Source organism: Vidua chalybeata, chromosome 2 (genome assembly GCF_026979565.1).
Source record: "Vidua chalybeata isolate OUT-0048 chromosome 2, bVidCha1 merged haplotype, whole genome shotgun sequence".
NCBI lineage: Eukaryota > Metazoa > Chordata > Aves > Passeriformes > Viduidae > Vidua > Vidua chalybeata.
Genome location: NC_071531.1, coordinates 8,768,615 through 8,840,334, shown reverse-complemented (window position 1 = coordinate 8,840,334; position 71,720 = coordinate 8,768,615). Strand labels below are relative to the sequence as shown.

Sequence of the window (71,720 nt, the reverse complement as noted above, 5' to 3'; positions counted from 1 at the left end):
GGGCCAAATTAACTTCCAGTCTGGCTTTGGCCATTCTGATTTTCCCTCTGCACAACCGCATGAAGGCTGTGCAGTGCTCCAGAGTGGCTGCCCCTTCTCCAAAGGTCATAAACTCCCTGGTTCCATCTGAGTTCCACCTGAGCTCCATCCAAGGCCCCGCTGGCTGGGCAGGGTGTGGCCATGGAGCCCTGGTGTCTGTGACATCAGGGGGGACGTGTCCCCAGACACCGCACGTTGCAGGCCCGGCGCCATGCGGCGGCTCGAGGCAGCGGTGAGGGCGGCAGGCAGGGGCAAGGCTGGGCTGAGCGAGGGCCAGGCCAGGAGCACCAGCACCCAGGGCTGAGGAGAGGCTGCAGGGGCTCTGCAGAGCCCCTCGGGCAGGGACGGTGCCGCCTCTGGGGCGAGTGCCCTGTCCCTGGGCCCTGCGCTTCCTGGCCCCGCTGCCCCAGCCACCCTCTCCTGCTACCCCAACCCACTGAGCCCCTTCTCTCCCTCCTGCTCCTCCAGGCCATGGCTGGAAAGATCACCAAAATCCTGCTGGTGCTGGCCATCCTCCAGTACGGGCTGAGGGCAAATGCCCAGGCAGTGAAGGTCGTGGAAAAGGTTCTGACACAACATGAGGAACAGTGCAACCAGGAGATGACTTGGCTGGTGAGAAAGATTGTAAATCAAGTGACTGGGCAGCTGGGAATAACTCTATTAGTTAGTCTGTGAACAGCAGGGCAGTGATCCTCTAGCATGGGCTGAGTTTAACTGTGCCTGCATCCTGCTTGGGTGCCTCTGCCCAGGTGCTGTTTCCTACCTGCTCCTCATCTCGGTTTTCCAGTTCAGGGGCCTGGGTACATGTAGAACAACTGGCCTTACTCTAAAGATTGAGGCAAAGAAGGCATTAAATATCTCAGTCTCTTCCTCATTTGTTGTATTGTGTTTTTATATCTCTGTAACAGTTCTGTAATGGTTTTCCCTTCACCCCCCATTTTCTCCCAGTGGTTCCACCCTGAGCTTTCCCGCCTTTCCTTCAATGCCAATCTCCCTGAAAATGCTCAGTCATTTCCATCCCCTCCCTGGTACCCTGTCCATCACTTGGCTCCCAATCCCACTCTCCCAGAATCTTCCACCTTGGGCATCGAGTGAGTGGACGAGGGCCACGGGTCCCTCCCTTGACCTTCCCCCATTGGTTTGTGTGTCTGTCTGTCCCTCTGCCTTCCACTCCCCCGAATCCCCCCACTGGGTGGTGGGCATCCCTCCCCCTTGTCACCGCCCTATTTATATTATTTATATTTATATTATTTATATTTATATATTTATATATTATCTAATACCACCGGTATTTAAGATGATTGCGAAAGCCACGAGAGCGCTTTCGGCTGTCGGGACAATGGCATTCAGGGCTCCCCGGAGCTTGCATTAAACCTGAGACTTTTCCCCAGCCTTGAGTCGACTCCCTCATTACCTCCTCAGACGCCGCCTCTCCTCCTTCCAGGACAGACAGCGCAGCGCTCTGTCTTAGCCGCTCCCCGAATCTCCTCGAGACTCAGGGGAGTGTCCCCCGCTGCTGACCGTGCCTCGGCCGGGCAGGCGAAGCCAGGGAGCTTCAGAGCAGGCACGGCAGCACTCATTCTATCTCACTATATTTCATCCCTATCCAGTAAAGGATGGAGATTCTTTTGAGCCCTCCTTTTGTTGCTAATGAATTTATAGAAACATTTTTTATTCTCTTATACGGCAGTTAACATATAACCAGATAAAGTTCTGTTTGGGCTTTGGCCCTTCTGATTTTCTCCCTGCACAGCCCCACCACAGCTGTGCAGTGCTCCTGAGTGGCTGCCCCTTCTTCCAAATGTAATAAAGTCTCTGGCTGCATGTGAGTTCCATCCAAAGCTCCAGCTGGCTGGGCTGGGTTTTCCTGTGGGGCTCCAGTGTCTCTGACATGAGAGGAGGGGGACACATCCCTAGATACCCCATGTGGCAATGTCACTGCTTGAGGCAGCAGGGAGTGGGGCAGGCTGGGGGAAGGCTGGATTGAGGGGCAGACAAGAAGCACCAGCACCCAGGGAAACTTTTAAGGCTGGGGAAAGGGTGCAGGGGCTGTGGAGATAGTTTTGGGAAGGGCAGGTGCAAAGGGGCACAGGGCTGCCAGAAACAGCCAGTGCCTGTCCCCACAGGGGGATGTGTCTCCATCCCCAAGGAATTCCCCAACCTTCTGTTTGCCTCCAGGCTCCTGCACTCCCTTTCCCACCCATGCCTGCGTTCTCCATCTCCTGCCCCCACTGCCCCAGCCACCAAATCTCCATCACCCAGCCCTGTTGAGCTCCTTCTCTCCCTCCTCCTCCTCTTCCTCCAGGCCATGGCTGAAAGCATCACCGAAGTCCTGATGGTGGCAGGCATCTTCCAATATGCACTGAGCGTGGATCTCCCAGCACTGAAGGTCACAGAAGAGCTCCTGAAGCAGCACGAGGAGCAGCACAGCCAGGAGATGGCCAAGCTGGAGAAGATGGAGCAGAGGATGCAGGACCAGAGCAGACCCACCCAGGAAAGAGTGCTCTGCTCAGTCTGCCAGCAGTGGTGGTTCTGGAATTGTGCCAAAATTATCCTCATGCTCTTTGGGATCTACTGGCTGCCCATTCAGAAGAGAGCAGGTTCTGGCAGTGGCAGCCAGGAGAAAACCACCTGCAGTGCCCAAGAACAGATGGAGGAGGACAAGCCCTTGGATAAGGTAGGGACCTCCACTGCTTTTGCCTTTTCCTTCCCACAAACAATGTTCTGACAGCTGCACCCAGCCATGGGAGCTGGCAGCGCCTACGAAGTCCTGAGCACCTGCAAGGACAACATCATCGACCACCCTGAGACCAGCCATTGTGCACTTTTTCCACCAGAGCTGGACACTGGGCAAAATCTGCTAATACCACTGCAGCCATGGAAAGCAGCAGCCACAGAATGTGCTTCCTCCTCTCCCACCTGAGGAGTCCCTGCTTCTTCCACAGCCTCTGCAAATGGTCCCAGTTGTGACGCTCCCCCTGCCAGAAGATGGAGAAGTGATTTCGCCCTTGTCCATCTGTTAATAAAATTGTTGATTTGCTTTGAGAAATCCCGTGTCTGTGAGGGTCTGGGCAAGACTGTTTTGGGGGATGGCTCCATTTCCCCTCTGTAACAAAGACATGAAGTTTGCTCCCATGGACGTTTGCAGTGGTTACACTTGTGCTTAGACACTTGGCACCTCCCTGTCTTCTCTTCTCCTGGGGTTCTTGCTGTTTCCTCCTCCCAGCATCCCTTCCCATGCCTTGGAATACCTCTGAACTTGCTTCAAAAGATTCTACTGAAATCAGCAGTTCCATCATAGGGTCTTTTCCTCAAGCTGTTCTTTACAGGACAGCTGTTCCTTAAATTGAAACACCCAAAGGCCTGCAGAGGCCATTGTGTCATCTATTTCTGATCATCAGATCTTGACCCACAGCTGAAGCCTCAGCCACCTCTGGACACAGTTTGATGGGTGCTGGGTGACAGCCCTGTGCACACAGACCTCCTGCTTTTCTCCCTGCACTCCCCTTCCAAAGTGGGAGCACTGCCTGTGTCCCCCAGGCCGCTGAGAGTCACTCTTGGCACAGGCAGAGCTGTCTTTGGCCCTGGTGTCCAAGCCTGGCAGCGGTGGAGCTGCAGGAGAGGCCTGGGAGAAGAGGGAAAATGCTGCAAAGGGGAGAAGGGAGGGAGGAAAGAACTGCGAGGGACAGTGAGGAGGAGGAGGAGGATGAGGGAGAGGAGGAGGAGGAATCCAGGAGGAGTGGCCCAGGGACAAAATGAGGAGCAATGGCCACAAACTAAAACACAATGAGTTCTATCTCAACAGAGGAAGAAGTTTATGTCAAAGCTGGCAGGGCACTGAAACAGGCTGCCCGAGATGGTCATGGAGTCTCCCTCTCAGGAGACATTCAAAACCCACCTGGATGCGTTCCTGTGTCACCTGCTGCAGGTGACAAAGCTTTGGGCAGGAGGATTGGAGTGGGTGATTTCCAGAGGTCCCTCCTAACCCTAACGATTCTTTGATTCTGTGAACTTGTAAAATGTATAAGAAACTGCTTATGTGTGCAAATGTCAAAGAGAAGCATAAAATGTAATATATAAATCATCTTTTTTTCCCCTCTTTATTGCTTTTTCTTTCCCTGTTCCCTTGCCTCTTCCCTTCCTCAGTTCTCTACGTCCCTTAGGCCAATAGTAGAAATACTCCAATACTCAGCTGCCGAGGGAGCAGCCGGGCTTTCCCCAGGTTTTTCCCGAGGATTTTCCAGGTTCCTTGAGGAACTGCAGGGCGGGCACCGGCCGGCCATGGCGGGGCCTGACCGCGAGAGGTCGCCCTTGTACCGGAGCCTGCGGCGCGCCGTGTGCCGCTGGATCGGGGAAATCCCGCCAATTCCCTTTGACAGGCGCTTTCGATGACTGCGCAAATATCGCTGCATCATCATTCCTTCGCTAAAGAAGACACTTTTAATGTAGTTTCTCCATTTTGAAATTATGATGTTCCTTAGAAGGACATAATTTGCTGATTAGAGATATGTTTGTTTAGATGCAGTGCCTCAAGTTTCAAATTTGATTGCGTTCATTTTAATCACATGACTGATCTCATTTTCAATAACACGGACTTGTTTGTTCCAAATGCATTTATGAATTCTTATCTCAGTTACATCACGTGCTAAAAGGGATATTATTAATTCCTAAAAGCATAAAACCCCAACTTACACAGAGGAGAGAGTGCTGGAAGAGGGAAGCATATTTTGAATATTTTTTTTTTTAAGGGCTCAGTTTTAAGTCTTTAATCCTGCTTATGCTGCCCTAAGGGATAGGCTCCAAAACCACACCTTGTGCCTCTGATGTGAAAGATCTGTCAAATGTCACACACTGGGTGTGACACAGATACACTTGGCTCATGTCACATTGTTCCTGCCCGTGGCTACATGTCTTTTGTCTGCCATGCTTTACCATGTCTTCCTTTTTTCTAGATGCAACCTACCGCAGAAACTGCCAGCTGCTCCAGCTGCCAACCCTTATTCTTCCACCCTACAGGACGGAAGGGAGGAGAAAATAAACTAATTGAGGCAGTGGCACTTCACAGCACAATTTCCTGGCTCCTGTCCCACACCTTCTGCCCTGTGATCAGAGCACCTGCTCATCCTCTGCTTGGAACTTTTTGGGAGAAGAAAAACCTGAGCTTTCTGGGCCTGCAAGGCAAGCACCAAAGAGGGTAAACTTTTAAAAACGCAAGGCAGGGAGAGGTTTTGGTGATGGAATAAATTTCACCTGGCAAGTCACCTTTAATCCAGAGATGGATTTTCAGAAACCTTAATTTTCAGCCAAGGATTAAGATGGGACCTACAAAGAAATAACGAATAACATTACAACCACATGTAATCATCTGTCCCAACCTCACATGTTTAACAGTCACGTCTGTGGACCACCGGGTGAAGAACAGGGATCCAAGGACATACAATGTCAGCAGCAAAATGTTGCTCGAGTTCCACAGAGCTCCTTTCCCAGCCCACTTCCAGCCTGCCACCGAGGAGTGTCCATGATCTCCAGGATGTGTGTGCCTGGGATATGGGGCTGGAAGAGTAGGAGGCTCATTACCTTGTTCTAGAAGCTGCTTAGGTGCTATTTTAGGAAGAGGTCATCGCTGGGCCATAAAGTGCTTGGAAAATGTCTTCTCTCACTATTTCTCCATGGCAATGGCAGGGAGAATGCCAGTGGAAAATTCCTGTGTATAATGAGGTCAGACATACTAGTTTTTCCATCTTTTTTAACTACCCAAGCAATGAAAAGCAACTGGAGTGACAGTCAAGGCTGATCCAGACACAGCTCCAGGAAACATTATGCAAGAACAGGACCTTGATGTAAACAGGAGTTCAGGACCTTAATGCAAATGGGAGTCACTGAAAACATCAGGCTGATCGCCTGCTGAGACGGGGTTGTTCTAATCAGAAGAAGTATTTGAAAGCTAACTCCATCTCCTGAGCACAACAATGCCTAAACCCAAGAGTGGATATGGGAACATGTGACTGAGCACCCCAACTGGGCCTTGGAGCCTCAGAGCCAGCGTGGGCTGGAAGGGAAGTGACATAAAGAGAGGGAACAGTTTGTACACCGGCCAACATGCAGAGGTTTAATTTCTCCCCAGCAGGTAACAAACACTGACATCTGTGAAAGTCACTGTGCAGTGAATAACAAACACCCAAATGTGGGGCATCCAGAGAGGCAGCCAGTCCAGCCCTGCCAGCATCAGCAGCTGCACTCCAAGCACAAAGCTTTTACTGCAATGACTATTGACCGAGCCCAGCAGCCCTTCGGAAGGAGAGGCTTCTCATCCAACTGTGTATCAGTGCCTGACTCGAAGAGCTGATGGCTTTGCTTCATAATTTGGCTCTGACACAGGGGAACAGAGCAGCAAGAGAAGGCAGCAAATGCAGGCAAACCCTTCTGAACTAGTTGTGGTGCTAAAAAGTACTTTTGAGCCTCTTCTTTGCACAAATGATGAAAACAACACTGTGGCATGGAAAAGGCTGGCTTTACAAACAGCACGGTGGAAACCTGCAAGTAAACCAAGCAAATAAGTATCCCAAGTAAACCAAGTCAATAAGTATGCATAACTGGATTCATTTGTTTTTAATGAGGTGCAATAATTAAAGTAATAATTAGAGAAAGGAAGGGCTCCATTTTAAAATTCTTTTCAGACTCACCACAAGTTTTGTTTTCAAATTTGAGCTTATACATACATACCTACCTATATGTATAAAGGTAAGTTTCTGTATAAATATTACATACATATAATTTACTTTATCGACATTGCCTTTTTCATCATTAAAGAATTTGAATCATCTGCCTTACACAGAGAAGTTATAATAACCATGTTTTTATGGGAAATACAGTGGGTTTTTTCAGCCACTCACTACTATCACTTTGTGAAGCCTTAAATGGCTTAAAATGCCCTTTAAACAGTCTTAATTCTGCTTACTTCAGAGGAATCTCAACTTAGAGAAAGCTGAAAGAGGGGAATCTTGCTCCAGAACAGTATTGGTCTGATACATTCAAGCATGAGCTTTTTATATGTAAGCAATAATTCTGACCCATATGGTTTACTGAATCAGAGTCTATTTTTTTAATATCCCAACCAAATTTATATCTCAGTACCTGAACATTTTGCCTTACCAACTAGAATGTTGCCCTGCATAATTCATGGAGCTGTAAATTATTTTTATATATCCTCTGCCTCTATTTTTTTAAGAAAACTGTTTGAAAACCAAACCATAGGAAAACAAAAATGCATATCAGTGTTCCGAAACAGACTTAGACCATGATGTTGTGAAAAGTACTGACAGTAGTGAGGGATTATTCACACATACAAGATAAATCCTAGATGTAAATATTTCCCTGATCATAGCTTACACACTTAAACAAAGCGAAATATTTTTGTACCAATTCCAATAAAAACACTTCACATTATATTAATTTATAACTTGAAAATACCCATAGAACTTGCTCCTACTAAAAAAAACCAAATCAAAATACAGTACCTGTAATATTTCTGTTACCTCCCTCTTGGATGCTTAACAAGCAAAATAGCATAAACTTCTACAGATGGATCTTTAGCACAGTTTAGCAGAGTTCTATGCATCCCATCAGGGTAGTACAGAGCAGTGAAATGAAGACAGACGGTGCAATAAGTGCAAGAGCTGTAAATGAATGTGAACAGAAATTGATTTTGAAATGTTCTTGGCATTTTCCCAAGAAAATATTAACACTGTGTTTAAAGAGAAGCATTCCATGCATTGTTTCAGGACTATTAAGAATAAACTCTGGTCTCCTTAATTATTTTCTCTTCTGAGACTTATTTTCAGTGCAGCTGCAACATTTACATAAAAACCAAGTAAACTTGTCTGGATTGTCAAACTTAAGTAGAACAAGAATTGTACTTGAGCACCATGTCTAGTTCTGGGCTCCCCAGGACAGGACAGATATGGAGCTGCTGGAGAGAGTCCAGCAAAGGGTCACTGTGATTTTAAAGGGCCTGAAACACCTCTCCCACAAGGACAGGCTGAGAGATGTGTGACTGCTTGGCCTGGAGAAGAGAAGAATCAGGGAGGGACCTCATCAGTGCAGAGGAGCACCTGGAGGGAAAGTGCAAACAGGACAGAGCCAGGACTGTCTAAGTAGTGCCCAGTGACAGCACAGGATGCAAAAGGCACAAACTGAAACACGAAGTTCTATCTGAACATCAGGAAACACTTTTTTACTGTGAGGGTGTCTGAGCACTGGCACAGGAATCAAAAGGCACAAACTGAAACACGAAGTTCTATCTGAACATCAGGAAACACTTTTTTACTGTGAGGGTGTCTGAGCACTGGCACAGGTTGTCCAGGGATGTCATGGAGTCTCTGTGCTCAGATATTCCAGAGCCACCCAGACACAGTTCTGGGCAACTCACCCTAAGTGAGAAGGGGAGGGGAGTTGGACCAGAGTGAGGCTGGACCACTTCCAACCTCAGCCATTTTGTCATCCTATAAAGGGAACTGAGCTTTAAAATGTATTAAAAAAAAAAAAAATCTTAGGGAGACTGCAGTATCTTGAGTATCAACCTCATTCCTTTTCAATGTTAGTCAAGCCAACTGTTTCATTCTTTGAGTGGACAAGAACTTTGAGTGGACAACTTTGTGTGCAAAGTCAGGTTATTTTATGCTTTCCTAGTTTGCAGCTGTACGTGATAATGCATTAGCCTCCTACGGAGAGCAGTCAGTATTCTGCAGATTTCTAAAAGCATCTAGACCAGGCTGCTCTCAGGTGCACAAAGCTGGGCTTGTGTCCATTTGCATGACTCTGTGTTCCCTAACCTAGGCTGCTTACTTCTTAGGAAAAACTGAAAACAGCTGGGCTAGAAGGTTCTCAGGAAAAGTCTCATATGAAAGTTTTCATTTTTGTAAACCCAGCCTTGTCTTACAGTTTTGTTAATCTGGCAAAAAAAAAAAAAAAAATCCCCCAAAAACCAAAAGAAGCCCCCAATCAAACAAAAAAACCCACCCCACCAAAACAAACAATCAAGCCAAAACACACCAAAACACCTGGGAGAGGTTTTGCTGATGGACAATGTTGTATTTGTGTGTGTCTGTGTGTGAGTACACATCTTGTAACACACACCATTATCACAGGGCACTATGAAATATATCAAACTAAGAGACCCAGACCTGGCCAAAGCATGGCCAAGATGGAAATTTTAAAGAAGGTCAAACGCTGCACTAGTTTTGATGATTCAGAAGTTGGAAATCTTCCATTTCCATTATCATGTATCTAACTTCCTTAGCATATCATTAAAGGATAACTTGTTTCTGCAGGTGCTAGCTTTCCTCAAGGACATAAAACCATTATTATCATTATCATCATTAGTTGTGTGTAAGACTCCATGACATTTTCTTATCACGCTCAGTGTTACAGCCTGAAATCCCAGCAATTTGCATCATTCCTCAGTGCCTGTGGCTGTGCCCAAGGCCCAGTCACTGTTCCCAGCTCCCTTCACCACCAGGCAGGGACTCCTCCTGGTGAGGTCCCTGCCCTGGCAAGTAGAAGCATGGTTTGTTAATACAAGTCTATAATTTCCATCACAGCAATTACTGAGATCAGCTAACACCAAAGCAATAGCAAAATGTACTAGTTGACTTCCGATATTGATTTTTGTTCCTGTACTTTGAAATGCTTCCAAGTTCTGGCTGTGACAAAAATGTTACAATTAAAATCTTGGATATCACACTGACATCTATTATAGAAAAGATGCACTTAAGGAAATTTAGAATTTACAATAGATTTTGTACTGACAGACTAATTAATGACACAAAAAGAAGTATTTGGTTTAAATATCAACAGTAGAGTGCCCAGTGGGATTCTTTGCTTCCCTATTCTATCAGACAATGCCAGAGCCATGCAGAGAACTGCAGATGAACCACTGCTCTCCAGGCATACAAGAGTAATTGTGTTCAGTAGAATTCAATTTGAACATTAAAATAATGGGACAACCTGCTGGACAAAGAAACTGTTCATTTTGACAGACATGTCTGAGAAGAGTTCCACCATCCTGTTAATCTGAACAGGCTCGAGCCAAGGGAATAAAAACCGGGCATAACAAAGCCTATGGAAAAAAGTTCCAGATAGGGTCAAGGTACTGCTATTTTAAAGTTAGATTTTTACCAGCTAATCCAAAACTCCGAATTTCAAACTTCCTGCTCTACAGAAAGCCCTGACATTTGTGAACAGCTGAAGAGTGATTCACTCATCACAGGTAGTTCTACATAAAGATACTGAAAAATGCAATATTCTCTTCAGAGACTCTGTAACAGCTGTTAAGTTTCTACGTAAGCTGAAACCCTTACCAAAATCATCCTACCTCTCCAAATGGAAAATGTGAAATTTTGTAATAAAAATCAGTTCTGTAAGCAATGAGTACATCTACCCATGCTTTGTAACAGTATCTTGTTACAAAAATCTGTAAGTTGCCACAAAACAACAAACAAACCCCAAAAACTTCTATTCTTGTCTCTTAAGGAAGAGACATGCATGACTGTACAAGTACCTATTCAGCATTTTCCACTATCCCATAATTTCTCATGTTGGCTGATTTCTACCATATTTGGTAATTAAGACAGAGTCTCAAAGAGATTCAACTCCTGTTAAATTACCAAATTTTATTAATCTGAGTAGTGGACAAAAATTCAGTGTGCTCTTGAAGCAAAAGGTAATTCAGTGCAGCCCTGTCTTCCAATGTGTAATTTTCATTGTGATGAAATGGCAATGCATGCACCAAAACTTAGGTTATGCAGAAATTGTATTTGTATTATCACCTACACACAAGTAACAGGAGAAAAGGTTGACTCAGGAAAAGAGATTCTGTTCAGCAATGCCAAGAACATTTCATTTTCAAAACAGGTGTTCATATCACTGCCAAATGATCGTTATGGAACAAAATCCACAAAACCTTTTGTGTAGTTTTCTAAGTGGAGTCCATACAGGACAGGGTAGCTCAACCTGAGAAATAAAAAATACTTATGGTAAGAAACCAAAATATATTGAGCAACCAGAAACTGCTGGGACAATTTGGCTACCAAATAACAATGAAACCCTTGGGGTTGCCTCCACTGCATGACTACTGGTCAGACTATTCCAAATATTGGCTACTAGCATGGTCTGTGCAGTGCAGTGATAATTCCACAAAGAACCCTCAACAGAGAATACTGGAAATAGAAATACTTATTTTCTGATGTGGGCATGAAACAGCTCAGCCTAATTCATTCCTTTCTGCCAATGCCGCAGAGCCAGCTGCCCATCAAAAGTGAACTGACTGCAGGGCTGGGCTGTAAACCCAGAGCCTCTTGGATAGGAGTGTAGATTCCTGGGACAAAGCCCAACCTGGCAGGAAAGGAGCTAACTGCAAAGCTGACCTGCAGTGGCAAAACTCTCTGGGGAGGGAAGAGCAGCACTGGGCAGTAAAGAACCAAGGGCTGATACTGATAGGTAGGATAGGAACTGAGTTTGGATTTAATAGCAGGTTTGCTCAAAATAGCCTTGAAAAGCCTGTAGCACAACCCTGCTGATGTGTTCACACTGTTTAATACAACTCTGTTGCTGAAGCTCAGCCTGTGCATGGAGCCCAGCGCTCACCTTCAGCTCAGGAGACATGTGGAATAGTGTGTGAGAACAAAACTACAGCCACATGGCTATCCCAAAATCCTGAAGGCGTACAAAACTGGTACATTACTAAAAAGTATAAAAGACAAATGACAGATCAATCTATAAGACATTTGTTTGGAGACACCTCCAGTCCCTACAAGACAACTGAAGAGAGGCTATTGTGTTCTCTTGGAAATATCAGACACCTGGATTCCTGAAGGAATCTATAAATAAACAAGTAGAAATGAACCAGCATCCATGAACAAGTACACCAATAGGTACCACTTTGAGCATGGGTTGAGCTAGATCTTAAAGTTCCTCCCAAGCCTATTTATTCTATGGTTAGACATTTTATCAATATGTACAACAAGCAAATCTCCAGAATATGTGTTCTAGAATGGTGGATTTACTAATACAGAACAAACAGCTTCAAGGCTTCAGCTCCCTCCTCTACACATCACACCAGGATCATATCCTTTCCTTGTACAATCCATACTTTTTTCATGGCCCTTGGCTTGTGGCATCAGATTTACAGAGCAAAGAGGAGGCACAGCATGCCCAAGGCAAACAAACCAGGGAGATGCAGAAATGCAGAGGAGTGAGGGGGGGAATTCACATTTTTTGTCAAGCTGAAGACCCTCACTGGAGGCCCACTTTTGCTCTGAAAAGGAAGGAAAATCTCAAATGATCGTGAGGACTACATATGATCTACATTAAATACACCAGAGAATCGGCCCAGCTTCTCCTCCAGTTGTATTGGGACTGCACTTGTGCTTGTTTGAGAGAAAAAGATACAGAGCACAACCTGAAAGCGTAAAACTTCTGTACATGAACAGTTCAAGATTTGGGAGGTGTGCAGTTACAAAAAGCATGTGTTTTTTCAATGTATCTCTCCCTTTGACTTCGGTGGTTTAATACTCATACAAAAGAAGTACAGCAGAAACTGTCATCCTCATTTCTTGCTCAATTGCTCTGTGGCATTTGCTAAGCTCTCTTTATTTCAACAGAAGACTCCCCAGAGCACAGAAGGTGTTCCTTCTTGGCATGTCATTACTGACTCCCTTTTGACTCTTATGTAGAAAAATGTTGCTAACTCAGCTCATTTTCTTATAAAATCTGTATTTTTCTTAAATCCTTTGCTGCTGAAACTGGCAAAGATCCAGTTCCCTTTGCTGAGGTTCTCAAAATGAGAGAACCTTTTTAATGTGAAAAGAAGACTGAATAGATGAAGCAAGCACCCCCAAAATGTAAAATAAATTATGTCAGAATGAAAAATAAAGCTCCCAAATTTTAACTTAAAAAAGCATTTAGGGAATACGCTTTTCTAGAATCAACAGAAATTCTGCTGGAAAATCTTTAGCTACACTATTAACCCTATCAATGGACACCAACAGAAGCCAGTTTATGACAGAAAATAACATGTGAATGAGATATCCTAGCCATTTACAGGGCATTTTCACATTTTCAGTGCTCTGGACTGCCAAGGTCTGTGTGGTAGAAACCACATATGGTACAACTGTGAATAAGCCAGAAAATGGGGCTTTAAGTAACACGGCACAAACACAGACTAGTATGTGGGTATCTGGAATGTAAACATGGCAAAATGGCACTGAAGAGAAATGAAGAAACCAAAATCAGGGGGTGAAAACAAATATCTCTGAGCAGATCATAAACCACATAAAAAAGAAGGAGAGAGAAAGGACAGATCAGCTGAATCCAAAACAAGGTGTGAAAGTGCAAGTGAGGACCTGCACAGGGTTGAAGGAAGTTGGCTGAAACAAGTAGCCATCACGAAGCTGATAGAAGCCAACCACAGCTTCAGAGAAGGTCTTTCAACATCCAAAGGACAGTGTTCTGGTGCTTAACGACTGCTGTGCCAGCGGATGGTTACTGCCCGGAGCCTCCAGCAAGCTGCATCTTCCACCTCTCTTTGGGAAGGTCCTCAGTTACTGAGACTGCATGTCCAGAGAAAGTACCAGAGATTACCAGGTGCCCATAAGTCACAGGTCTTTGACGAGAAATTCACTTATGGTGCAGAAGTTCACATCATCAGGGGCAGAAGTGACAACAGTGTATTTGTATCATGAAAGAGTTGCTCTTAATCTCTACTTCAAGATTTTCCTTTTTTTTTTCTTTCTTTCTTTTAACTGGACTCTATTCACTGACCTAAATTTTCTGCTCCTCCTAAGCTCTGCTTGGCTCATGCATGAAGGAAAGGGGCCAATGATGGCCTTGTGCCACCACTGGTCTGCTGGGGACTTGCTTAGCTTCCCATGTAAATTGGCCTCGCGCTGCCCTCGTTTGGATTTGGCTCCATCCTTCAGCTTTGGCTGCAGCAGCCCCCGAGGGGCCGTTCCACAGCCAGGAATAACTCAGCAGCTCTCCGGCCACCCTTCCAGCCCCCGGATCTCTCCAGCAGACCAATTAACCCCTGTTCCTCGGGGATGCAGAGCCGGGTCGGGCAAAGGTGATGCATCGGCTTCCCTGCGTGAAGGAAGAGCCCCACGGCAGGAGGTGCCGTACACCAGAACGGAGTCAGTCCCTCGCGTGTCTCAGCCCGGCGGTCCGGAGATCCGGGCGAGGCCGCCAAGAAGCGCTCGGCGAGCGCTGGTCGGGCGGCGGCGGGCGAGGGGCGCTGAGCGGGTGCTGAACGCGCTATGCCGGACCCGGACCGGCTCCGCCAGGGCTCCGGGCTGGCATCGCCCATCGCTCCCGGCCGGCATCGCCCTCGGCTCGGCAGCAGCGCCTCGCCCGCCCCGTCGGCAGCCGCGGGCGGCGGGAGCGCCCCTTGCCCGCCTCTCCGCTGCCTCCCCGCCCGCCTCCCCCGCGCTCCCTCCGCCCCCTCGGCCGGCAGCTCCCGCCCGCCGCTCCCCGCTGCGCAGAGCGGCCGCGCCGGCGGGGGATGGAGAGCCAGCGCTGCTTCGCCAACCGCTTCGATGACTACCCGGGCAGCCCCGCGGCGGCGCCGGACAGGGAGGCGGCGGTGCCGCTGGTGACGGCCACCATCGAGCGCATCCTGCGGGAGCTGCCGCCCCTGGGCGGCCCCCGCGGCTGCCCGGGCGGGCTGTACGGCGGCGTGGCCGGCGTGGCCTACATGCTGTACCACGTCGCGCAGTGCCCGCTGTTCGCGCCGTCGCGGGACTCGTACCTGCGGGCCGCCCGCCGCGTCGTGGACGCCTGCCTGCGCTACCAGGAGGGATGCGGCGAGGCCGACGCCGACACCCGCGCCGCCTTCCTGCTGGGCGGCGCCGGGGTGTACGCGGTGGCCGCGCTGGTCTACCGCGCCCTGGGGCTGCCCGACTACGCGCGGCCGCTGGGCAAGTTCAGGGAGCTGAGCGAGGTCTGCGCCCCGCTCTCCTTCCTCGAGTGCGGCTCGGACGAGCTGTTCGTGGGCCGCGCCGGGTACCTGTGCGCCGCGCTGGTGCTGAAGCAGCGGCTGGGCATCGAGGTAAGGGCGGGCCGGGGGCGGTCGCCCGGGCGGCTTTCCGCGCCGCTGCCGGGCCGGGACGGTGCCCTCGGTGCTAGAGGGGGATGCGGCGGTGCCGCGGCTGTCTGCAGCTTGAACTTTCGGGGCCAGCTTCAGAGCCCCCGGGGAGCGAGTCCCTGGTAGCCGTTCTCATCAGCGCTCCTCCCCGAAGTGAAAAGATGCGGCTTTGGCCAGAGGGAGCGGGATGGGGTCCCGGCTGTGGAGCGGAGCGCTGCATCCCGGGGCACGCCGAGAGCATCAGCTGTTGGTTGCCGGGTGGTGAATTAGTTGGCAGAAGCCACCCCGGGCTTTTCAAGAGTATTTCCGTAAAATGAAGTGGATGAGAGAAGTACTTTTGAGTAAAACAGAATGAGGAACCCTGTAATACTAAGCGGTGCTGCGCTGTAATTTGTAAGCAGGGAGCCTGATTTTCAGAGGCATTTGGTCTTGCTAACCCCAGCATACAGACTTTCGGAAATCTGGCCCTGTATTTTGGTGCTTTTCATGAATGAGAAACAGGGATTTTTTGCTGGAAGCGTGAGATGTGGTTATGGTTCAGCACAGTATTGGTTTCAGTAGTCGGGACTTTACCCCAGGATATTGTCATTGTCAGTACAATTCAACTGACAATTCAGAGCTTCCACTGATTATGGCATAATAATTATTGCAACTGATTGTGTTTGCTGTGGTGATTGTTACTAAGTGGCCAGTGTGGTATCTGAGCAAGCAGTTGGTAGATTTTTTTCCCCTGTCCTCTTGTCAGGTCCAATCTGTGTTTCCTCTGTTAATCACTGATTTGTAAGTTCATATGCTTCTGGCTTTCTTCCCTCCCAGGAGAGGAAGCAAGATTTATTTATAAGTAAATAAATGATGTAAAAACTAGTGGCTCTGCCCCATCCAATACCAGTCACTGCAGTTGGAGTCTGAGGAGATTCACTTAATGGAGGTCTCAGGAGGCTCCAGGGTATCCAGAGAAGCCAGGAAGAATGTTAAATACTGTGATTGCCTTGAACTAGAATTCCTAACCACACTAAGCATTTCAAGTAGCATACAAAGCCTGCTGTTTCTTTGTACATGATTGTCTGACAATCATAGCCATAAACATGTTTATGTTATTTGTAACCATAACATAACCAAATTTTTCATTTGATGGCCTTTCCTATGACAGGAAAGTTTTGTAGACACGTCACAATCCATTGCGCAGCAGTGCCTGCCTTGAAGGGATGGTTTCTCATGGAGAAATAAGCCATCCCTGTTGGTTCAGTTTGCACTGGGGGAGTGTGTCCAGCACCCATGTCAGTGCTTATGATGGTGTTGTGACATTCCAGCAGAAGGAGGTGGCACCCTGCAGTCTACTGCTTTATTTAATGCTATTTCCATTTGCCTTACATCCCTGAGAGCAATTGCTGAACAGTTGGGAGAGTGAGTGCAGTCACCTCTCACAGGCAGCGTGAGAGCTCTCCTCTATTTGCTTGCTTGGTGAAAAATTGTACTAAAGGCAGCTGTAAAGAGCTGCCATCCCCACAGGTGTGCACTTACTGTGGAATCTATTTAGCAGGTGGGTTAATTGCTATTTTGCCAATAAAACTTATCCTGTGACCCCTTGCTGATGTTCTCATTGACGAGCGAACGTCCTTCTATAGTATTATTTCTTTTGTCAAATACATTGTAATTTTAAATGCATAGTGCAAGAAGAAAAGCACATCACTAATAATTAATAAAATCAAAATAATTTTTAAAATTTTAACAGAGATTAAAAAAACTTGCAACTGAAATATTTTGCTTCTTTGTGAGGAGAATTATGATTTCTAGTCTATATGTACTCAAGTTTGAACAAAATTTGTGTCGTTCAATAAATATTCCAAGCCTAGTACAGAATTATTTTAATTAGTACATTGCCAGACCAAACCTTGCTTTTTACAAATGACGAAAGGGATGCCCAGAGAGAGTGCATGTCATTTATTACCCAAGGTCAAATTGTAAGCCAGGTACATCCCAGAATAGAAGCAATATCTTGTGATTCGAACCGCTGGAAAATGCTACCTCCTGTAATTTGATTGTGCACAGCCTCACATGGCTCATTGCAGCATGTTTTCTTGTTACCCACGTTCTTTTTTTTTCTTTTTTCTTTTTTTTTGAGGAAACTGTGCAAATATTTCCAGCACAAAGTGAAATACATTCCTTACGTTGAAACACAGCCACTGCTGCCGCATGTTTTTTTCCTCTGAAGGAGTCAAACAGTGACCTACATACGAGAAATCACTTGTCCTTGAAAAAGGCCTTTTGAGGGAATTTTATAATTTATGTCTTGTATTTGTTTTTTGTTTAATCCAAGCAGGGATGGAAGGTGACAGCTTCATTTCAGCAGACACGTGTTTAGCTCAGCTGCTGTGCCCCCATACTTCAATTTCTTGCTAAAGAGTCCCGGTGTCTTTAAGCTCCACATGTTCTTCATGAAGTTAATGGACTGTCCTGAAGGATCCAGTCTGTTGGATAACGCTGACCTCATGTGAAGAAGGCATTTGCATTCAGCTGGTTTTCAGATTTTTAGGCTAATACAGCATTTTCCCCTGATTAATTGATTGGGATTTTTTGCATGAGTAAGGATTACTTGAACAGTCAAGGCTTAACAGGATTTGACTTTCATGATGCACTGTGCATTAGGAAAAATGTTTATTTTCATCCCTTCTTTAATTTCCATTATATTGCAGTCAGTGCTTCCCAGACAGAGAAAGGTAAAATATTGTTTTGGCAGAAACAGTGTGCCATTTGTATAAGGTGCATGTACTTTAGCTGTCCTTAACTGCTGTGTTTTCACCATTCGGGGGGAAAAACTGTTTTATTCTCTCTTAAGTACATCTTTTTCTAATGCTTGTAGTGTTGGTTCATTTTGTGTCCTTGGGGAAATCTGTCAGTCCTGCTTTTAATTACCTTCACTCACTCTGTGTTTGCCCGAACAAACAGCAGTAAGACACCATTAAAATGGTGGTCCCATCCCTCTGGATGATATCTTATCCTATCCTCAATTTTTCTCCATGATGCTTCTGTCCCATTTCGTGGTTGATGGAGCATGGTGTGCCTGGGTCGATGCACTCCCTTCTGGCAATGTAACTGTCAGATGACGGGAAAGGTACAGAAGTTCAAGTGGCTCCTTGTATTACCATCTGCTAAAGATGTTGCTGCCTTTTAGCACAGCTTGGGTTATCTTTTAATAACTGACTCTATGGATGGGCTCCACTGACTTCCACTGGCTCAGGGTTGCAGCAGCACAGACAGCAGTGGTGCCCTGTAGGAGACAGGGCAGCATTTGGCACAGCCTGGGGCTGTGATTTCATTGGAGACCCTGGTTTCAAAAGACTTTGGGGACCCTGTGAGAGACCCTTGCTGCAGTTGCAGGGGTGACAAGGTGAACCAGCACACTGTGGCAGCAACGTGGCCAAACGTGTTTCCTCAGGGACTGAGGCACTGAGGAGTCTTGAGAGCCTGTTGAGGCTCTCCAGTGCCACAGTGGTTCCTGTCTCTGTGGCAGAGGGACATCTCAATTTCTTTTTCCAGCCAGTGCTAGGTCACCACTTGGTGTGCATTTCCAGGGGTGTTATCCTGTCAGAGCATGCACAAGTCTGATATTCTGTCAGGGCCTGCCCAGAAAGGGCCATGGTCTTTCCAGCAGAACCTTGTTGAGTGTAAATGGTGAATGGTGAAAACCATTCTTATCCTGGCTGCCTTCTATCACCAAAGCCTCTTTTGTCCTGGACCTCAGGAGATTGCAAATCAAGCTGAATGAGTCACCTGGTATGTGGAAAGCAGGAATAGCTCTGCTGTGGGATGTCTGGGATCTGGGTGCCAGAGCAAGGCAAGTGTCAGGCGTTATTTTAAGAGGCAGTGGAATGGATGGACGTGCAGTGTGTGGAACCTGACGGGTCTAACCAGTGTGTGTTTTGTAATGTTCTGGGAGAGAAGATACAAATACATGAAAACTATTTTCTTTCAGCTTCTCAGACAATTCTAGATGGTGTTATTGGTTCCTTAGAGCCTCCCCTCCAGACAGTCAGTGAGTGTTTAAAGACTCTTGTGGACTACTTTGCTCCACCTTTTTCTTTTTTTTCAATCTCTTAGGAAAAAAATGGAAAGTATGAGAGGAAGAATCTTCCTGAGAACTGCCTAGAACATGTTCATTTGCAACTCTTTAACTTGGAATGTAGGTGTATTAATGCTGAGCATAGTGTTTCTGAAAGACATACAAATTAAAGGTCTTTGAAGGGAGATCTGCAAAATACCCACAAAACTGATGCTTCTCCAAGTGCTGTAGTGCAGAATCCCCATGTCAGGCTTTAATTCTTAGCTGTGCCTGAAAGGGGAGGCTTGGCCTTTGAGGTAGCATTTCATTCCTCCACTGTGGCCATTAAAGTCCTTTCTCTCTGTGGAGGAATTTGCCAGTTTATGTGAAACGCTGTGGTGTTTTAAATGTCAGATATCATAGTGCTAGCTGGGACTGTGCTGATTTCATTATTTCATTTCACACAGGCCACTACATAGCCAGGATCTCTTTTTTTGCCAGAGGATTAAAATGAGTTAACAGTAAAGATAAAATCTTTTCATCCTAGCCTGCCTCTTTTAAATGTACAGTCTCCTAGCCGTGGTTTTTAAAATTACACACAGGGGATAAATTTTGCATTAGTTTGCTTAAATTGATGAATTTAAACCAGGATTTGAAAACTGGCTTTTTCTAAAGTAAACAGTAAAACAAAGGGAATTATTTGCATCTGAATTTTTTTAAAGGAATCTAAAATAATTTGGGTATACATTTCAGCATCTTCCTGTTTCTCTTCAGCAAGGCAATGCAAATCCTTTTTATTTTAACAGCCTTCAGAGTGAGAGATGGGAACATCTTGATAATGGCTGGATTCAGTTCAATGCAGTGTACCCTGAATATTCAGCTGTAGAGTCAAAGTAGAAAACTGGAGGTTCAAAATGTTGAATTTCAAGTGCACTGTTTACCAGCCAGCAAAAAAAGCGCTGTAATACAGACTGGATCCTGCTGGAATTGGAGGTTTGATTGACAGAAGTTTAGTGACATAAGTTCTGTATTCTGCTGCAGAAATACGGATTTCAACCACTTATAGCTAAAGTGTGGTATTAAAAAGACAGTTCTGTACAAAAGCAGTGCTGTATCTCTGTGCCTCTTTGTGCTGTTGGAAGAACATTTGCCTATGAAGCAGCATCTTTCTGCTGAAAAAGCAGCCCAAGAAGTAATACTGATGTTATAATAAGAGATTTTAACAAAAAAAAAAAAAAAAAGGAACTATATTTATGTGAGGCACCTCTTGTATCCAGAATGGGTCTCTACTTCTCCATCCTTCTCCTGACTCCTTTAAATTTCATATGCCAGCATTTAACTCTTAAACTTTGTCAGTTCAATCACCTTCCTCATTATGCCCATGGAGAGCTTTGAGGTCACCCTTTGGAGGCTGTCGGTGCTGCCTGGGAGCAGAGGTGTTCCAGGCAGTGTCCCTGCCCTCTGCAGGGCTGCCTCTGCCTCGAAGGTGAGAGCTGCAGGACAAAGCACAGGAGCTGAAATGAGGACATGCTTGTGGAAAGGTGCTGGGCAGTTCCTTGGACCTGTGGAGCGTGTCTGGTGACTGCATCTCTGGGAGCATCTGGAGCCATCAGTGTTTGAAGCAGAGGAGCAGGGGATCTCTGGCAGAGGGTGCAGGGCTGGGCTGGGAGCTGCTGTTTTTCACAGCATTACTTACTTGGGGTCCCTTTGGTGGCACAGGATCCTTAAATCTGGGTTTTCAGATTTTTGTGTGTTGTGTTTTACGTGTACACCAAAGAACTTTATTACCATGCTGTGCTTCTACAGGTAGCAATATTTGATATTGATGTTTTTCCCTCGTGATTTTTTGGCCTGGTTCTTACACAGGACCAAAAGCCACAGTTAACTGTGTTAACTCACAGGTGGCACTGGATGACACAGCAGAAAGCAAGAGTGTGCATATCAAACATGCTTATGTGGTGTAGTGTGTGGAGGCAGAGACTGGCAGGCATGGGGAAAAAGGACATTTGACAGAGGCTGAACAGAGAGGCAGAGAGAGAGACAATTTAAAAATTATTTAAAAAGCAAAATAATTAGTTGCTGGCAAAAGTAGAAAAATGGAAAGGTGCAGGGGGTAGCAGAACTCAAGGATGAAGGGAAAAAGGAAAGAAATAATGTAGTCCCTGGAGCAGGGGAGATTTAAAACTAAAATCAGGTTCTTTGACAGACTGGTGCAGATCTGATGGCCAATATACTCAATTTAGTAGAAGTTAAAAGTTAACAGAACACTAAACACAGGGAGAAGAAGACAGACAGAGGAGTAAGCTACATTTTGTTGAGGAAAATTACTCTTTTTGTCTGCTTGTTTTTTGTCGCCCATTCTGTCCCCATATTCTCTTTGCATACACTCTTACATTTACAAAAATAGCTGTCATCACATTCAGTGCTTGCAAATCAGAGCCTTCTGTGTTATATTCCATATTTTCCTTAAGGAATAACTGAGACAACTGCTGATGTCTGGAAGCAAATACAGGCTTTTTCATGAACACTGCTGTACTTCTGACACTGACATTTTCCTGTTACGTGCATATAATACTATAGATCAGTGTGTAAGCTGAACAGTAATGCTGTTAGTAAACTTTGCTTTGGTACCAGGCTAAAGAAGGAGGACTATGAAGGACTGAGCTGCTCCAGGGAGAAAGAAAAGAGCACCAGGATGACAAACAATTACTCTGTAAAAGTGTAGCATTCTCAGCACTTCACAGCACTGAAATGGAGGGCTAAAAGTAAGCTGTGAGTTCCTCCGTAGCCATTTAATACACACTGTTAGAATGTTAGATTTTTACATAAAGATGTAGCACAGCTATGCACCACAACTGTCAGGGTGCAGATGTAAAAAAGATCCTCTTCTTTTGTCTCACCTCCATTAAATCAGTAGATCCTACTTTTCTCTGTTAATTAAAATCAACCTAGAGCCCCATTGGCAGGCTGTGTAAAGATTGCAGATAGGTTCTCAGCCTTGCCTCTGAGCAGTATTAAAGCTCTGTTGAGAGGATCCATTGAAATGGGCAAGTCCCATGGTCCTGCTGTCACCCAACTTCTCTATTCCACCCCTTTTTTAAAAGAAAAAAAACTGAATTCAATATATACAATCAGGTCACTATTTTTGATGAGATGATCTGTCAAAACATGTCTTTGTGTCTGTCATGGCAGGGAGTTCTTTGACCATTGACAAGCATGAGATTAAGCACCGAGTGATGTTGTGTAACCTTCTGTCCACTCCATTACAGCAGAGTTCAGGGACAATATCCTGTCAAAACCAGTTATTTCTTATCTATGTTGTGGGCTTATTTTCAATTGATAGTTAGTGAGCTGGAGTACCAAGGCAAAATAATTAAAATAGCTGCTTCATTTTAGGCAAACACGATCAAAAAGTATTTTAATAGCAGTCCAGGCTGTGGCTGAGTCATTTGGTGTTTCTCAACTCAGTATATTTTGATGTCTGAGAGAAGAACCATAAATCTATTTTTGCAGTAATTCAGCAATACTGAATTCTTCATTTTAATGGCTTGGTATCTCTTGTTGAAGAACAGTGGATCATGAGTGAGATGGAAGGGATGTCTGATAGCATTGAATTATCTGGGAGGAAAAAGAATGTGGCAGATAAATACACCTTCTATCTGTCCAATACATTGAGTTATTTTGTGTGGCTAATCTTCTTTGCAGGATGCTTCTAGTCCCTCATTAGTACAATGTTATAAATTTGGGATATGCTGGTCATATTTAAGCTGCTCTTAAATGAAGGCTACTCTTAAAAGTGTGTGGGCCTGGGTCTAGAAGCAGCACAGGACAAAGCAGCTCTGTGCTGGTGGGTCAGTGCTAAACTGGAAGATGGTAATTACTGCTTATTCCATCCTGGTGGCATTCTGCAGTCTGTCTCAGTCCTGACAACCAAATAATATCCCTACTACAATCAGAGAGCTGACAGGGACCTTGAGAGGTAATTTAGGCTGCCATCTAGCCCACAGGAAGGTGTACCTGTGCCTGTCATTCCTTACAGCCCCTCCCTGACTTTCTCTTCATACCCCCAGTCAGTGGTGAGGGATCTGCAGTCTGCCCTGGATGTCTGATACACTGCTTTGTTAGAAAGTCCAGCCTAATGACTAAGCTGAATCTTGCTGTAATTTTAGCCTGATTTCCTTGTCCTCTCTATTGAGAAATTGCAAGAAACTTTGTTCCTCTCTGCAGAAACTCTTTAGATTATAATTTCAAGACTGTTACAGTTTTTTACCCTTGTTTTTTTTTCTTCTCTAAACAATCCTAATCTTTCCAGTCTTCCCATGTGTGTCATGTTTTCCTACATCTCTGGTCATTCCTATTGCACTCTGCCAGTCTCCTTCCAACCTTTCCTGAAGAGGGCCAGAAGTTGGACACACAGTTCTGGCAAAGGCCTTTCTAGTTTAGCAAAGAGATAACTCTGTTTCTTCCAGGTCTTTTTCCCATATACAGCTGAGTAAAGCGTTTGCATCTCACACCAGCCTGACACTGACTCACCTCCAGCTCATGACCTGCTATTATCCAGCAGCCTTTTAATGGGCTGCAGCTCATGGACAGGAATTCTTTAGGAAAATCTCTGAACAAGTGAAGTAGGTAGGGGTCATGTGGTGACAGGGAATCCTTGAACTGTGCTGTGATATGCAAGATGAGAAGCTTCTTCACCTGAAGGAGCATTGTGTCATTAATACCAACTAGAGAATCTCTTTTCCTTTGTTCCCTGAATAAAACTGGGAATATTCTGTGTTGTAACTTGAGGTGTGCCAGTACATATCCAGGGGACGTCTGTGAAGTGTTGAGAGTTCTTTTGTGGAAGTACACTTGGAGCAATTTATCTGAGAGGGCTGTATTAAGTCAATTATTTTGTCCGCATTAGAAATCAAGGAGTAAGTGAAATCTGAAGCGTCTGGAGGTTAAATTTAGTCTGTTCTTGTGATTTACTTTGGTTGCTAATGTAAAGATAAGGCTCAGTGTTGTCTCTTTGCCATCTGTGAAATGGCTAATGCTATACTTGCTTTAGTTTTCTGGGACTAAGCCAGTGATTAAGTAGTCAAAATTCCAGTTATAATAGCAATGGACCGCAAGATACACATTCCACATGGAGCTGTTTAAATTTGATCAGAGCTAAGTTGGTCAAATATGAACTTGGGGAAAATTCTTAGCAGTAGAACAGAAAATGAAACTTATTCAGGCTCTTTAAATAAATATTGATTTGTTTGATTTTGTTCTTGCAGAGCTGAATCAATCATGAGCTTTCTTATGCCAGGCTGCCATTTTCATCCATACATGGTTTTTTATTATGCCATCAAAAATGCTTGGAAATAATCCTCATTTGGCTGCTACACATCTAGGAGACAAAACATAGACAGAGTTGTAGTGTGAATGCACTTGTCCTATTTTGATTTTATTCTCTAAGCACTGTGGGGCTCCTAGCTTATTTTGATAAAACAAATATTTAAAAAAAAAACAACACACAGGTAAGCTGAGTCAATCTTGGACTTGAATCTAAGGGTCTCTAAATGAATAAAATCTGCACCATCTATCTGAGCAGTGGATGAGCGTACTCAGATTTGGATTTGGCACAGTTATAGAGTCAAAGCATGGCCACAGCTGGAAGGCACCTCTGGAGATGTTCTAGTCCAGCCCCCTGCTCAGAGCAGGGTCCACAAGAGCAGATTTCCCACGGCTGTGCCCACTTGGTTTTGAATATGTCTGCTCTATGCCTTTCCTAGGCAACCTGTTCCTGTGCTTGGCTACCCTTACAGTAAAAAGGCTTTATTTTTATATTTAAGTAGAATTTTCTGTCGGGGCACTGTTAGGAAGATCCCGGCTCTGTCTCCTCTGCTCTTTTCTATCAGGTATATATTAGTTTATGCACATAGATGAAATCTCCACAGAGCCTTCTCTCCTCCAGGCTGAGCTCTCCTGGAGTTAGTACATAGAAAACACGCGGTCATTTCTGCTCCATTTGCCTCTCTTCCCCAAAGGCAGCCTCACAATGCCATTCCACCTCCTCTGACTTCCTCTAGTACCTTGAATGGGTGAAGAATTGTAATTTTTTTTCTCTTGCACTGGCAAGCAGGGAAATTCAGAAGGGTCAAAAGGACCCACTCAGCACCATGGTCTTCTTGTCAGTCTTTGCTGTATCAAGGAAGGGCAGAATTTTCTCTTAGTAGCTAAATATTAAGGTTTGACAAAATCGTTCCTGGTTCTGGCAGGTAGTTGGGAAGGTTGGGGATCTGAAAAGTTTTGGTATAAATATTCCTTTTTTCTCTGGTTTAGTGCATGCTGCAGCTTGAAGGCTTCTCAAGGGCCTCACAGCCCTGCAGCTCTGAGTGTCTGCCAGAGAAAATGCCTGGATGATTTTAGGAGGTAGACCGTGCCCCACCATTGAAAGAAGACAAAAAAAAATCCTAGAAGTGCCTGTGCCCCTGCACTGCAGGAACATTATCTCCTGACTGTGTTAATCAAACTCCTCAGGTGCTGTTTGCCAGTGGAGGAGGAGAGGTCACTGGCCCATGATGTGTGAGCAGCCACGGATGCATCAGGGGAAAAAGACAAAACCTTTTTCTGAAAGCTGAATTACAGGCCAGGGGGTAATAAAACATTCTTTCCAGTGTCTGCAGATGGCCAGGACACCCCTCAAGCACGGGGGCTATGAGGGAGGTTCTTTTCCTGTGGGAACCCAGGGCAAGGGGAATATCCCCCTGTCTGCCTTAGGGTTCTCTGACTCCCAGGAAAAGACTGACTTTGACCCTCATTCACGGAGAAGGCCTCCTAAGCCTCAAAGTAAACTAGAAACCACAAAAGTGTGAAATAGATTGTAGAGATTGTAGATAGTAGTATAGTATGTCACATGGGTGAGAAACTTGGGTTTTAGGACTTTTAGTATGTTATAGATGGGTTCAAGATGGAGGATACAAGGTGTTGCCTCGGGTTCCTTTCTTATCTCTTCTTTCTTCTTCTTGGGTTTGGGTGGTATCTTGTAATTGGGTAGAAAAATCTGCATTGCGAGTTTTTAGGGATCAGTTATTGGGTTAGAAAGGGAAATAATCTAGGTGTCACTTCTTAATTGGGTAGTTTAGTTTTTGATTAGACTTAAAAAGACCTTGCAGCACGAGGCTGTTAGCCATTTTTGTGCTGTTTTCATGCATGCAAGGTCTGGGCGCAGACAATGTGCTGAAGTTTTGATAAGATAACAATAAACAGAAGTTGAAGACGGAAAAAGTCCAGTGTGTCTCTCGTTCCTGACACAGAGCTGCTCCAGGAGGGTCTCCCCTACCAGGGGAGCCCCCAGGGAGTTGCCCAACTTGGGGCCAGCAAACTCACATTTTCCTGTTGTTATTTTTGTGGAATCTCTTTCAGATTCTGCATGACAGACATCAGAGAACTTCAGTGTCCTTCTGGGCCCTTGAAGTGAAGCTGTTTTATTCCAAGGACATCAGAATATTAAGTACACAAAATAGGGTATGAAAGGCATCCAGTAAAGAGTTTTAAATGCATGTATTTTGACTTAACAAGCTTGCCTTGGAAAACACACTTTGTGAGCTGTAGGTCCAGAAATAGCTGTGTGGGGCCCTCCTGTCTCACCTTGCTCAGTTCCTCCTGTGGGGCTGCAGGGAACAGTCATGTAAAATGGACAAATCCAGCAAAAGAGAAGGCATTGAGTGCTCCCAGGGCACCGTGTGTCATCTGTAACATGAGGAATTGTATTTCCTGTTAGTTAATTACATGCAAGCTAATGGCCAAGTGCTGTGACTATTTCTTTATTACTGATGGCAGTGGTGTGATTTGTCTCATGGCTCTTATTCTTCCTCCTTGCTGCGTGAGGGTTGAACTCTTAGAGTAATATGAACTGATACAGCAATCTCTTTTTCCCAAAGTCTGCTTGGTTTACTGAGAACTGAGGAAAAAGTAGCACAAAGGGAAGATAGACAAAATGTTCCTAATTCTATTATACTACCAAATGGCAATCTTGCAACTAGGAGAAAAATACAGATAGTAATCCCATTACTTACCAAGTAAGCTACGTTTTAAAGAGCACAGTATTCCATACTTCCTCAAATAAATCCCATGACTCTTACTCTGCCCTTGAAACGTGGCAGTGTTGAATTATAAGTGACTGTCTGTATTTGAAATATGACTTGGATTGTGTTTGGAGTTGTGGGCATATTTCCAGGCAATGCTAATGGCACTGTATGCCCCTGGAAACTCTTTTGTTACTGTCCTTTGCTTCAGAGCCATCTTGTCAATGTGCCCTGGAGTATGTGGGAGCCACATACAGAACATCAGGATTTTTACTACATCAGGCTGCTTCCACAGTCTAAGGATAGAGTAAAATTCAGATGACTCAGAGGACTTGATCACCTTCATCTGGTTTTCCTGCATTATGTTGTCAGCATTCTTCCTGTAGCTTAAGTTGATATTTCTATTCAGTGGCTTATTGGCGTGGCACAAATTGCAGATCATCACACAGAGTAAAAGTGGCGTGATGCCAGCATGGAATTCTCTAGAATTCCCCCTGCTTGAAGGCAGTGCTGGTGCTACTTTCAAGTGACTAATTTATGCCTTAGTTAGCCTGTGAATGATGCTGTTGTGTTGTTTACCTCATTTAACTAATGTCACAGGTAGCCACATTGTTCCTCAGCAGCAAATATTTAGACATACTTCCAGGTGGCACAGGCCTCATAAAGATCTGCATAGTAGAACTGTGCACATTAGGCAGCATGACATGGAATAAAGAAGTCTTTTGAGACAAGCAAGATCACTTGTTGTAAACAACAGAATCATAAAATTAGTGGCTGATGAAAGTAACCAATACCTTGTTTACATTTGAATAGGCCTTTTGATGCAGTGTCAAAGATAATCTTCTTTGAAAACTTAATTCATGCTGGCTTGGATGGGACATTGTGGATTTGGATTTGGCTGAAAGAACCACAAGCAAAGCTAATCATAAGTACTAATAAGGGACTGATGTAGCAACCAGCCTTATTTATTATATTCATTAATGATCCAGAAGAGGCAGATATCTGGATAAGAATTGCTTTGGCATTTAAACTGAAGCAAGTGCCAGACATTATGCACAGGCAGAGGGAAAGTATGAGAACAGCTCAAGAGATTAAAAAATGAGCTAAAACAAGGTTTATTTTTATTTTTTAGTGTAAGCACATGTATCTGCGAAGAAATATCTGTAACACCTATCCTGTATGCTAGGAAGAAAGTGAGATTCAAGCAAGGTGGACACGGACAGGGCCTGAGTACATCAGAGTTCAGCACTTACTTTAATGTAAATTCTCCTTACATTCCTTTGCATTTATTCTCCATGGGAATCAACAGCTAATATCAATGAAAAGCCATAACCAGTTCTCGTTATCACAACGTGGAATCCACAAGGTGAGTGCCATTTTGGACTCCTTACACAGCTGTACCATCCAACAGAAATATTATGTATTCACTCTGTGACTCCTCAGACCTTTCCATTGCCTAAAACTCACCCTGGATGCCAAAACATCAAAAGTTTTGTAATCAAAACTTTCCTTGGTGGGCTGGTGAATAAGGTTGGATACTCTTAAGTATCCAAGGCACCTGATTTATGCCCTGGAAATCTTCTGGGCATCTTTTGATAGGCGTGCAAATCCTGAAAGTGCTGTGTTGAGGGTCACATAAGCCATGCCAAAATTCATAGGCCGACACTACCTCACTCACCATCTGTGGAGCTCCGGTACAGATTTATGGTGCTGTCTTTTCTGCATGGTATTTATGCAACTCCTTCCAGTTTTTCCACAGGTAGTGGCAGTTTGCACTCCATCTCACCTGCCATAATTCATCTCTACATCCTCCAAAGGAGGCTGTAAAGCTGCAGCTGGGGAGCACATCCCACATCGCTCATCCCTCCCAGTTTGCTGGAAGTGCTCTTCTCACAGAGCCCCAAGGGTCTGACCTGCTGCAGAGTAAAAGCAAATTTGGCATCACATCTTTTCCCAGTAGCAAGGGCAGAATATGTTCACCTCTTGTCACCCTTACAGATTTTAAGACCAAATGGGCTCTGAGCAAATTACAGTACAAGTGGGGGTCTTCCTTTTTATATGCAATAACCTTGAGATTTCATCACAGACCTGGCAATTCAAATTCACCTTCCCTTCTTTTTCTGACACAGTGCAGTGATGTAAGCTGATGCCTCTCAGCAGAGTGTGCTGATGGCTGGAGCATCTTATTGCACCTCTGATTGAAATTACTCCTGTTCAATACTCAAACATTCTTCAGAGCACAGCCTGGAGGGAAGGGCTCCAAACACTGTCTTTGTCACCTGAAGTGGCAGCAGGGGATGAAACTGTTGCTTGCAGCATGGCAGAGGCACAGTAACTGCACAACAGGTTTAAATAACAGTTTTCAAACTGTTTCACACACAGCACAGCATGGACAGTTGGATGCTTCCACTTGATTGCAGTGAGGAGCACTATAGTGTATAAACAAATCTTTCTCCTTCAAGATTTGTTTCTAGTGTTCCATCTGGTTTAATGTCTTGTACCAGTGCTAGATGACTCAGCTACACAAATGTCTGTGGAAGGTGGTTCTGAAATGTGTTGTCTGTAACATGCCTAACCTGCTTTCATTAAGGACTGGCATGCTTTGAAACACAAGGGTTCATTTTTCTTCCAGAATTGATGGGCTAAGTTCTGGGAGTTGATTCTATGGCTCGGCCTTGCAACATCTGCCAGTGTTGTGACCCATCCCTGAAGGCAAGAGTAACCCAGGTTATTGTTAATAGATCCCTTGGGGCAGATTAGAATGAAACAACTTTGAATGATTGGTGTTTGTAAATATATATACATAGGGTTTATTTTGCAACAGTTTGGCCATAAAATAATAATTTTGGTTACTATTATCTTTAGTAATATAGCAATATAAAAACATTAAAATAACACTCAAGGAAATGAACAAGGGAAAAGAAAAAAAAAGCATAAGAGTTGAAAGATATCCCACCAATGGATCCTGCAGTGAGACTTGATGCAATTTTGATGTCCATTGGTCAAAGTGATGGTCACACATTGGTCTTGATGCACTGGGGGTGGGGGAAGCCCCCAAAACACAAAGTTCAATGGGTTAATGTATGCTTAGGCTTGGAGAGAATGCCCAGGTACCTTCCCCTGGGGGAACTTTCAGTCCTTTGGAGGAAAGACTCAGAAATTAGTCTGGGGGTATTTTGGGGGTCTTTGGTGGTTTATGAGCCCTTCTTGCCTCTCATGTTAACCCAGTTGAGCCAGTTATGCCCCATCAGAGGGGATGAGCACCCTCAGGACCTTTCCCTGGGGTAGCAGGGGGAGTTTTACAACTGAGGGAGGACAGCTGGCATGATAAAAAGCACCATCCCACCTTGCAGGATACACTTCTTACCTGGCTCAAAGCCTGGCTTGTAGCCCTGGTGCTGGGTGCCGATACCCTCGGTCTTATGGGGACCAGAGGCTTCACCACCACACCCCCAAAAACTCACTCATTGCCCCTCAGGGGGTGCAAAGCACAAATGGGAAATTGTTTGAATCATTAACCATTAACATTCCAGTCTCTCACAATCAGTAATCAGTGTTCTTACATTGTAATGATGGATGAATTGAAAGGTGATAAATTATTTATTTACACAACATGGGCTCTGAAGAATTAAAATTTAATTCAGTTGGAGCACTTCCAGCAGCCAAGCCAAAGATCTTTCTAAAAATTCTCAATTATGGAAAAGTTCAGTTGGTTTGTTAAAATTGCACAGTGTGAGTGGACTCAGCTAAATTTTGCAGAAATAATTTCCCTAGCTTACTTGAGTCTTGGGGGAGCAGAGAGAGATTTTGCCTTTAAATTTGCAGCTTCTCATAAACCACCATTTTCTTCGTACATTGCAAGATAAAGTAAATTTTTATGTTCTTTAACACGTTATCTTCTTTGACACATTATTTCCTGTCCAGAAAAAAGATGTTAGCTTCACTTAGAAGAATTTCTTAATTAACCTTAAAGCACTTGTTTCTGCTTGACTTCTTGTTTTGTTTATTTCAATAATGGGAGAACAGACCCAGAGAATTATCGGAAGAAAGAACAAAGCAATCAGTGCTAAAGTAGCTGTTAAATAATCATCTCAGTGTTACTCTCATGCATCCTAACACTTTCTGTTTGCTTTCCACAGTGCTGCAATACACAGAGCAGAGATAGCAGACCTGCTCACAGCACTGAGAGAATTGTCACACATAGTTTAGGTCCTTCTCCTCCCTGAGTGTCAGACTGGGAGCAGGTCAGGGACTCCTGAGGTGCTGAGCTGTTACAACTCCACCTGTATTATACAGCCCCTGTTGGGGCATTCCATGCATCCCTAGGCAGCATGTTATCATGGAAGCCCAAGCTTTTATTTATTTTAAATGTGGAAAAAAATCCCAGTGCAATGAAGGCGTTGTAGTTAGGAGCCTCTGATGCTGACAGCAACTGTGTTCTCTTTCTGAGCCTTAATTTGAAACAAATGAAGGAATGAGTAGTTGTTAATTTTTGCAAGTTTTAACAGTTACAAGCTGTACAGTCTTTTATGGATAGTTTTCCAAATGCTACTTTCTGCAGCCTCTCCTCCTCCATCAGTTTTTTTTGGTTCCAACACTTCTGCCACGAGGCTTTGAGGAATGTATCTGTTTTTTTATTTAGTTTGGTGAGCCTGTGAATGACGCACGGTCACTTGTACAGGAGGAGGAGGTCTGAACACTCACTAAAGAAGCCTGCAGGCACTAGAAGTAGACTGGGAATTCTTGCATGAGGAAGATGAAAGGACTGGATGATAGTGACAGATATGGAATGCAGTATTTTTAATGTAAAGGGGAAAATAATATAAGGCTGCCTAATAATGCATAGAATGAAGTCTCTGGTTTCTGACTTTCAAATGTCCCTGATATGTTTTTTGAGTTGCAACTGTGTCAACAATGCTGAACAAAACTCCAAAGGAGCCAAAAAAAGAAGAAAGAACAAACCTATAACACCCAGCAACACACTTTATATGTAAAATTAAGTGGATGTACAACTGCTTACATTGTAATATTTGATTAGTTGAAAAGTGGTAAAATGTTTTTGACAGGTGTAGTCCAGGCCAAATCCTGTAGTACTGATGGAAAAAAAATTCTCCATGGAAAACTGTAAATGTCTGACAGTCTCAGCTGCATCTGTAAACCTTGACCTAGGATATTAGTTTGAAAGGCAATTGAATTCCTGTTAAACTGACTATCAAGCAAGATGAGAGATAATTTGATCCAATGCAATTTGCTGGTGTGTATATAAACTGCAATCCTTTATTTTATTTTTCCAAACTTCTTAATTTTATTAATTTTATTTTAATTCTTCAAACAATGCATTTGTGGTAGCAAAGATCTATATATAGCAGGAGTAGAGCTTGAGCTCTGCCTCCACAGAAAATACATTATTTGGAATTCTGGCTTCGGGGAAGTGGTGCCTCATACCTCAACTGAAATTTTTAGTCTCTTTCATTTAGATGCAGAAGACATGTTACCTGGCTCATCCAGGAGACAGTCTGCTTGAGAATATTTGTTGACAGTTCTTTGAGAGTCTGAGGGAGAACTACTGGTTATCAATGCAGCTTTTTTCAATAGGCATGAAGTATGCACAGCCTTGGAAAAAAGTGATTTAAAAAGCCCAAATAGTTTTTATTGCCTCGAAGTCATGCACTCCACATTGGTTTAGAGCAATGAATGGCAGTGCATGTGCTAGTCAGTTCCCTCCAAACTGACTGAAATGAGAGTAGGATCAATATTTGAAGAGTTGGACATTTGCTCAACTGTATCTCTTAATTGTCTCTACTCAGCTTCTGCAAATGAGGTCAGCATTTTACTCTGTCAAGTAATTCATGTTCCTGAAGTCTCAGTCTTTAAGGGCTAACTTGGACAGAATTATCAGTCCCAACAAACCATGAGCCAGCCCTTTGGTGCTACTAGCAAGACAAAGAAACCCTAACAAACTTGTAAAAATTTCAGCATTTCTTACATGATACTTGCCAGGAGTAACAGTCTCCACAGTTAAGACCCATTCAGGTCAATGAGGACTTTGATATTAAAAGCCATAAGGATGATCTAATAGTTGAAGTGACTTTGACAAATTGAAAAAATAAAGTGCTGCATGAGGCTGAGAAGGCTCTTTTCCATTACTGTGAGTGATTAAGATATGGCGTTACTTAAGATGAATTGAATGATGAGCTTCCTTAGAGATATTCTCAAGGAAGTAGCAATCAATCTTTCTCTGTCCTCATCCTGTACTTTTAATTTGTTGTATTACATAGTTGCTTTCTCTATTACATAGTTGCTTTTAAGTATAATCTCTTAGTTTTATTTGGGGGTTTTTTTGGGATCTCACATCTCTTACTGTTAAAGTAAAAGAATGAGGAAAAAGAAGTGTCTGGTTCTTTCTGGAGACCTTCAAGTAATCTTCAAATATGGCTCATCAACTTTCTTTGGTTTGTAGATACAGTTGTCATTTTCATTTGTAGAACTCTAAGCCTAGGTCAGTTTCCTTTTGACTAATGTTAGCCTTTACTGACTGACTCGAAATCGAGTTCTGCCCATCTCCTGCTGACCTGCAGATGTGTACAAACAATAATAAATTCCTTTTCCCAATAAGCAGCCTACCTGAGTTCCTAGTAGCAAATGATGGTGCCCAAATGAACTGGACTTGTATAATTTTTAAATTCAGATGAAGCCACAGGTTAATGCAGTGGTTGAGGAGGGGTCTCTCATTCCTTCAAAGATTTTGTCTCTTTCACGGACTGTTTCATGAATCCTGTTTCCTGTTGCTCTGGAGCTGGAACAGTGGGTAGTACTTCTTATGGCTCTGCATAGATTGCATTCATGAACCCAGTCCAAACACCAGGACAGCTTTGCTACCACAGGAAATATCTGTGGAACAGATGAAGGCATGGAATCACTTCCAGAGAACCAGCAGACCTGCTGTTAAGGGGAAGTAAGCTGATCCAGTATACACAGCAGAGCAGATGTTCCTTGCTTGGTAGTGTTATAAATGGGATGGGATCCTGGGGCAGCACAACTACAGCACACTGTTACCCCAACAAGAGTGCAAGGTGCCCAGCTTGGAAGGTGTTTGTCATCATCATGCAGCACTGTCAGGGACACCTATCTGGAGTGCAGAAGGATAAATCTCCCATCAGGAATTGACAACTCTGCTGTGTTTTTGCCATGAGCCAATTACAGAACTCAAGCACTGATTTACTTTCTGGCTGAGACTAAACAGAGTCAAAAGATTCCCCACTGATGAAGTTTATACATGAATAATCTTCTTCCTACCTGTGAGGGGAGAATGGGAAGGAAAGCAGTATCTGTGCAGCAATCTGCTTATTTGCAGCTCTCATAAACTACTCCTGTGTCTGGTGAAGGAGTGGTTGATACACAGGAGCTCCAAACAAGGATCTAGATTGCAGAATGGTGATCTCTGATAACATCGATTTTTGCCAGTTCCCAGGGTCTGTAGCCCCATAGTTGCTCAGCCATGCATTATGTGGCTAGTCAGTAATGACAGTGAAAAAGGGAAAAAAAAGATTTTACATGCCTGTTGAAAAATGTTGGGGTAGAATTCTGTAATGTAAGAAAAAACCTCTCCAAGCAGTGCTGGGTTTGTTTCTCACTTAATTTGCAAATCTTTTTAATGTTTTTAAACACGCTTTTCAATTCATGCTCTTGAATTTGGGTGCAATTCTAGGGAGAGATGCTTGAAATTAAATTGTTGGCTCTCTGTGCTCTGTGGTAACTCTAACCCTCGACTAGGCAGCAGAGAACATGCAGCTGGGGTGCAGACAGCTGCTGTTCAAAAGCCTCAACACAGGAGTGCATCCCGGGATACCTCACTTCTCCTGTGCTTGGACTTGTCCTCCTGAGAAATGCCCTGCTGGCTTTGCTGCTGACCAGGACCTCAGCTCTCAGTGGGCAGACTGATACCTCCTTAATCATGGTGATTATCTGAACTGCTCTGATCTGGGATCTGTTCCATGGCATCCTCCCTGCTTCATTTTCCAGCAGCAGAGAGCAGGGCGGTGGTGCTTCCCTACTTTCTTCAAGTAATGATAGTGATGGAGAACTGTTCTTTCCTTCCCAAGACCTGGGAGAGCCAATATGCAACAACTGGATAGGTGTATCCAGCCACACCCTGGTGCAGCAGAGTAAGAGGTGTTGGGAGCCTGAGTGTAACTAAGAAAAACTCATGTTTCCCTCTCTCTTCATTGACCCAGGGTAGGAGGAGCTTGAAGAAAAGTGCAGCAGCAACAAAAGATACTCAGATCTTCTTGTGCTTCCTCCCTCTTCACACATACCCTCTCCCTTCCCCTTGTCTCTGCTGGGCATTGTGATTTGTCCTCAGATGAGAACACCTAGGGAGAATTGTCCTAACAGAAAAATACCATACAGGAGGAAATATATAATTCCCTGCATAACCACAGAACCCAGAAACAATTAGGTTGGAAAAGACCTCTGGGATCATCAGATCCAACCTGTGACTGAACACCAATGTGTCAGTCAGACCATGGCACTGCATCCAGTCTTTCCTTAAACACCTCCAGGGACAATGACTCCCTGGCAGTCCATTCCAATGTCTAATATTCCTTTCTGTGAAGAAATTCTTCCTAATGTCCAAGCTAAACCTCTCCTGGCACAGTTTCAGACTCTGTCCTCTTGTCCTGTCTCTGGTTACCTGAGAGAAGAGGCCAATGCCCACCTGGCTACACCCTCCTGCCAGGGAGCTGAATGCATTCCAGGCGTGGGGGAAGCTGTGATTATTGCCACTGACTTTGGTACACATCAGCCTGCAAAAGGGTGTAAAATGCTGCTGGAGGTTGGGCCAGCTGGGCACTCCTCCAATTTCTGCCTGGTGTTCTTCCCTTAGGACAAATCAAAATGCCCATCAGTGACAATCACAAGAGAGAGAAGTGTGTGTGGACAGTGCACAAGAAGACTCTGAATGTTGTCACCCACCACAAAGGGACAGTTGTTTTTCTTTGAAACTCACAATTTTTAAGTGGAGACATAAGGAATTGAGATGCTCATTGCATTTGAGCAACTGTGTAGCAGCACCAGCTGCTCTGAGCCAGCCACCTGTCTACAGTGACAGTTGTGCTCCATCCTTTTCTGCAACACTTCATGTTCCCCTTCTGAAGGACAGTTTTAACAGCAGAATTCAATGGGTTTAGTGCTACACAGTCCTGGCAGGCAGGACCTGTGGAAGTTTTGTACTCTTAATATAACAAGACTTCTGTATGGTCTTATTTACCAGTAATCCGATTCATCAGGAATAAAGGCAACCTTCAGTTTCTGATTGGAGTCGTGATTAGTGACCCACAAAATAGGACAGGACTGGCTTTTCTGGTCCATGGTGCTGAGGCAAAGAGCAAGCCTCAAAACCACCCAAATTCACATGTTAAGCCATGCCAATGGGATCTATAGGGAAGTCTGACTTACTCAGGATTGCAGTCAAGTACCATTTTCCAGTGAACTGGCTGAACCATAGCAGTAGTTGTTCTGAGTCTGACCACACTGTCACTGCCAGTTGTGTTACTGTGAGAAATCTGGGGAAGTACACTCTCAAGACAATACACGGTGCTGTTACAGCATCAAGCAGACTGCATTAGGAACAATATTTCTGAAACTGATCTAATTTATTGACCAAAGTTTTCAGGAGACTTAAAACCATATATTTTTTATCTTTAAAAGAAGGGTGTACTTGGCAGTGCTCATGAGGGAAGCAGACTCATGAGCTCCTGTGTCTGTGTACTTGGAGCTGGGTTTCTCACTGTGCCAAAGGAGAGGTACATCAATCAAACTGGAATAACACTAAGGGGAGGCAGACCCTGTTGTTGTACCTGCTGCTCTTCCATGGCTTCAGGTGTTATCATCATCTGAAAGGGAAAAACCTGGCTGTGACATTGCATGGAAAGGTTCCTGAACAATGCCAGTCCCTGTCTTTGGCAGGAAAAGATCAAGCTTAAAGAATGAACTGAAATACCATGTGGTGCAATAAGTATCATGAAATTACCAGTGTCTGCTCTCTTGCTGAACACAAATGTGTGTATCATTTTTTGCAGCATTTTGAGTTATTATAACTAATTCACATGCTCCCTCTGCTGGGCTACCAGCATAGGAGAGCAACAGCAAAGCTCCTGTTATGTTATTTGCAGACTGACCCATTTTCTTCAGCTTATTTTCACACTATGTACAGCATCAGAAGAAGTGTACGATCAAATTCATGTAAGTGCCTTGTTAGAAGTGTAACAGAGAGAGATTTGATGTGTTAGGTGCATAATAAAATGTTTTTATGTGCATAGAAGGTTTTTCCACAATAATGTAATTGTAGCTGTTACCTCCTGAAAGTGCTCATATATCTATCAAAAGATCATGATACTTGGTTTCAGTAATGCCTTCTGTCACAGGAAAGAACTCTAAGGAAATAAATTCAGACCTGTTATAAGAATTAAAAGCTTACAGTCATCAAATACACTCCATACAGTATGCAGTTTGATGTAGCAGTGGTTTTCAGAATGAGCCAAGGGGTTTGTACAAGCATTCAGAGGAATGAAAATGTGCTGAAAACATTACTCTAATCAGAAGAGCTCATTTGGCTGCTTTCTGCCTAATCCTCAAGGTCAAGATTTCTGTCTACAGTTTTCAAAACACATACATGGGCCTTCGCACTGTCATAACCAATAATTGCAAAATCTCTTTTAGCAGATTAAAAGGAGTCGTGAAATTATTGACTTGCAACTAAACAATCTCAGGGTGAGAGATTGCTAACAAAAACCAGAATGATGCTCTGTGATTGCTGTAGACATAGCATTTCCTGGCTGCCTTTTAACAGGGATTTACTGAAAAAAGACCTGTCTTAAATAATTCACAAAATTGTGGAGTGCCTTTATGGGAAAAGGCATATTGTCTGCAGTGACAGCAGAAAAAAAATGGAGAGACTTTATGAACAATCACAGTGTCTTATTTACTGCAAGTCAGGCTCCTAGACCCAGACAGTAGTACAAACAGAAAGTATTAAAGTGCTGCCTATGTGTTGTGTTTAAAGTAACAGGTATATGGGGATGTAGCTGTCACCAGTGTGAGTGGAACACTTATTTGGCAGCATTCAGCATCACTGGACAATGATGTAAAACAGAAAATAGAAAATAAAGAACTCCAGTGACCAATTGATACAGAAATTGCAGGGAGAATGTGGGATGCATGTATTCCAAGCTTCAGTCTAGTGAAAAGACTAAAATAAACATTTCTAACATCAACTGAGACAAAATCACCTCTTTTGACTAAAGGGGGCAGGCCACCTCTATTTAACCAGGAAAAGGAACATGTATGATATGTGTGTCTGATAAATAGCTGGAAGATTAAGAGGGGCTTTTTACATGGGCATGTAGTGACAGGACAACAGGGAGTGGCTTTAGACTGCAAGAAGGCAACTTACATCTAAATATTAGGAAGAAATTCCTTGCTGAGGGGGTGGTAAGACACTGGAACAGGTTGTTGTGGAGAAGTTGTTCAAAGCCAGGGTGGACAGGGCTTTGAGCAACCTGGTCTCATAGAAAATGTCCCTATCCATGGTGGGGGACTTGGAACTAAATGGTCTTTAAGGTGCCTTCCAACCTGAACTATTCTGTAATTCTGTGGTAGAACAGGTTGTGATGTCTTCAAGAATACAAAAAGGAATTAGGTGAAATTTTAAAGCGTTAGCAATATATCTCTTTGTCTCATTAGTCTTCCATTCAAGTACTGACACAATAAAGAATGATTTTACCTATGCTCATATTAAGTGACATTCAAGAATTTTCTCAAAATATGTATCTTATCTCAAGTATGAAATTTTTTTCGAGGTAGCATATTCTCATATTGGCTTTATTCTGCATCAAAACATCTGATGGCTCTAGAGGACATGATATCAATATACAATTTATCTCTTCAAAGCCTTGAGGATGATCAGTCTGTTTCTCTTCTGTCTCTAATTAAACATTACTTCAGTAATTCCCAGGGGCAAGGAAGCATTGTGCCTACACTGAAATGAAAATGAAGTTTGTAGGACCACAGTTGCACTGTCTGTGGTTATGATTAATGTATTTTGTGATTGTTGTTTTGGTCATAAGATTTAGCTGGTTTTCTAAAGATACTGTGAGGGAACATACAGAGACAAACCACAGATTTTTTTTTTTTTTTTTTTTTTTTTTTTTTTTTTTTTTTTTTGGTAAGGTGACAGAAATCTAAGGAAATTTTAACACAAAACTGGTTGAAGTAAAATGTATCAAACCAATGGAGATCTTAAATGTGAGTGCTCATTATTCAGCCTTTGGCAGGCCACTAATAGTGATGGTGAGTGAGAGTTTCTGTCCCAGTCAACCATTTCCCAGAATAAGGAGCAAATGCAAATCCTTAATGCTTAAGTGTTTTGGGAAACAGGCAGCAACCCTACAATGACTGAGTGACTTGAGTGACTTGGTAAGAGGTGTTTGTAGTCAACATAAAGACTTATTTATTTAGTTGTTAGTTAGGACACATCTACCTGGTATAAGCCCACAGATCAGTCCAAGAGGCCAGAAAGAACAGGTCATTTTCTTTCCCATTTTCTTTGGTCATGTAGAAGTGGATCGGTTGGGTTGATTTCTACCATTCATTCATGCTTTTAATAGCATTTTTCATCTGTCTTTGCATATGGGCTGCTTTTGCATTCTGAAAAAGAGGTGACATTCATTAGCTTATTTCATTATGCCAGCAAAAAGGGTATACTATGTATAGGCTTAGGTATTCAGAGTGCTCAAGTGTTTTGACTTTTTACACTTACTTTACATTAAAAAACAGTGAATGGTGCATTCTTATCTAGCTGATACTTCTTTATGCAGCACCATGGAAGGCTGAATTTGGATAGAAGTTTATATCCATTTAAAATACACAACCAGCATCCTAAAACAGTCATTAGTTCAATTTAAAAATTAAATGTGCTGAACATAAAAATAAGCTTAGCAAAACATGATTTGTATTGAAAGCTAGTTGTTAATATTAAGTGAAGGAATCATTACATACAGAAAATGAACTGATTAAGATTTTTCTAACCCACATGCCTTTGCCTTTCAGAATTACAATTAGTAGAACTTATCCTTCACATTTATTTTTAAGGGATGATCTTACTAATGCTTTTACAAGGTAAGGAATTTGGAGGAGTAGGTCCCAAATTTCAAGCCAGTAAAGTGAGAGCTCTGGAGAGAATTCAGTGTTTCTCACCGTGTCTTTGCTCTCCTCATTTGCTTAAGATTCAAACCATCTCTTTAAATTCTGTGATGCTAAAACAATTAATTTAAAAATGACTGGAAATGAGTGAAGTCTCCAGATGTTAATGGCTTATTTAATTCTGCTGCAGTGACATTAAAGAACACTAATCAAGATGAGAACTAGGTTGTTCTCCAGGTTATACAAATACCAGAGTCATTTAGAGCAGCTGTAATAAAATCCCTTGTTATCATGGAGCAAGGGGAGACACACAAACAAGATCTTTCAGCCATTATTTTTCAGTTTTAAGTGACATTAATTATCTGTAGCATCTTTTATGGTGCAAATGAGAACATATAGTTTATAACAGATGTTGTCTCCATATTAAACCTATCAGTATTTTTTAAACTTGAAGTAATTGTAAATCCTATGGTAATACAAATTTTTTGTAAAACAGGATTGCTGTTTATCTTATCAGGACTATTTGTACAGCCTTTTCCTTTTTTTCTTTTCTATGTCATTTTTCCTTTTTGCTTTCTCAGTTCTCTTTTCAGAAGTTGAAACATTTTATCTTCAAAGTACTGCTGCCATATGGGCTTTCCCCAAAAGCTAAAACAGTACTTTGGTTAAATTATTTAATTGGCCTAGGTATTGGTCAGTAATGTCCAGGTGTGGCTGACACAGGACATTGCTGGTGTTTGCAGTGAATTGCATGTAATTAGAGTTGTAATTAAACCCTGTAAAACTGATGTCTCACTGAATGCTTTAGATCATTAACATGGAAAAGTTCATGTCTGGTGAAATGTTAACAAATGGTGATTTGTCAGTCTTACTTCTGACACCTCTAAGAGTAAGGCATTAGTCCTTTTTAGGGACTGCATTAACCTGTTTGTAATGCTAAAGTCCCACAAGCATAGCTAGTCTATCTTCATAGAAGCCTGTCTTGCACTTCATTTTTCTTAGCATTTTCTTGTGTTAAGAAAGTCTGACTCTTTTATTAAGATGCTTCTGAACTCTCATATATAGTAGTGATTTAGGAACAATTAAGTAACTCTTCCTTGCTTCCTTTTTTTAAAAATTTTGTCTGTAGAAAAATCTGTCTAGGTCTGTGTGTCCCAATGAAGCCTGTAACATTTACTTCTTTCATCTTTTCCTTTGTCTTCTCTTAATGCTTCTTACCCCAGTCTGCAGACTGCTGTTCTGCAGCTTGCCTGCTGCTTGTTGTCAGCTTCCATCAGACTGAAGGATTTCTGGGAAGGAAAGACTCTTACATGGCCTCTTTTCACCTCATCTGTGCAGCTAAGATTTGACATTCACTTCCTGAGACAGGATGAAACTCTGGTTTTGAGAAACATTATGTAAATCAACTGTGTTATGTAAGGAACTCCTAATAATGATGTACATTACAGCATATTTATAAGATTAAAGGCAGTGCTGCATCCTGTGCACTGGCAAAAAAAGCAGACTCCTGAAAAATGTCTTAAAAAATGAAATAATTATAATAGACTTGATGTTTGTTTGATGTTTCTGTTTAGGTGCTGACTGCAGCACAAATTAAATCAATTTGCCTGGCCATACTAGAATCAGGAAAACAGTATGCAGTGAAGAAGAGGAAACCAGTCCCCCTGATGTATTCCTACTATGGAACAGAGTATCTAGGTGAGTAAAACACACCAACACCTCTGAGAGTGTGCCTTGTGGAGATGCTGAGCTAGTAGTAGGCACTTCAGGAATAAAATACATAAAATCTACAGTGTGGGATTTCTCCTGAACCAGTTGGGACCATCCATCCTCCTCCTCCTCATCACAGGCAGCTGGGATAAGGCTCACCTGAAGCAGTGGTGAAAGGCCACTGAGCAGGGCCCTTGTGGGCTTCTCAAGGCACAGAATCACTGCAGAAAGTGTGAGATTGGTTTGCAGTTCCCTGGCAGGGGAGCACAGAGAGCAGTCACTGAGTCACTGAGACCCTGGTGGGTACAGACAGTTCTTGCACTGAAATTTAGGAGGAAGCTCACTGATACTGTCAGTCAGTAACTGGAAATACCCATTTATGGCCCAGTTTCAGTTTGCATTCATCAAATGCAAATATATGGCCCAGATTCAGCAGTGTGTTAAGAGTAACACCTTGAAACAGAATTCAGTTCAGGTTCAGTTTAACTTCATACAGTGAGTTTCAGTCATATCAGAGTGAGAGCAGAAGGAATTCATACATATTTTTTGCAAAGCTAGAGGAACTAGAAATGACAGAAGTAGTAAAATATGGTATTATGCACCTAGCAATCTTTTATTCCAAGCACTATTCCAGCATGCATGAAGAAGATGAAGGAGCCATGCTCTTGACAAGGAAATCTGTCCCAAGGGAAAGTTGCAGTGAGGTGCAGACAGGACTTAAACCCACCCTTTAATTCAATTTTTTCTCTTCTTTCCAGGTGCAGCACATGGGCTTTCCTCAATCCTGCAGATGTTGCTCTCCTATTATGAGTACCTGCAGCCAGCAGATCAGGAGCTGGTGTGGCAGAGTGTGGATTTCCTGATGGACCAGGAGCAGAACAGCAACTGGCCCCCTGAGCTGGGGGAGACCATCGAGCGGGAGAACGAGCTGGTGCACTGGTGCCATGGAGCTCCAGGTTCTGTTCCCACTGATGCTGTGCACAGCCAGATGCTGATCACATTGCTTTTCCACATTAGGTGATTCCATGTAGAAGATAATCTCAGGTTAAATTCGACCAAAGTGAAAAAAACCAAAGGACATAAAGAAGTTACACTTTGAGATGGGGAAATTCATTCATTGCTATTTTTCTTCCCCAGAAAAGCCTGTATCCCATCACTGTTCTTGGGTAATAACACAGATGTAGCTTACAAGAACACTTCAGCTACTCCAGTGTTTGTTAAATTCAGACCACAAGTCAGCTAAACATTTCCTTAGGCACTTGAGTTGGTTATGTGTCATGTGCATTCCCATAAGGTTACCATGAACTGAAGTGTGCAGTGCTCTGATGAAGATTATGATTAATTTCTTTAAATCCCCTCTAAAAATAAGCCAAATAGCTTTTTTTTTAGCAGAAGTTAGTATGCATAACTGTGTATAACTAGAATAAAGCAGTGTAAGCCTCATTGGGAAAAAACAAAGTGAGTATCTTTTTCTCATTTAGTAAAAGTTTGTATCTGTTGCCAGTGTAAGAAATTATCTTGTCTATCCTTGTGTTTCTGTCAGTGTAAGCAGGTGAGGTTAATGGGGATTTGGAGCCAATAGAAGACAGTACTAGGAGTTTAGTGTTTAAAGGCAAAAACTGCTCTTTTAAAATTATGAAAATCTGGGAATGTCGGGGTAAACCCTGAAATTCAATAATGCCTTGAAAAGATTGAAAGTGGCATTGTCACAGGGGATGGATAATTACATTTACTGTGTGTTTTTAGCATAGCAGATACTCCCCCCTCATGGAGCATTTAGAGGCTACACTGACATGTGTAGAGCCTGAGCCTGCAGGTTCTTAGTGTATTAATCTTTATTTTCTTAAGTGTTCTTTGAAACCCTTGGTGTGCTCATTACAAAATAGAATACATTACAATCAAAATGCAATTACAATACAATCTCCCTACTCTTTTCCTAGGCATTGCATATCTGTTTGCCAAAGCTTACCTGGTTTCCAAGAAGCCTCAATATCTGGACACTTGTATCCGCTGTGGAGAGCTCACCTGGCAGAAAGGCCTTCTGAAGAAGGGCCCTGGAATATGCCACGGGGTGGCTGGTAGTGCTTATGTGTTCCTGCTGCTTTATAGGCTCACTGGGAACTCCAAATACATATACAGGGCACAAAGGTGAGCATTCCTGTCTTCTGGATTTAGCTAATACCGCAAAGTTTCAGGAACATTTATAAAGCAGAGTTTGTGATCACCACCCGTGGAGGTAACGTGAGTATTTAAGCTTCAGGATCAATTCTGGCTGTGAGTTCTGCGGTGGATGCACTCTGTGGGAGCTCTGCAGTCTCATTCCAGGCTGCCTGGGTTCTCCCAGGCTCCCTCCCTGCCCAGGAGCCTGTGTTCCTTCAGAGGGAACTGGGCTAGATGTGGAGGGGTCATGTGCATCCAGGTCTCATCCTGATGTGATGGCAGAACTCCGACAAGCTGTGTACCCAAGTCCAGGAGTAGAGTAAAACGTGATTTGTAACGATTTTTTTCAGAGCTTTTAATAGTATTCCATATTAATAGAAGTGGGAAGTAAGTATAGGATGTGGTGTGCAGTTATTTTACATTTTTTTAATTTATCATTCCCACCTTTAGCTTAGCTAGTGGGGTTAATTCTATTTTATCTGAGTGCAAGCACATGTGGTCCAGTGAAAATTCTGTCACAGTGCTGCAATTATCTTTAACTATGTCTCTCTAATTTACTGTACCTGTTTAAAAACATACTAACAATATGTTAGTAACATACTAACAAAAAACATAACAATTGTTACTGTTTTCCTTACAGCACAGAATAACAAGGGGAAGTGGTATAGTAATTAAGATGATTGATTTTCAGCCCTTTGCTTATTTTTTTAATTTGGGTAGCTATTTCAGCATTACAGCATTTGTTGCATTGATGTGAAACATTGCTTGTATCCTAAAAGTTATCAAAAAGTATTTGTTTAATGATACCTTACAGAAATCAGAAAAAGTTTATAGCTCTTAAACAAGCATAATGCACACACAGATTGCAAAGGTTTGTCTCTCCTGGATCTAATGAACCTCAGTTTCTTGTGGAAATTGGATAGTGTAGAATTTGCAGAAAAGGTTAAATACTGATCATTCTACTTTCTTTAATTACTGAATGTTATTAAAATGATGCTTCCAAATAAGTAGATAGAGGGGAACATAAAGTAATAACAAACTTTTTTTTTTCTCTCTTAGGTTTGCAGAGTTCTTATTTACAGAAGAATTTAAGTCTGGTTCCCGGGCACTAGAAAGTGTATATAGTCTGTATGAAGGTTTTTCAGGAACTGTGTGTTTCCTGACTGACTTGCTGCAACCCAACCAAGCTGAGTTTCCTCTCTTCAGTGTCTTTGTGTAAAGACTGATGTTCTCCAGGGCCACATCCTGGAGGTGGTGGGAGAGGGCACCTGCAGTTCCACTTACTTTTCAAGACAGGCTATGTACAAAACGAGCTGGGGTACCACTAATGCTAGCCTTAATGTAGCTGGGAGTCAGATCAAAACCAACACACACTGGGGCTTGGGGGGTGGGGAAGTGTGTGGTCAAATAAGTGGGTCAGTGGGAAAAAAAAATGGGGGAGCTGATTGAATCTGATGTCATAGATATTTATCTAATTATTGAAGTAAGAGAGAAAGGGGCATTATCAAACTTTTAATTTGGTGAAAAAAAAGGCAAGCTAGAATTGCAGGGACATGCAAAGAAGAAACAGTGATGCATCCAGTCGGTTTTAAAAAGAATCCTGCAAAAACATTCATAGAGCAATGCACTAATTGGGGAGGGTGTTGTAGACATGTCACTGCACTGCACAAAGGCAAAATCTGGGATTTTTTTTACCTAAACCACATCTGCTAGTTTTAGTAACATCTATTAGGAAAATCTGTATCTTTAAGCTCTTTGGTCTTCATATAATGGCAGTTCTGTAGATAGCTGTGTGTTCAGGCTGCAGTTTCACAGTTCATTTCAGCAACTGGGGTCTCGTGTGTAAATGAGCACTGAATTGGACCCTTCCTTCTAGAGCTCAGTCTGTGGCAAGGAGCTGGTCTCCTTTCTGATCTACTGTAACTGTGTCACGTCTTGTCAGTATTTTCCCAGTCACATGGAAGATGGGTGGAGCCATGGAGAAGACTTGGATGGAAAAGTTCTGTAGCAAAGATACAGCAGGCAGATGCTTTCTTCATGGTAGAGCATTGCTAGATAAGTATTGTTCAGTGATACAAAAGCTTCAGTTAAAAATTAATTACTTATAGCAGCATTTCTGAACAGTACTCGTAAGTTTTTCAGATGATGGAAAATCTATTTTCCTTGATGAATTCTTCAGTACAAACCCTGCAAAGTGAATACAATCATGGGTGGCATACTGATCACTGATCCTCAGAAATAACTTGATAACAAAACTCAAAATTGCTTTTTTTCCTAGTTAGCAAAATAATGTATATGCCCAAATGATTTTTATCTAGGAAATAATTTAGATACAAATAAATGGGTTGCTGAATACTAGTTGCACTAGCACATATAGTTGCAATTATATGCTGTTTTCTATGTATTATAGATATGATGACATGGTACTTGAAAGCTAAAGAAAACACTAACATAGATTTGTACTAAAAATAGAAAATGAATATATGTGTTTAAAATCTATTTACTGTTTATTTATTTTTATTTATACAGGAATAATATCTGTAAAGACAAATCAGGAAGACCAATATGTCAAAAACTGAAGTTAGAGAAAAAAAGCTGCTGTACATGCACTGCCAAACAATGCAGTCCCTCTTCCTGCATTCTCAGCTGGAGGAGATTACAATTTCTTTTTTTTTTTTTTTTTTAATGCCTAATGGATTAAAGTTCCCATTTCATTTCAGTGGGCTTTGATCAGGCTATAAGTTGGAGCTGGGTCTTGCAATCCTTCCACATTTTAATATAATAATCCCTTCCTGCTCTTGCCACTGTTATTTTAATGAGATGGCTTACATTATTATGAGCTGCAGATAAGGATTTCTGTTACTCTGTCTTGCAGTGTGTGGCTCTAATTAATTACTTAATCATAGAAATAACTATATTTCACTGGTGAATAAAGCAATGCAGTTCTGTATCAGTTTGTCAAGAATTTAGGTATCTTTTAGTGAATGGAAATGTTAAAACTCAATATACAACACATAAGTGAAAAGGTTAAATGATCTTTTAAGAAATCCACTAATGTCACTTACTTGGTTACTCTGAGCAATGAGATGTGTGCACACAGAGGGATGAATTCCATAGGGAGGGCATACATATGAAGCTGAGTCAAAAAGTCAATGGATATGGGAATGTGCTCTGTCCAGCCCTGTGGAAATGCTCCCGTTGGACAGAGCAAAGCCAACTGTCAGTAGTGAACATCCCAAACTAGGATTTTTATCTAATTGGTTCCTGTAATGCATTTGGCTCCTCTATTTCAGAACTGGAACCTTCTTAAAGGAAAGTTTAAGGAAGGTAAAACTTGGTCTATCCACTTCTTTTAGATGTGATTCTTCACAAATGCCAGGAAATAAACATTGAGCTCAGTGTCAGTTTTCTAGTGGTTTTTCCTGTGTGTCTCCCTTTGTAGGATTTCTTCCAATTTACATTCAGAGGAGACTGATCTTTTCTGTGTTGTGATCAACAGCACGCTAAAAACAGATCTCCTGTCCCTACAACCATTCTCTGTATATGAAGCCACATGTTTTGGAGAGACAAAACAGTTATTTAAGTAAGAGTTAGTCCATTCAACAGTGAGAAAATGTGTGGAACCACCCAGTTTTTGAAATCTAGGTCCCAAACATTTCTGCAGGTTATGTGAGTTCAGCACTGACTCTGGCAAGGGCAGCACATAAGCATCCAGTCTCATGGGATACATGTGGTAAAAATTTTGGCACATATTTGTTCATCTCTTTCATCAGACATGGCAGTTTGAGCTCACTCTCAGAGATTTGTGGCTTTTCTTACCTGACCTGGCTGGGTTAAGGAGGCTTCTAGATGTGCTGCAGTCACAGCTTCTGAACAAAGTGCAAATACACCCCAAGGCTCTGTGGAAAACACAACTCATTAAAGCAGGGTTTTTTCATCTTTCTGCTCTTTATTGTCTTATCTGATTTTTTCTCTGTAATATATATGCTGTTACAAACGTGCTGTTGCAATCTTTATTTGTTGCTTTTAAGACATTGACAGAACAGCAACCTGAGCTACCCTGAGTAGAGCTGCCAGCACTTTGCAGTGTAATAAAAAGTAAGGTCCTCTGTGTACCCTTCTTCCTGCTTTGAGAAATCAACCTTGCAACCTTTGTTAGATATTCTCCATGGAATGCTGTCTCCTCCTGCTCCCAAATTGGGCCTTTATGGACTGGAAAATGTTTTCCTGAACAGATTCTGCCCTGGTGCTGTGAGAAAACACTGTGTTGTGGGAAACTCGAGCAGCCTCTTTCAGGGTGTAAAACACAGTAACTACATCATGTTTGCACATTAGTTTCTCGGTTGTGTTTTGTTTCTAAAGTGTAGACAATAGGAATTTAAGTGATATAATAGTATTTCTGATTATGCTGTTAAAGCAAAGAGGATGCATTATGTGGGTATTGGTGCTTATTTGTGATGTGCCTGTGTTTGTGTGGTGCTATTTGTGAGTAAAGCTGTAGATTACATATCAGTTTAAGGAGCTATATACTGTTCATGACTTTCAGCCTGCTACCCATAGATTACTGTCAGGGAATAATTTTGAGGGAAGCTAGATCTGTAGTGTCCAGATTTATTGATTTCAAGATTCATAGAACCAGATGCTGTAAGTTTTATCAGCAGTACAGTTCTAACAAATATATCTTTATTTTTAATTGCTACTCATAACTCCTCATGATAATAACATGTTTATTTTGTGCCACTGCTTTCAATATCTGCTTTGATTGCATCATTGTTGCCTTCAATTTTCCTGCCTTTGTTTCCCAACCTTTGAATAACTTGAGGAGGCTGAAGAAGCAGCCCAGGTCTTTTGTTCCTGAAAATAAGATTGATTGATTGTGCTTAAGCAGGGTGTTCTACTAACTTGCATTACATTACTTTATGCTCTCAGATGGTCTCTACTCTATGGCTGTGCCATTTCCCACCTGCTAAGGAAAAATTATTATCCTTTATAACAACTGTCACTGGTGTTTTACATCATTAAATAAAACAGAGACTTTCTAGGGAGCATGGTCACCTCTCCATGCTTCAATGTTTCAGTTCTGTTAGGACAATTGAAACCAAGTGAAATGGACTTCAAAATGCACCTTTAAATAGTTCTGGGAAATATACATAAGGGAATGCAAGTAAAGGGATCACCTTTATTGCTACTCTGTCAAATTAAGTAATGCCACTTTGATGTTCTAATACTGATTATATATGGACATGGAAAGAATATTATAAGAATACTGATTGGTTTTCTTTTAATACTGTGGAAAAAAATGAACCATAGGTATCTGCTGTATTCAGAAACATGGAGGGGCAATATGTACAAATGGAAATTTTGATAAGCAATCAAGTTTTTGTACTCATATAGTTTTCTTCATATACAGTTCCAGCATCTGCCAACATATTGCATGTTTTATGCCAACAGTGACCTATTTTAGTGTATGCATGCATTTTGAGAATATATCCTTGTTCTTTGGATCTCTGAGGTCTGCCAAGTAAATCTCAGGTGCAGTAATCTTCTACATACCTTGAATATTCACTGGCATGAGTGCATATTCTAATCTGTAGGAAGATTAGTATGTCAGGACTAAAATTGCCTGATTGATTTTCAAAGAGTAATCTTGCTCTGAAGAACTAAAAGTTGCTCGCTGGCAGCACAGCCTGGACTCCTCTGAGAAGACATTTCAGTTTATATAAATATGTCTAAGACTAAGTAGTAGCAGCAGAAAGCTAAATTGAAAAGAAATAAGAAAATGACCAAAAATCCCACTGTGAGGGGAACAACATACTTCAAAGCCATAAGCCAAAAATGCTCAGGGCCCACAAAATAATACAGCAATTTAGGGATATGAATAAGATTTTCCAAAGGAATAGCACAGTGTTTCATGGCACAGGTAGTGGTACAGTAAGCATTGTGCAGCTTTCAGCTGCCTTGAACAGCACTCCATTGCCATTATAGCAAAGTCATCAAATGTTAAAAAACATTTGCCTGTGAAGGAGTTGCCTGTAGCTGAACTTACTGCCTACTTCTATCTTTTAATGGAACAGAAGTGATGTGCACTATCCATGATGAGGCAGTTTAAAAACATACATACAAGAAGCCGATAGCACCAACTTTTCAATCTGCCTTTGAATTATTAAACTTGACTAATTTGTACTGTCACCATTGGTTCTACACCTCGTATATTGGAAATTCTACATCATGCTCTCAAAAAATTTATAAATACAAGTTTATAAATAGCAATCTGCTTGAAAATACATAAGGCCATATTTCTTTTTAATGCTTAGAATGGAGTCCCTTGATTTTGTTCATGGCATGACTCAAAGAAGAGATGGAGGCATTTAGGTCAAGTACAGCAATACCAACTAGAGTGGCAGAAAATTAATTAAAAACTTATTTTTCCCAGTGGTATAATGATATTTGAATACAAGAGATTTTATAGTGTACTGATATCCAGCAACAGCATTGTATCACTATGTAGAAGTTCATAAATCAATTATATCCTATAGAGAATAGAAAACAGATTCTAGTCCAACTTACATTTTTACATCATACAGAAGAGAAAGGCTGTCTGACCAGAAATTTAACTTCTGCTTCTGTCTTCATTACCATGACCACACAGGAGAGAAGGATTTCCTTTAACAATGGTCTGGTTTTGCCACTGATTTGGCCTCCTGCACTCATTTTAAGAGCCTGATAGGCCACCTGCTGATGTCCATGGTGAACCTCTGCTTGATTCCAGGCATGTAAGGTAGCTCCTTCCACATGTGTGAAACAGGGGTAAAACTATGTCATTCCAGACCCCAGGCTATGAATTTCCTTTACACATGAATCCCATGGAATTAGTAAGGCTTGTTTGCATAGTATGAGGAAAGTACAGGTGTTTGCATATGCAGGGCCCTGATTGACAGCAATTTATACACATTTTATCTCAATATCTCTGCAATATACGTGAATACCAATACAAGTACAGGGAACTTAAATGGCATTATTTAATGTCTAGTTTGTGTTGGTGACACTTGATTATTCAGTATATTCCAGTGTGTGATGTTCATTCCTTGAGTACGTGCCACACCCTAGATTGGTTTCTCAGTGTTACAGCCATTCATAGCCATGATGTGGTACAGGCCTGTAGAATCAAGGCTGGTTTGATTCTTTAGAGATGCACCTTATTGTTTGAAAGCAGGACCCCTGCTTTTCTAATATTTTAAACACTGTGATCTTTCAGAATGTGTTTATTGTATTAGTTTTATATTGTAGATTATGATAGAAAATAGATTTTATAGCTTTTTAAAAGCAGTGATAATATTAAGCTTCATAGTGGCAGAACAAACTGTGTATATCCATAGTATGAATATTAAAGCTGTGATTATATTTTGCCTTAAATAAAAGTCCAACCTTGAACAGTATGATTTTGCATTGGCTTATTTATTTCTGTAGTTATCTTTCATAGTGCTGGCAGCACTTCCTTCCAGAATAGTCATTATTCAGTGCCCCAAAAGCTTTTCAGTGGTTATCAAAAGTAAAAGAAATCATTTTAGAATGAGATAAATCATCCAGGCTGCACACAGTGCTTAGGTAAAACACCTTATGGTAGTTTGCCACAAGACAAGACAGGTTGCTTTTGGCCTGTAGATTAAAGTTTCCCACTCTAGGTATTGCTGTCAGTCTTCTTAAATCTCAGTTTCCATAGCCTCTTCCCTTTCCAGAAATACTCTCCATTCCCAGTGAATAACACAAGCATTAAATTCACCTTGGCCTGCCCACAACAAGGTTTCCATCTTTATCATCATGAGCTTAGCTCAACTTGAGCTGAGCAGTGGGACTCCAGATTTGCCAGTGCAGTAGTTAAAGAAATGGACAAGTGTTTATTGGCACTTTTTGTGTAAATCTGGTGACAGCCTAACTTGCATTAAAGAACAGTTGCAGATAAGCAGAGGTAGCCAGTAGTGCTACCCCATTAATAATATCTCAGACTTCTTATCTTGCCTTCCTCTTGTGCTCCTGTAGGTCCTAGGTGCTGGTCACCACAAGGTGATCAGCAGTTACCTGGGAACAGGCAGGAAGAAACAAGACCTATGACCAGAGCCAGGTGAGCATGAGCCAAGTACCTGCACCAAGAGGAGGAGAGAAGCGATGACTGGGGACTCCTGTGCAGGACAGAGGCACCATCTGCCAACTTGGCTTGGTACCTCAGCTTTGTTCCTTGCCAGGTGCTCAGGTTCAGGATTTCATGGAGGGATTACAAAGGCTTGTCTTCTCCTCAGGCTGTCACCTTGTGCTGCTCATCCATGCAGGCATTGGTGATAATGCTGGGGTGACCGTACATATCTGCAGGACTCCAGAATTTTAGTGGTGAGGGAGGAAGGCTGGTGAGGGGGAAGGGCTCAGGGACAGCAGGCAAGTGCTGCAGGTCAACAGCTGGTGTCACAGCATGGTTTGGGGTTCTGTGGCCCAAGGAACCTTTGAAGGAAAAAGTTTGGCAAGCAAGAGGAGAGCCACCTGGCAAGGAGCTAAAAGGGCACCTCTGACACTGCCACACTGCCCTGATCAGGGAGTCTGAGCTGGGAGCATCAGCAGAGCCTCTCCTGCACTCACAACTCCTTTTCTGCCTTTGTTTGGTTTTGTTGTGGGGTTTGTTTTTTTGTTTATTAATAAATCATCTCTCAGCCTTTATTGTTGCACAGCGTTATTTTCTTCCTGATACAGACTTTGCCCTTGCCTCTTCCTTTCGGATCTCTATTTTGTCACCCTCTACAAGTCCCTGGTGCAGCCAGGCGGTCTCTTCTCACAGGCAAACAGTGATAGGACTAGTGGGCATGATCTTAAGCTGCACCAGGGGAAGTTTAGGTTGGACATTAGGAGGAATTTCTTCACAGAAAGGATGATTAGACATAGGAACGGGCTGCCCAGGGAAGTGGTGGAGTCACTGTCCCTGGAGATGTTTCAGGAAAGCCTGGACGTGGCACTCAGTGCCATGGTGTGGTTGTCTTTTCCAGCCTAAGCGATCCCGCGGCTGACGAAGCGCCCTGAGGGGCACCCGCTCGCCCCTTCCCACCAACCCCCAGTTCAGTTCTGTGTCTGACGGCTGAAGGACACGATGAGGGGGAGCTCCCCGCGCACCGCCGGGGAACCTTCCTCCGCTTCCAGTCCAGCCAGGGTCCAGCCCCGGCCGGCATCCGGAGCCAGGCAGGATCCAAACCCGGTCAGGATCGAGCCCGGGCCCCGACCCAGCCCCAGGCTGCAGAGGCCGCGGGCCGGCGGCGAGCGCGGCGCTCCCTCTGGCGGGGACTGGGCCCTAGTGCGCGTCGGCGGCGGCGGGGCGGGCCGGGCTGGGGCGGCCGCTGCGATGAAATTCCCGGGCTCCGTCCTCATCTCCCTCGTCCTCTTCGTGTCCGAGACGGCGGCCGCGCTGTGCCTGAGCGCGGGGTACCGCGACACGGGGGACCGCATGTGGCAGACGCTGACGCTGCTCTTCGCCCTCGTGCCCTGCGCGCTGGTGCAGCTCAGCCTGGTGTTCATCCACCGCGACGTGAGCCGCGACCGCCCGCTGGTGCTGCTGCTGCACCTGCTGCAGCTGGGGCCGCTCGTCAGGTCGGTGAGTCCGCGCCGCCTCCAGCGGGCCGGGGCCGGGGCCGAGCCCGGGGGCGCCCGGAGCCCCCCGGCCTTTGTGCGGTGCGGGCGGGGCCGCTCCCGCCCTGCACCGCCGGCAGCCGCGAGCGCGTCCTGCCGCAGCTGCGGGAGGAGCCGTCCTTTGGGAATGCCTGGGGCACACACCCGCGGGTGACCCCGGGGGAAAGGGGCTCAGCCCTGCCGGGCCGCGGGGAGCCGCGAGAGCCCCTCCGCGTCCCGCTCTGCGCTGGCTCTCCGTCCCTGTGGCTTCTTGCAGATGGTTCTGTCTGTTCGCTGCTGCCTCATCCACAGCGCTTTGCTCTCGGATCACTCCCAAGAGAGAAAGGGAGATTCTTCACTCAGTTGCGAGTTAAAACCAACGATAGTTCCCGTCCCATCCGCGTGTCTTCATCAGTGATGCTCTAGTCTGTCTTTTCCTTCCAAACGTGAGCTTCCTGCCCCAAATTGCTTTGGAGATTTTTTCTATTCCAGTTCAATGTCTCGCTGAAAATACCCATAGGAAAAAAAAAAAACAAGTTACAGCAGTGTGCAACTCCAAGACAAAATGTTTCTGGGGGGCATTAATTTTAAATTTATACTCAAAGCTTTTATTTAAAAAGAAAGGGAATTAAATGCTGTGTGTATGTAGTAGGCTAGGAGAAGTATCACCAACTTTTTGAAATTCCTGAATAGTGTGTAAAAGAAAGATTTGTTCACACTAAGGAAAGGTGAACAGTTTGGATGTTACAAAATATCTTACACTTCAAAAACACTAACTTCTTCTATAACTATGCATGGATTTTTTTTGCTTGCTGTGTTAATATTTTAAAGATGTTTAAGTTGTGGCATAACAGTTCTGACAAAGCTCTGATTTTCTAAAAGCTAAGAACAAAATACGTCCATATTTTTGGAAAATAAGAGAGGAACCAAAGAGAAAGAAACCATCAAAAATTAAGTACATGACTTTTGTTATTCTAAATCAATATATTGAGGTTAGATGAGGAAAGAATCTAGTGTCAATCTATGTGAAGAAGTAGAGAAAGGATTTGAGCAACAAGAAGAAATTGAAGGATTTTCTTTTTAATTATACAAAAGAAACAGAGATTTATATTTTGATCTCAACCACCAAGCATTACTTGACTTTCTGTTTCTTTCTCAACATCAGGTTTTTTGTTTACAGCACAAGTCTTATCTTGTGCAGAACGCAGTTCCTGCTCTCTGGTGAACTCCCAGCTGCAGCCACTGCTGTAAAATAAGTGAGCATATGGAAGCCCTCTCCTCTCCTCTAGTGGTTTGCCAACTCTGCACTTCTTCCTTTCTCAAAGATTTACAAACTGAGCATTTCCAGGAGGTTTGGAGATGTGCTGTGCCATAGTCCCCATGGCATCATTTAGGCATGACAAATTGATGTATGTTGACCTCTGTCTATACCCAGGATAACTGGAATTATAATTATTAATTTAAATACAGTAGTACATTCATGCTACCTGAAAAACTTATTTTCTGCTAAAGGCTGGAAGGACTCTACAAATTAAAAGTTTAATACAAACAAAACTCTCTTTACTTTAGGGAAATGTGTCAGTTTGTAGGATACAGCACAAATGTCTGGGAAGGCAAAGTGATCTGAGACAGTAATGGGTTTTGGGGTTTGGTTTTTTTTTTCCTTCCTTGCCTTCCTGCAACTAAAGATTGCTGTATCTGTCAGAAGAGGAAACTGATTGCTTCCTGTCAGATATAGCTCTGCACTGTAAATGTTGTTGTGTTTTCAGCACACAAAATACCATCCCTTTCCCTGCTTTCTACAGGAGGTTTTCTACCCTGTGTGGATTGGCATACACACAAGGTTTAGGTGACAGCTAGAAGGCAAAGTATATTTTGGTTGTATCATCACTGCACTGTGGCTTTTTGTAAGCTGAAAAGGACCGTTGTCCTTTGAGGCATTTTACTCTATCCTTGTAGGCAAGCCTCTGCTCCTTTGCTCCAGAGAATCCTGCTGCTCTCAGTCATCTGCTTCCCTCGTGTGAAGCCTGGCTCCATCCTCCCTGCTGGGACTCTTGTGCCTCACTGTCACAGCCCAGGGCTGCTTAGGGAGGGCTGGGTCAAATTAGGTCAAATAGGACACAGACAGTAGAGTCTCCCCAGGCTCTGTCTGCTTGTGGCATGGGAATGAAACATTTAAGAACCTTGAGGCTGTGTGTGATGACATACTGCAACAGAGAGCTGGCAGCTTTGGCGGGCTTTAAAAGAAACTTAATAAGTTTTTTACTATCTCTCTTTGATATAGAATAGTCAGGGTTTCTCTGTTCAGACTTAAATACTCAGATATCAGTGCACTGCTTTACCATCAGCCCATATGTGTTGTGTGAGTTTTTCTTCATCATCTTAAAATCTAGATTCTTTTTTCCCCCCTTACATTTTTCCTTAAAAAAAATTCTTTCGATTTGGGGAATGGTTTAGGAATATCTTGGCAGAGAAGGAGAGTATTTAGCCTTGCAAGCCAAATGATTCAGCCTATTTTGAATCATCAGAGTGATGGAAAAAAAGTACTTTCTCTCACAGAACCTTCTTGCATGCCACCACCTTCCCCAAACACCCACACTCCACCTGCTCGGGAGGCACTCGCTGTCCTGCTGCTGCCACTGGAAGGACTAAAATGGTAGCATCCCTCTTCCTGGAGAGGACTTTTGGTGTACTCTTAATGTACCCTTTTTTAATTTCTTCTCCCACTCCCTAGGAGTTTCTCTATAAATTCAGAACAATTTGTAGAGCAAAATCCTATCCCCCTTAGTGGCCTGGCTATGATCCTTAGGATGCAGGCGTGCCAGAGGCTCTGCAGAGACTTGGCTGGAGCAAAGTAACTGCAGGTTTCTGGGCATCATGGGGATTCCTGCAGCATTTCAGGTCAATACCACTCCTTATGAATGCAATAATTTGTCTGGATGCTTAGAAGATGTATTCAGGTAGGTTTGGTTTTGGGGTTTTGAGGGTTTTTTTGTAAAAGGAGATTATTTTATCACACTAAGTAAATTAACACAGAAAAAAATTACTTAAAAGAGTAGCCGGTGTCGATGAGAGGATTATTACTTTTGTCTTTTCTCTAGGGAAGGTCATGATGAACTTTGGCTCAGGCTGCTCTTGTGCTAGGGTCTGTCTCTTCGTTCCCTTCATTTGGGTGGCACTTGTAGCACCAAGGTCACCTTGAGATTTTAAGCGCTGCTACAATTCCAGTACATATTTACTGCATGTAGTTTTGCTGGTGTACTGCTCTACACTTAAGGATTTCTTCTAAGTGTAAATAATCCCTCAGAGAATCAGAGAATTATTTAGGTTGGGAAAGACCTCTAAGACCACTGAGTTCAACTCACCTAGCACCGCTTTGTTCACCACTAAACCATGTCAATAAACACCATATGCCTTTTGAACATTTCTAGGCATGGTGATTACACCACTTCCCTGGGCAGTGCCTGACTGCCATTTCAGTGAAAAAATCTTTACTAATATCCAGCTGAACCTCCCCTGGACCAACTTAACCCAGTTGTTCTTGCCCTGTCTCTTGTTACCTTAGGAGAAGAGACTGATTCCCACCTCACTACAATGTCTTGAGGAGTTGCAGAGAGCAGTAATGTTCCCACTGAGCCTCCTTTTGTCCTTACCCTTCATGATAGGCACCAGAGAACCCCCTGTTAACTTGCTTGCCCTTTTCAATTCTTCAAGTAATAACAAGGTCAAGAGCTGAAGAGCAGATTTCCAACAAACTGACTTGGCCAGTCAGGGCTTACAGTCACACACTGGGGATGTTGGTGGTGCTGGGACCATGAGTCTGCTGGATGCAGGGACTCCCACCACCTGATTTACTGAGGACTGTACTGAAGAGGCATCATCAAAACCAACTGGTGCGAACCTGGCAGTGCTTCCTTCTCGTACCAACTTCATGGAGAGGGAAGTTTGAGTGACTTTGTAACTCTGTTCCCCGGTGCTCTGTTAGTACAGTGAGCCCAGCCTGTTCTGTATGAGGAGATGCAATCATGGGAGGGCTGGGTCAGCAGAAGGATAAACTCTTGCCAAAAAAATCTCAAATAAATATAACAGGCCTCCTATATAGAACACTAATGACTGTTTTCCTCAGGTTATAATAGGACAAGGATATAAACAATAGACTTTTTTTTTAATGGGATCAGGCTTTGTTTCTCAAGGCATAAGGAGAAATAATTACATGTCTCTGTGTACCATGTAGACAACAGCACAGCAGATGCAGGAGGAAGCTTGCATCAAACTTCCAGAGGAGCTGCTGTTATGGCCAAAGTTTGATTCTGTGAGCTGCAGGAAGTAAAAAAAAAGAAAAAAAAAACCAAAATCCCCATTTTTTTACAATCATTCATGTTTTGGGCATCTAATTCTGCAGTTTGAAATCTAATAAGCTCTAATGGTGCAGCTACTGTTTCAGTGACATTGTGCAGAAACCTTGTCTCTTGTGGGTAGTTTCTCTTTGCTAGTGACCTGCTTAATAGTTCAAAATAGAACAGGTCTCAAAACTTCCCTTCCTTGTAGGACTTCATTGGCAGACCTCACTGTAGGAGATTCTCCTAGCTTTAAACTTAACAGCCTCCCTCTTTTCCAGATGGAAAGAATATGTTTAGACTCTCTTCAGGCTATTTTATTTCCTTTATTCTTGAGCAGATGCATTAGCTGTCCATGGTGAGATGAACAGAAAATCAGTGCAGGTAAAAGGTAGAATAATGAGTGAGGAGCAGATCTTTGCCTGATGCAGATAAGTGAACCTGCAGGACTGATAAGTATTTTGCATACTTCTCTAAAGAGAGGGAATTAGTAAAAAATACTATCAGCAGATATTACTATCAGAGATATCTGCTTATACATTTACAGAGGGTGTGTGTGGATACATCTCAAATAGACATTTGTTCTTGGAGTGCTGGTTGGGTGTGGAAAGTTCCTGTTTTCATTGCCTTCTCCCTCTTCACACCACCATTATTTTGCCTGTGTTCCAATCCCACGCATACATGATTAAAAGAAGGAATGAGGTGCTCACTCTCAGCAAGCATATAAGGGTAGGATTATTCCTCCTACTTACTGTGTAGAAGACAAATGTATTGTGGCTGAATCACTCTTTGTGGGCACCATCAGGATCCCTGAAAAAGTGTGGCTCTTATTTCTGCCAAGATATGGCAGCAGGGAAGAAAGCAGTACCATCCTTTTCTTACCTCTTAACTTTCACTGTAGAAAGTAGATCTGACTTTCTTTCCTCAGAGCAATTTTAGTTCCTTCAGATCCTGTGCTTAGGTTGTCAGTGCCTTACATGCAGAGGAAACAGCTAGCTGCTTGCCTTGCTCTTGACACCATGTGAAGGGCTCTTGAAGTGGCCCTAAACATCATTGCAGGAAATGGAAATAGATTGTGCAGAAGTTGGGATCTCTCACTCCTGTCCCTCTGGAGCAGAGCAGCAATGAGGGCTTCTGTGGAATTCACCATGCTGCAGGAGCTTGTAACTGTGGGGGAAAGCTGCCATAAAGCAATCCCCTTCTTGCATTGTCTCTTAGTTGTATTTCATGCCAAAAAAGAGCAAGCCAGGTCGTTCATTTAAAGACAAGATGCCCAGCCCCTCAGCATGTACTTCATAGGCAAAGTCACAGTCTGACACAGCAACATCATCTGCATTGATTCTTCATCACAGTTCTGGATCCTTCTCACCTGCATGGTGCCTGTGCCCCTCCCACACTCTATTCCTTAAGCTTTGAGATTGGTGCTTGTTCTTTCTAGTGTGTCAGCTGCCAGTCTGTTCCTGCAGGAAGCAGTTGCTTGGGCTGTGGCACCAGCTGGAATCCTGAGTGCATTTGTTATTGGCCCCAGAAGGCTTGACTTCCAGACACACTCTTGCATGGGACTGGCAGGGCTTGGGAGAAAATGGGCACCATTATCAATGTAATCTGAATGCTTGCATATAGCATTTTTTATTACTCTGTTGTAGTGGTAAAAGCCCCATTTACCTCTAAGATTTGCTCATCAGACCATTTCATGTTATGTTTGCTTTTCTGTATGGACAAAGAATCCCCATCACAAACAATATACTGCTGCTTAATACCCAGCTAATAAATAAAAATCAAATGCTTTCTCCAAAACTCAGTGTTTGATTGATTATAATGTTTGCTATTGTCACTAGTCTCATAAATCTGATCTCCTTAATGGGATCATTACATATTTTTTAGATGGGTCACTAGACTATATCTGCTTCTATAGACATATGGCAAGAGTTCAGAGCCTGATGCTGAGATCCAGTTTTCCACAATATACTCAGACTTGCCCTCAACTCAGGGTGAATGCATGGCTGTGAATAATAAATGAGACAAAAATGGTCTGGGATCTTTCTTTTTGAAATAAAATTGATTTGTTGGTTTCAGAATCTATGCTGGCTTCATAAAGCCACAGTGCTTTATTAATTTTTCACACTTTATTTTTGGCTGTATGGATTCTTTCATGTGGAACAAGATTGACAGGGAGTGAAAAGATTAACGAGGGGAAGACAGAAAGTCACCTCTGTGAATGGAGCATCCAGAGCAGCAGGAATGTTGAATAGCTTTAGTCATAATGATAGCTGAAGTCTAGTGAATCAGGAATAGTACTACACAATCCCAAAACTACTCTTCATCTAGAGTGTTTGCAACTTGCTAGTGGTCCAATTAGAGCAAAAAATGAAGTAAAGTTTATTAAAATAAACAGAAGTAATTTTTTTTCTTCTCCCTTCCCCCTCATCTTGTGATTTCACCTGTTCCTTGCTTGTTATTACTTCCTAGACAAGGGTTGTTTTGGGGCCTGCTTGATGGCCAAGCCTGCCCTTGACACCTTCATACCCAAGTAGTTCTCTTAGAAGAGAACTACTCTTCATGAGTAAACTTTATGAAAACTATGAACTAGTTTTCATAAAGTTTTAGCTAGTTAAAAAACAATCATTGGAAGGAAGTGGCAGAAGCTGTGCTTTCCTTGCAGATATCTCTCTGGGGCTGTTACCTTCTTTTATACTCCAGGAGCTAGATTGTCCTTGTTGCTGCAGCATTTTCTGGAGGCAACCTTTTCTGTTCTCTCCCAAATGTATGGATTTGTCTCTGTGTGTGGGTGAAGGCAGCAAATAGTGTAACAATATGTAATTTATGAGTAGAAGTGTATGTGCTGGCACCAGTTTGTTCCTTGGAAGTTAGCTGGCAGTAAGTTAGACCTGTATAAACAAGAGTTTGGCTCCCACTGTGTTTAAAGTATGAAGAGCTGCAGCAACTGGAAACACTGCATCTTCTTAGTTAGAATCTTTTTTGCCAGATTATGTTTAATATTTCTTTAACAGTACAATAAACGGAAGCCCACTTAAGAACTAAAGCTCCTATTCTTGTGCCTTTTTTTAAAAAAAAAGTTGACTTCAAGGATTGTGAGGCTCCAAACTGCTCCTTTTCCCTGCTCTGGCATGTTATTGGTGTTTTGAACCATTGCTTGGCAAAGTTTTGAGGTGTGTGCACCTGCTTGTACCCTGAGCTTCTCTCTTCAGATGTTTTAAGGCAAAGGTATGAAAAATGGGTTTATTGTCATGTCCCATTAGCATGTCACAGATGTATCAATAACAAGAAAAACACATGAGAATCTGAAGAAACACACTTCCAATTTGGGTCCTGGATTTGGCATCCTTGTAGTGGATGAGCAGCTTTAAGGACTTTAATGGGACACTGGAGAGAAGGGCAGCTCATAGAAAATAATTAAACCTCCTCCCAAGTCTGAATACCACAAGCAGCCCAAGGGGCACTGCCAGGTTCCTGCCCTCTAGTAACATGTAGTTCATGTTTTAAAGAATAAAATCTGTCATATTCCAAGTTTACCAGGAGGAGAAAACCTACAGGCTTTGCTTTATGAATGGCTTAGGACTTACTACTGCTTAGAATACCAGGAAGTGGGGAGACCTTTCATTCTTTCACTTTTCCCTGTTACTCTATCTACTTGTTTGCTTGTAGGTGTGTGGAAGCCTTTTATATTTACTTCCGTGCTGGCAGAGTTGAAGATCCCTATGTCAGCATCACAAAGAAGAGGCAGATGCCCAAGGATGGGTATTCAGAAGAAATAGAGAAGGAAGTGGGACAGGCTGAAGGCAAGCTGTGCACACACAGGTCTGCGTTCAGCAGGGCCTCTGTGATCCAGGCGTTCCTCGGCTCAGCGCCCCAGCTCACGCTCCAGCTCTACATCTGTGTCCTGCAGCAGGAGGTCACGGCTGCCAGAAGTAGGTGGAGCTGTTGCTATGGCCTTTTTGGTGTTTGGGTGGGAGGGCAGTCAGTTATAGCTGCCCTGCACAAGAACCAAGCATTCTGCAATGGGTTTCATCTCCCTGATAGCTTTTGATGGTGATGTTGCTTTCAAGTTTATATTGTCATGTTTTAGACTGTGGCACCTTCTGTATCACACTTGGGTTGCTGTAAAAACACTGATTTGATAAAGTGACTATTATGGTATGAGAGGGAGGCAACTGGAGGGATCGAGCTGTCTACATGAAGAATTTTTAAAATTACCTCTATTCCATTTTGTTTTTTGAGCAAAACTTTCTGGAAAATTCCTTGAGGTACACTGCAGAGCATGTTTTGTCATGCTGCCTCAGGGAAGACGTACTTTCAGGAATGCAGTTTTAAATATGAACTGAGAACATTAAGTATCTTTACTTGTGCCAGACTCTGATTCTGGAATCAAAAGGCAGGAATCAGTAAGCTGCTATGCAACTGTGGTCATCTCATCTCTGGACCCAAGCTGTTAAGCCTTCACCAAGCACAACATGGACTTACCAGGACACATCTCTCTTACTGTGGAGCTCTGCATCTTGCTTCCATTCCTTGATTTTCTGGCTCACTGCTAAATGGAGAACCATCTCCAGCTGGTCATAGGACACACAGTTTCTCAGTGTAAGAAAGGACTTTGGCACCTGCATTTCCACTGAAACACTAAATAGCTCTTGTTTTATCTCTCAGGCCGTGAGAGAGGATCTTTACCAGCTTCACAGCTAGGAAGACTGAGGCTAAGGTGACAAGTTAATAATTGAAATAAAGACAATAATAATAATAATAATAATAATTAGTAATGAAGGGGATAGAGAGGGGCGAAGGGAGAGAAAGGAAGAAGAATAAAGCCCAGGAAAGACAAGTGATGCACAAACCATCCCCCAGCACCAATCGGCTCCTCCCAGACAACTCTTCCCCAGTTCATACACTGAGCATGATACCAATGGTATGGAATATCCCTCTGGATAGTTTGGATCATCTGTTCTGGCTGTGCTGCCTCACAGCTTCTTGTGTACTTCTTCACTGTCAGAGCATGGGAAACTGAAAAGTCCTTGACTTAAAGCACTGCTGAGCAAAAACTAAAACAGTGTGTTATCAACATTATTCTCATACTGAATCCAAACTCAGCACTGTATCAGCTACTAGAAAAAAAAATTAACTCTACTCCAGCCAAAACCAGAATATCATAGCAGTAGATTCTTGGAAGACATTACTCCTTCCAGTCCCTGAGTTAGACATTACTCCTTCATAATTACTCTTCATAACTAAGGTAGATCTTTCAAATAATCGTGGCATTTGTGATATGGGATGGGGACAACATGATTGAATCCTTTGCTGAATGGTGCAAATAGCAAAATCTCCAGTCACTTTGCTGTAGATGGCATTTACTTGAGAAAGATCACCTTTTTATTGTCTTTATTACTGGTTATGATTTCCAAAGAGAAGTCCTGTGTTCTAGATGATGACAGAATTGCATATTTAATAATAATTTTGTAATGCTCTATTGCTTCTATCTTATCTCTGCTGAGATAAGTTGTAATCACAAACTGATAAGTGATATTCCTTGGGTGAAATGACCAGAGATAAGCTGGCTCACCAGAGAGTTTGGTGAACCCACTTGCCAATGCAGCAGTTATTTCATGCTTCCCAGGAGCATCTCCATGCAGATGTAATTCTAAAATACAGAAATGCAAAGAAAAAAAAATGTTAGGAATGGGGGGGTCAATGTCTGTTAGAGCTCATTCATCAGCAAAACAAGAGTCCTAACCATATTCTTGTTTTGTGTATCTTAGCTGCTGATATACTGAAACCTTCTGCAGTCTCTTTATCCAGCCAGTCCAGTTCTTACTCAAATATCTGCAGCTTCCCTGTTCTTTGACACTGGTCTGCCAAATTTCAGGCTCTCTTCCATTTGCATCTGTTATAATCATCACTGTCTTATATTTTGATTTCCATGTGTTTTGTCTCCTCATCAGTCTGTTATTTTTCTGGATTCCTACATACCCTGTCATTCTGTGTAAATTCTGCTTGTTCAGGGGTAATGAAGTTGGTATCACCTGAGAACCTGAAGCTGTTTACCATCATGCTGGGGGCATGGCTTGTCCCTTTCAAATCTGTTGGAAACTCCTTATTGCTTCCAGTGTTGGTTTGAACAATTCTGAAAAGAGCATGCATCCTTGCCTAGCCCTTTGTCAGCCAGAGCCATGCTGCAAATTTCTTGTGTATTTCATGGTATTCATTAATTTCTCTGGATGTTTTCTTCTGGATTATTGGGATCTTGCCAGTGACTGGCATTCTTCAAAACTGTCATTTCAAAGTCTGCCAAGAATGTAAAATCAAGAGAACCAGAAAGCTGCAAAAGCAGGACCAACTCTTGAAGTTAGTGATGAGCAACATAAAACTTTGGTGACTGTTTATCATGAAAAGTGTAAAAATATTGGATGTAATACAACATTGGAAACACACATGTATTAGACTAATCTGAGTCCTAGTTCTATTTTGCATACATATAACTATAGTATCTATAATAGATTGCATTGGTACTTGTGAGGTAGCTCATCTAAAGCAGAATTAGCTGTCTTAGCAGTTTCTGAAGTGGGAAGGACCAGGTTGTGGAAGGATTTCAGATATTATAGCAAAACACAACAAAGTAAATTAGTGCCTCCCCAGATGACTTTGTGAGTGTCCACCTCTGATTTGTAAGAAAAAGACAGCCTTTTGGGAAGAGGAAGGAAGAAGAGAAATGCCACCTTTATAAGGACTGTTAGAGCATTTGGAAATGTTCCAGGGGAAGATATTTTGCCTTTTAAATTTACATTTCTTTGTCTGCTCAGGATGAGTAAAAGCAAGTGTCACCATCTGGTATTTCCCTTTGTGGTTGCTTCAAACCATCTTTCTCACAGAGTTAAAAATTAAGTTTGAACTGAAGGTTTGGTGACAATGATGAGCTTTTAGGAAAGGAGTAGAGTCAGCATGACTTATTTTCTATCAATGGAGAAATGCCTCTTTTGAAGGCTTGAGTTTATAAGATAGGTTTGAGATTAAAATGGATTCCCTAAAGTGAAAACGGGGAATAAGGTCAATGTTTCAGCTTGCCAAAGCAGAAGGCAAGCAGAGTTCCAGCACAGAAGCACTCAGTCCCCAGTGGGTACATCTTTATGTTCCTTTAACTCTGAGAACATTCTTTTGCTTCATTAACTGCTGGAATTTATGTTCTTTCGCAGCTCAAAACTACAGGAAAGATTTTGTAAAAAGCTGTAAGACATCAAGCAATATTCTTGACTGAACTCACCCGCTCTTTTGCTTTCAGATGATGTTTTTCCAAGACATAACAATTAAAAATGCTCAGCTCTATGTGTCTTTTACATATAGGTTTACTGTCACATGGTTATTTTAAGTCTTTATCAGAGACATTATTCAGTGCTGTAAGAAAGATGTAAAAACTACTGACTACCTACTAACAATTTCAACATAAACATTTTCAGAGAATATATGCACCACCAATCTGGCATGTACAAAATTACCATATAAAATGATAAATGCTTTTCACCTTACTGAGTGCCTTGAAAAATTAGATATAAAGACTTAACTATTTTCCAAAGTAATTCAGAGGTGTTTGTGGGTCATAATGGAAAAGAGATTAGCTGAAATGAAAGAGAAAATTCTCTTAGAAAGTTATTAGAGGTCTTAAAATACACTTGTTTTTTCCAAAGGATTGCTTAGAAATTAATGACTTATAATTAGAAAAAAAAGCCCAAACCCTGACAATTTTGGCCATATAGTTATAGCAGAACAGGGAATCCAGTTTATTTGTAGGATACAAATTTTTATTTGTAGGATATTGGCACACAAACTAATTGAAGGCTGCAGAAAAGACTGGTTGCTAAGCATTGCAAATGTAATTGACATAACTAAAAATTCAGAACTCTGATTATTTTATCTGATGCAATATCAGCTATTCAGCATGTTGATAAAAATTGTGAATAATTTTTTTTATAATTGTGTATGCAAATACTAAAAAACCTGTGGGCAGGTAGCACTTTGTTTATTCTCTGTGTCCAGTATTCATGTACATTTGTACCTACTTAATATGGCAAGACAGGACACCCTCTTGCAGTACCAGGTAACATCTGGTCTCTGCCTTCACTTTCTACAGAATTTAAATGTGAAACCTTCCTTTCAGGGATTCTGGGTAAGTGGGAGGTACTGAAAATTGATCTGAATTTAAAGACATTTTTAATAGGAGTGTTTTTTTGAATGCATGATACAGATGGGTGTATAAAGAAAATTGATGTATAGGAAAACACAGTACAGGCAGGTGAGTAAATCTCTCTCTACACAGTCAGAGACAATACGGACTGTGCTGGGTTTAAATTCCTTCAGATTTCAATTTTGAGCTGTATCACATACCTTTTTTGTTGCTTCAATGCAGAACTTCACAAGAACTTCACCAAGTTATCTGCATGTCCAAGTTACTTCACAGTTTCAGCTTCTATTTTGCAGTTTTTCATTTGTATGGAAAGGGAGTAGCACCCCTGTGCCTTGAGGAGTGCTGTAGGATATGGGAGCAAGTTGGATACTGTAATGTCTGAGCTGTGAAATTACCAAGGACAGCCGGTGGGCAGGGGGAGGAGGGACAGACACTTACAACTGCTAAGTGCCTTCTTTTTCTTACCAGCTTCCTGAATAAGTATCAAACGGTGACCAAAAAAGGAGGTAGGATTAGTGTCATGTGCTAGGTTTGGCTGGGGTAGAGTTCATTTCCTTCACACAAGCATGGACTGGGAATGGCTCCCGTGGCATTACACCCTGCTGGGAATCCCCAGGAGTGCAGTGACAATGACCGCACCTGCACTCCCTAATGCAGTGTCTGCTGCTGAGCTGAAGGTCCTGATTTGTCTTTTCTCTTTGTAGGTATTTTTATGGTGCTTTCTCTCCTGTCGATCGTTTACGGCGCCTTACGTTGCAACATCCTGGCCATTAAGATAAAGTATGATGATTACAATATCCGTGTGAAGCCTGCTGCCTACCTCTGCATATTCATGTGGAGGAGCTTTGAGATCGCCACACGGGTCACGGTCTTGGTGCTTTTCGGTTCAGTCCTTCGAATCTGGGTTTTCGTCGTCGTGCTGCTGAATTTCTTAGGTTTCTTCCTCTACCCATGGATTCTCTTCTGGCTTAGCAAGTCGCCATTTCCTGAGAACATAGAGAAGGAATTGAGCAGAGTGGGCACTACCATCGTCCTGTGCCTTCTCACGTTCCTGTACGCTGGCATTAACATGTTCTGCTGGTCGGCAGCGCAGGTGGAGCTCAGTGACCCTGACTTGATCAGCAAATCCCAGAACTGGTACCGCATGACCGTGTACTACATCGTGCGGCTGATGGAGAATGCCTTCCTCCTGCTGATGTGGTACATTTACAGAACAGACTTCTACATCTATGTCTGTGCCCCGATGTTGTTCCTGCAGCTCCTGATAGGTTACTGCATGGGCATCTTCTTCATGTTGGTGTTCTACCAGTTCTGTCACCCGTGCAAAAAACTTTTCTCCTCCAGCATTACTGAAGCTTTGCTGTCCTGTTTCAAGATCCTCTATTTTATTTGCCAGCATCACAAATCCACTCTACTGACAAGCAAGGTGGCGATGAAGTCTCCTGAAAATACTGATGAAGCACGGGGCAGTAGCAAGACAATAGATTCTCAAAACAGGGGTATTCATCAAAGTGTTTCTTCCAATGCCTAGTCCAACTGAAAGCAAGTAGGTGCCTTTGGAAGGTGGCAGATCACCTGCTGGGAACATTGTGTACCTTAGACATTGTGTCTTGTGGGCAGGATTTCTTTCTTGCAGATGTAGCACTGCATGATGACTGACATGCCTGTATGAGTATTTGTGTTTGTGTACGGAGAGCAATTGTTGTTTGTAGATTTCTATTTCAGAGCATTTTTGCACATAGGTTTATTGTCACATGCTTATTTTATGTCATTATCAGAGACATCATTCAGAAACTGTTCTGATGCTCACCTTACTCAGGAACTCTGAGGATGGAAGGCAATGAATTTTATTTCAGACAGGATGTCCCATGGCATGCCACCCTAGCACAGAAGCAGAGCTTAGACCTGGACTGTGTATAGATTGTAGCTGTAGTCTGCTTTGATGAAATTGCAGACTATTTTACACTCTAATCAGTGTAATAAGATAATACTTCTCTCAGTGGTAGAAGAATTGGACTTGCAGAATGCACTGTAGTCTGGGCTGCCATGAAACAGCCAATTAGCCAGCACCGACACAGAAATGTGACTGTTACTGCGGATGGACAGAGGGGTTATTGGCTTTGCACTGTTTCACCCTTCATGTTTACTGCTTGTTAGCAAGGGAATTAAATTTAACACATTAATTGTGATGTTCTGGAATAACTCATTTTTCTTTCATTATCATTTCTTTAATACTTTGTGATGTTCTGGTGTCAGGTGGCATTCACTTCATATAAATATCTAGAGGCTGGGCAGACAGTGTGTACCAGTCATGTAGGTGCTCTCCAGTGCGCATCTCCGGGGAGTGACTCACCCCATCTCAAAATGTAGGTGATATGAATCACTCTCTGGAGACCTGTTACTCAGTGTTGACCAGATGCCTTCACAATTAGTTCTGACTATCCATCTGACTTTTAGATGGCTGAAGTTAGAGAGATGAGTACTACCCTGATCATCAGGGGTTTGGTAGTGCACCATGTAGGCAGCTTATTGACTTTTTGTACTGGGATAGAAGACACTGATTCCTTCTTTTTGAGCTGTGATTTGTTATGATTAGTTTAATATCATTAATTCAAAACCCGCTGACTTCTTTACCTCAGAAGTATCACAAACCTGATACTGAAGTCTGAAAGAGAAAATGGAAGTCATTGACTTTTTGTTCTGAGCAATACATCACCACAAATAAAAATGTTCCTGTATTTTGCAAGTTTCTGAGAAAGCTTTAGCAGATGAACACACAAGAATTTAGTGAAAATTCACAGACCCATTTGTATTTTCACAAATTAAGTGAAAGCTTTTGCACTTTGTTTGCTTAGCACCTTCCTAACATTTCTTTTGAGTGTTACACATAATGGCTGCTCATGGAAGCAAGTGATTGATGACCAAAGCATCTCCCAGTGCTTGAAGCTTAGCCTCCATTCTGTCATCATACAGGATGGGAAGCTCTTAATAGGGATGACATCATCATAATTGTTTTAGAAGTGTCTCATACTCAGGTCTGGCATCATTTATAATGAAATATGTCACCTGCAGTGCTGCAAAGACATAACCTGCTTTTATTTTTTCTTTACTACAGTGTAAATGAATGTCTTCATATTTCAGTTTTATTATGGAGTTACATTTTCATTTTGCTTAATATGTGTCTATGTATGATATGTGTATGTAGATGTCATTAAATTATTGGTGGGTGGTAATGGGATTTTTGGCCTGATTTTGCCATTGGAATGTACCTCATATCTGGGGAAGACACTAAACACCTCCATTCTAATTTCTCTGAGGAGAGGAGAATAGAATAGTGAAGTGACTCCTTGAAGACGCGGCTGTGTTTCTCTGTACCTTTGTATGTAAAAGTACAGGATAGGATTTCTCTGTGCTTTTCTAGTTGTAAAAGACTACTGCCTTTTGTTTTTCAGTAGTGAGTTAAAGGAGCAAGGGAGAACGTAACCTTTTCTTCCAACCCTGTGGAGTTCAGCCCACAGGCCCAAATTTTCTGATGTTCTTAGCCAAAACTGAGTATCTGTCTTTATAGCTGGACACTCATCAATAATCAGGGAATTACAGTGGCTGCCTATCTACAGACGTACCCAGGTCAGAAATGTTAGTATTTGGGGGAAAACTTAAAAAGTAACTTCATATATAGAAGTAGTTCATATCTAGAGAGAGAACTTAAAGCAGTAAGTTGGACACTGTAAGTGGTGGTGCAGTTGTGATTGTGCCATTTGGAAACGGTGAAAGCTTCACAAACCTCAGCCAGGTTGGTGCTACAGCGAAACGCTGGTGCTGCAGTGAAGGCAAAAGTAGGATAGTTACAGAGCCAGGAGCCCAGGATGAATGCACAGTGAGTACCATTAAACCTCACAGACTACTGTATATGCATATTTAGAGTGTGTGTCATATTACATCTTATTTTTATACCAGTCTCCTGAAGTGCATGCATAGGGAGCTGAATATTTAAATCACTGTTATGAGAGGAAAAAAACCTGCTAGTTTATATGGGTTCTGTTACTGTCCTGTGGTTTTGCCTTAGTTGTGCAGAAGAACCAAATACAGTTCAAACACTCGACCAGCACGAGGGGCTGTTGCCTGTGCAGTGCCTGGTGTCACCAAGGCATGGGGTGGTTTATCCACCTGTGCTGCCACTGCTGGTGGAAAGGTGCAGGAGGGAGTTGTAGACACAACAATACTGTAGACCAGGGTTTGAAGGGAGCAGCTGATTTTTGTGCAGTGTGCTGTAAAGCTGGGAGAGGCATTTTTTTCTCCAGATAATGACAGTCTGGAGGGTGGTGTTTTCAGTGCACCCAGTGGCTGCATGGAGAGGACAGTATGAGTACAGAGTCTGTCTGTGTGTGGATGAGTGATCTCTTGCTGCAAGTTCGCTGTGCTTTTACTCTCCTCTGTGAATGTTAGAGGGGCCGGTAGGTTCCATAGAAGGGTTTAGGGCTACTGCTGAAAACTCTACTCTTTTGAGTAGTCCTGAGTCACACAAAGGATGGCTCAGCAAGGGTTATTTGTGTGTATAAGAGTATACAAGATCTGACACATGGGTTTTCTTTTATACTTGTAAAACAGCACCAATTAAAATGTTGAAACTATCCCTCAAGTTGTGTTGGTGTCAGTTCTTAGTGTGCTATTTTCAAGAAATCTGAAGTAAAGGTAACAGAGCACATTGTCATCTGTCACCACACAGCAACAGAAATGCTGCAAACAGAAGATCTGACAAAAGAATTAATTTGTGATTGATTTAGGAGCTCTTTACCCCCACACTTCCATTGCTGTTTAGAAGAACATTTTGTAAGAGGGGGGCAGTTTAAGAGGCCAGTGTTGTATGGAACAAGATAGGTAGAGCTTATTCATTGTCAGTGTGAGAATATTTACTGGTTTACATTGAGAACTGGAAGGTAATTGTTACCTTATAAAGAATATTTTAACTTCTTCTCTGCACACTTGTTTAACATTCATCTGGATTTACCATAACCCTGGGAGTATCTAGCAAAATCAGTGCTGAGGACTTTTGTGGAGGGACAGAAATACACAAAAACTTTGCAACACATGTAAGTGTTTCTAAATTTAAATAGATGAAATAGACACATTCTTTTTTAATATGGGTGTAATTAGATACATTGTAACAAGTTGTAATGTGTGTACATCGCTTACATGAGCATTGAGAAAAGATTTT

At 42.6% G+C, this 71,720-nt stretch overlaps 2 protein-coding genes across 2 annotated transcripts; both read left to right on the top strand.

Moving 5' to 3' along the window:
* The first annotated feature begins 14,593 nt into the window (after positions 1 to 14,593).
* On the top strand, positions 14,594 to 51,780 carry LANCL3 (LanC like family member 3). Its single transcript, XM_053935156.1, has 5 exons — positions 14,594 to 15,139; positions 42,049 to 42,172; positions 42,943 to 43,140; positions 44,125 to 44,332; positions 45,404 to 51,780. The coding sequence occupies exons 1-5, from the start codon at positions 14,594 to 14,596 to the stop codon at positions 45,561 to 45,563; spliced, it is 1,236 nt and encodes a 411-aa protein (XP_053791131.1). The 3' UTR covers positions 45,564 to 51,780.
* Positions 51,781 to 51,834: 54 nt separating this feature from the next.
* XK (X-linked Kx blood group antigen, Kell and VPS13A binding protein) lies at positions 51,835 to 71,136 on the top strand. Its single transcript, XM_053935157.1, has 3 exons — positions 51,835 to 53,965; positions 61,987 to 62,249; positions 67,210 to 71,136. Exons 1-3 carry the CDS (start codon positions 53,472 to 53,474, stop codon positions 68,034 to 68,036), a joined length of 1,584 nt encoding a protein of 527 aa, XP_053791132.1. The 5' UTR covers positions 51,835 to 53,471; the 3' UTR covers positions 68,037 to 71,136.
* The last annotated feature ends 584 nt before the right edge of the window (positions 71,137 to 71,720 follow it).

Coding starts and splice junctions, on each gene's coding strand:
- LANCL3 (XM_053935156.1), top strand. CDS start 14,594: ATGGAGAGCCAGCGCTGCTTCGCCAACCGCTTCGATGACTACCCGGGC. Junction 15,140..42,048: donor AGCAGCGGCTGGGCATCGAG/GTAAGGGCGGGC, acceptor GTTTCTGTTTAG/GTGCTGACTGCAGCACAAAT. Junction 42,173..42,942: donor CTATGGAACAGAGTATCTAG/GTGAGTAAAACA, acceptor TCTTCTTTCCAG/GTGCAGCACATGGGCTTTCC.
- XK (XM_053935157.1), top strand. CDS start 53,472: ATGAGGGGGAGCTCCCCGCGCACCGCCGGGGAACCTTCCTCCGCTTCC. Junction 53,966..61,986: donor CAGCTGGGGCCGCTCGTCAG/GTCGGTGAGTCC, acceptor GTTTGCTTGTAG/GTGTGTGGAAGCCTTTTATA. Junction 62,250..67,209: donor GGAGGTCACGGCTGCCAGAA/GTAGGTGGAGCT, acceptor TTCTCTTTGTAG/GTATTTTTATGGTGCTTTCT.